Consider the following 72,089-nt stretch of genomic DNA (forward strand, 5'->3'; position numbering starts at 1 on the left):
CATTAAATGGAGTTACAGCACACTGTAACTGAATTGGCTTAGGGGCTTTATATTTTAGATCTTCAACCATCTTCCCACTGCTATCTGAATAGCATACACTTTCCACGTGTTTTACACCTATTTTTGGACACCTGGAAGGACAAACAAATAGTACAAAAAAGTGTCAGGTACAGGCAATGTACCACATTAAAGTTATATTAGTTATTAGTCACTACTTCCAACAACTCATCAATAGTCAGAAACAAAGGCTGTTCTGCATTTATGAACTAATTTTGCATTACTCTTTCAGTGATAAAAGTACCATTGCTTTTCTTGTTGCCTACACAAGCAACCTATGTGACACTAAGCTCTTTACATGAAAATATATTCTAGTATATAAAAGCAGTGACACTTAAATAGAGAAGAAGCAAATAGCATAACATTCCTTCCCATTCTAACATTTTTTTCAGGTTGGAACAGGTTCTCCCTATTCACATCTCAGCTGTTGTCAAGGGTGAGAGCACTTTCTGTTCGGCATCAGGTAGCAAGAAGGTATTTACATGATTTTATCAGTCAGCTTTGATAAACAGACTATTTTATGGTACTTTCTTCAGTCCTTGAATATTATTATGAGTCTTTTCTATACAGCTTCCAACTGTTCACTATCTCTTTTGAAAATGTGAACATCAAAATTATGCCTGCATTATTTTTTCTTGAGCAGGAAAGAAATGGTTGGGTAGTTAAATCCTGTGAGAAGAGTCACTTGCAGAGGAAAAATCAATTCCCTGCCTATATTCTTTGTCTGTCTATCCACATATCTTTCTAGAATTTCATGTTTAACTGTATGTTACTTATGGTTTATAAATCCATAACCTGCTTTCTGTTATATGATTCTCCCTGTGCTCCATACCCTTCCCCACTTTGAGGGTGCACTTCAAATTCCCTGCCCCATATAATTTTATGCTTATTATAATTCTTTTTTTTTTTCATTTTTTTCATTTTTGCACTATGAGTGCAAGCTGTGTATGGTTCAATGGACTACTGATGGACTAAGGCAGGGTAGGAGACTTGAGCAGGGGATAGGGTTGAAAGTGATGTTCAGGTTATCACTCTACATGAAGAGTGAATGCAGTAGAGATCAGGAAAAGTGGTAGCTTTGAGGATGTATTTGTTAGAAATGGTGATCACAGGCAGGGAAATCCATTTTTTCACTTGATGTGCGCTGAATTTGATTGTCAGATGACTACACATTAAAAGATGGCAGAAAGAGGAGGCACTGATTTGCACAGAGTGGTTGTATGTGCACCAATATAATGAGGACCCAAGCACAGGTTTTGCTCCTGGAACTCATCTACCCACACTGACAGAACACTCAGCAGTCCCTGCCAGCATTTTAACCTTGTCATTGCTCCAGAAAAAAGCCTGGGAACCAGCAAAGGTTGGGCACCACTCCCAAAGGGCAAATTAGATGAGACCAACCCAACATGAAAGTAAAGAGAATGAAACAGTACAGAAATGGCCAGACCATGATAGTTGCCCTCAAAATGAGAGAGTGGCTAAGGTTTTTACTTTGTACTGATGTAGCCAAGTAATCATGTCTGGAGTAGACTGGTATTTTTTGAGTTCAGAGAACTCATAAGACATCCACCAGACAACAGAATCACTTTGTCAGTGAGAGAACCCAAAGATGCAATTCAGTGGGATCAGAGAAACTGAAGAAGAAAGATGAAAAAGTCTTCAGAGATCTTCAAACTGAGTACTTGGCACTAGAAACAATTTGGCACAAGACAGCTTCCTTAGAAGTTTTTGGTTCTGACTGTTTTGCTCACCTCAGTAGTTTGCAGGGCACCTTTTGTCATATTGTTTAGAAACCTCATTGGTAGTGAGTTTACCATTTTCAAGACATTAATGAAAATGCTGAAAAAAATATTGTATCTAATGCAGAAACACAAACACCTGCATGAGGATTCTCTATTGACAAAACTATTTTTCTGATCTGCCAGCCATCTCTTAAACTCTTATTATGCTTTATTGTTAGTGTACTGTGCTGTATTAAATAATACTGTGAGGTAATATGAAGTCATTCACCAGGAGTCCAAATAGAGCTACACAACAGTTTTCTCAAAGAATCACAATTTTGTCAAAGTATCACACCAAATTCTTTGAGAGAATCTAATTTTCAGACAATTATCTTGATCAATTATGCTCCTCACTCTTCACTCCTTTTTAACTGAATCATATGTGAGTCCTCTCTCACCCTCCCTCCTAGGATTTCTACCACATGATCCAGCCTATGATTGCTCCAGTATTCCTGTTTCCCTTTAATGTATAGTGATACTACACAAACAATTTAGCAGTTTCATGAAGTTGTCACGTTTTCTCTGGCAATTACAAAGTATAGGAGAAACCAAACCTTTAAGAAATCTGATGTTAGAAAGATATTTCAAAAATACTATATTTAGAAGATGTCTATTCAAATCCTTTTTATATACAGTTGGCTGGTGGATGGATTATGATACAAACTTAGAGATCATCACTCCAAATGCAGAACCATCCCCACTCCTCCAATATTTATACTCAGCAATTATGTATTTTCCTTATAATTAATGCCTGGATCATGTCCAAGTGCATTAGAAATTCCAATTCTTTCTTCTTTTCATCTGGGTTCCTAGCATTAGCATGCAGATCTTTGACTCCTCGTTTTCCTTATCAAATATCAATTTAGTCTGTTCACATCTCCTTCAGTTTGATTGTACACTGTATTTGCATCCTAGTGAGGAGATTTGATCCCCTAGCTGTGACACATAGAATCCTGTTTTTACAGCTCTCTCTCTCATTGGAAAATAGCCCAATGCTCTCCTAAAATAAAACTTCTACTGCGCAAAGTTTTCTTCCTTGCTCACTTTCCAAAGTCCCAGAAGTCATCCATTGTACTTTCTATAGACTAAAAACCTTGACATAATCCACTGTCAAAACCACGTGAAAAGTGTAGAATTATTAAAGGTAAGTAAGTAATGGTTTGAAGCAAAAGACAGGACTAGCTGAGCCTCAAATGTAAATATTTAAACAGGGGCTCTAACTCATATTCATTATACAAGTTAGATTGCATGCAGAGCATCTGAACAGAAATATGTGCACTCTAATTGGGATATACAGAGCTACATTGCTTTTTCATGCTCAAGCATTGTGCCAGGTAAGTAGAAGACACTGCCTCCTTTTCTGCCTTTATTTTGGGTAGTAGAAATTTTGACATTGTCCTAAACAGGAAATGGAGCAGGGTTATATCCTGATACATGGTTGTCCTCTGGGGTTCAAAGTGTTATTGCCATTGAGCAAGCTACTTGCAGCTGTGAGAAAATTGTAAGGAAGCATTTCTCCTACAGAAGAAAAGGAGGGAGATGGCTGCTGAACATGCTAGGCTGATGTGACATGCCCCGTGTCTGAAAATGTCCTGAAATCAGGAATGAGGTGCCAGCAAAATTGGCTCTGCTGGCTGTTAAGTGTTTATAATTGATGAAGGTCAGCAAGATTGCATGACTTTCAGTGAAAGAAGAGTAAAACTCAACATATATATGAATAGTGTTCAAAAGTTATAGAACATTTAAAATTCATTAGCTAAAATACATTAGCTAAAATCCAGATAATTTTAACAGGCATAAACTGTGAGCACATACTTTCAAGAGAATTTGTGCTTTCAAGCTGTCTTAATGTTGCAAAATTTAAAAAAGCTGTAATTGTTGGGGGAGAGGGTGCTGATACACTGCAGATTGTATACTGTCAAGTGTCCCTGAAGGCAAAGATGTTTCATAAACTTTAGCATCTTTAGGACTTCCACCCACCCACCACTCCCCCCCACCCCAAAAATGCCAGAGACATGCAAGGAAGATATTGGAAAGGTGACGGATGTGATGTAACCTGAATTGCTAGAAAATTGTGTAAAGAATATACAAATCTTTACAAGATGCAGCTGTCTCATCTCTACATTGTTATATTTTTCTATGAATTGTGAGGATATAAGATGATAATAAACACTTACTAATTTAAAATCTAATCTGAACACAATATCTTGCTCCCAAAAGCTAGGTGGATGTCTCATCCAATTTCCTTTGCTTTCTGTCCCAAAATTCTTGAAATGAGAGCAGTATATTATGTGTTGGACATCTGATCACAACAGATTACCTACTTCTAACAGAAGCAGAAAACAAGGGTTTTTTCTGTTTTGGGGCTTTTCAACACCTGTATTGTGCTTAGGGGCAAGAATGAATCAGATTTGTAAAAGGGCGCTCATCTTTTCTTTTAACAATACCCATGCAACCCACCTCCATTTCCCCTCCCCCGCATCTTAGGAATACCCATGATGATCTGAATAGTCATTTTCCAGCACAAAAATTTCTGCAAGGGACCAGAATCACTCACAGCCACACAGTTCTATTCCCAGCACTGGACAGCAGGGTGAGTGCAAGCATTTGGCATGTAAACAAGACCTCTCTGTTTATACACATATTGTAAGTATTAGGTGCTAGTGAGTTGTTTCCAGCAGAAGTAAAACATCCGGATACTATTATATGTGGGGGGAAAAGGGTTGATGGTTTATTTGGAATTAATGTTCACTCTTTCTTCTCATCTATACAAGATAATGCAAATCTTCTGTAGCCTGGTACAGGTTGCTAAGACTGTTTCAAAGTCATAAGAAAGATAATACAACCTCACAAATGCAAGAAAAGGCAGCCAAGAAGGTCCATTGACCAGACACACCTGAGTTAGGCTTCATATTGTGTAGCACAGAAATACATTCCTATGCATGGGCAGAATACAAATGTTGCCTCTGACATGTGTGGACAAATCTGGACACCCACCAGAACTTTGGAAGTGTCACCTCTGTCTTAAAAATGGCAGTTGAGTGAGATCATAAAATAATTCTTTAGATGCTTTGAACATAAAATTAACTAAAACATCCAGCACTTGCCCTCTCAGTCTTGTCTGATGTGGCTTGTACTGGCCATTGTGAAAGAAAGGTTGTTGAGTGATCAAGAAAGACACTAAGCACCTTCTCTTAAGAAACTGAGAAAATGGTCCTTACTAGTAACTGAATTAAGCATCAAAAGTTTATCAGTTGGATTATCTCTAGAGTCATACAGAAAACAAAACCCAAGAAAGAAATAACAAAGACATTTTTTAAATTCTTAGGAAGTAAAACTTCTATCAAGTAGCTTCTGTGGGCCTAGAATGCAATGTCGAAATATGTTTCTATTGTAACTTATTATCTACATTCATCTACATAATTTTTAATTTGAAAAGGCTACAAAAAGAAACACAGTCAAAAAGACTGCATGCCTTTTCACCATCATTTTATTTGCATGAAGCTATCCTGTTTTTACTACATTTTAAGTGACCCTTTTTTCTAACTTGTCAGGTAGGTCACCACTATTAACATTTCAGAATAATCACCTCTGCAACTTCAGTGGCTTTTTATTGCTAAAACACAGGTAAAATGCTGTCATCTTCAGTACAGAAAAGTCCATCCACCTACCAAAGAAACATCTGCTGAGAATGTCCAGACCAAACTGTACGGTAGCTCCAACAGCAGCCAGCAAGTTCAGAATAAAACCAGGCAAGACAGCTGGAAACCAGCCAGGTGGCAGTCCTAATTTGCACATAAGCAACAGCTCTTACATTTAATAAACCCGCATAGCTCCGTGGCACTGTGCCAAGATACATTAGCTGAAAGCCCACGTAGCCTTTTTTTTACAGTGCTAACTCTCTTTTTCACGTCTGCTGCCTTCCAAAAAGCATATGCAGTGTCCATCAGCCTGACAGACACACTCCTCTTCCATAAGCAGAGCGGCCCAATGTGTTCCAGAGCATTCCCAGTGGGATCACCCGGCTTCTCCACGCTGTAGTGACAGCTGGCACAGTACTGCAGTGCTTCACTGCTCTCTGAGGGAATCACCAGGCAGGAGCTAGTGCTTCTAATCTCAAACTCAACCACAGATTAGGCAACTAAACCTTTTTTCAGAGTGGCCTCGGACTTCTTCTAATTTTATGTTCAAAAAAGGTGTATAATGTAGTTAAAATGGATATTACTGCTCAAGGTCATCACAGACTAAATAAACCAGAGAAAGTGACACAAATAATACAATAAGATCATATGCAAATCTGTGATTTGGATTTCTCCTGGAGTAAGAATACAAGAGTTTTATGTGATTTCTATTGCCTTCCAGTAGTCTGCTCATTTTCCACCTTCATTTGCTGTTTTCTCCTATTGCTGCTCCCAAAAATTGCACAGCAATGGAGAAAATAAGCAAACAAGTAATTTTATGACCAACTATTGCATTGAAAATAATTTTCAAAATAATTTTCTTTGTATTAGCAAAAACCTGTGTGAGAGGCTGAGAAGCATAATGGACATCAGATGGTAGCTCATACTTTGTAAAGGCACCCTTCTTGGCCACACCACACTTATTTATACAGACAAACAGAAATTTAAACTAGAAGAACAATGACAATTTGTTCTGTCTGTGGCAGGAAATAGTAATGAAGCAATTTGCCAAGAGACAATTACAGGGCTGATGGCAAGTGTCTTCTTGTTGTGTGAGAGAAGAGATAAGAAAACAAGACATACATTTTATGCATTTTTCTAAGCATTCTTTACATTCCTCTACCTGTTGCTGACAGTGGCTTTAGTAGCTGACCAGCATTCCTTTAAGGAGCAAACAGATGGCTGGCATTTAAAAATCTCCCCCTTCTGTGTTTGGATCAGGACCAGGTTCAGTGCTGACACTATGAGTTATACGTTGAGGGAAAGAATACAATGGTCAACAGGATAAGAGAAAGAGAAACAATGCTTTCTAATAATACCACTTCTCTGTCTTTTCTGACTGTTCTTAAGTACTCACAGTGTTTGACACCAGAAGTTGCTATATGATGATAGTAACTTTAGGTTTTGTTATCACTAAAGTGGCATGGCTCTGGGAAATGTCCCTGATATTGGACTTGCTTTCTTGGGAGATCAAAAAAAAATAACCCAATCATTATATCTACTTTTACTCACAGTGCAAAACACTGCCATTTATTCATCATACCTTTGCACCTGGTTACTGACACCAAGAAATAGCACTTGTATGTTGTAAAAACACGTGTATGATTTATCAGTGACATTGTAATCAGAGAAAATAGCGTGGGGACACACATGTTCAACTTGGCTAAAATTACACTTCAAGACATGACCACTGTCCCCACCTTTTTTAATCTAGCTGAGCTGAAGTCCACACTCACAGGGGAGTACTGTTGTAGGGATCTCCTGGATCAAAATGCTCCACTCACACCTCAGTTGGTCCTTTTGAGAATGCTGCAATGATTCAGGAGAAATACATTTATTGCAAAGGAAGCAACTACTTCTGCATCCCTTTGGACAGCAATGATGCGCTGGTACCAAAGATGTGGGGTCCATTCCTTTCTCTAGCAGTTTTCAGGCATATTGAGCAGCCACAGAGATCAGACCAGACACTTTCTCTTGTCTCTCTGCAGAGGTGCTAGACTGAAGGACCCCTAATATTGTGCATGTTTTCTATACTGGCTGCTTATTACTCTACTGAAAGCAAAAAAGACATTTATTTGTTCTGCTTTCCTGCTTTTTTCCTTCTGTTTTTGTTTCTTATGTCCACTCATTCTTCTATGCTGGGGTGAACTGGTGAACTGAACTCTTTATGGACTGTTTTGAGATTTCAAACTTCAGACAATTAACCTAAAGCCAAGTTGTGAGGCTGCAATACATTTCAAATGAAACAAGAATTTTACATTAAGTGCCGACCAATTCGATCTACCTACAGCTTTGCTTCTAGCATAAGATATTTATTCCATTGGAACAAGCCAGCTTGTGTCCAGAGGGTGCTATATTTGTTGATATTGTGATTATGCATAAAGTAAAAAAACATCTGTGATAGATTTGTACTTATTAGGTACATAACTGTAGCATTTCTTTAGGTTGTGTGAAGATGTGATGGATGAAAAATACACTATTCTAACACTTGGACTCACCAAGGGATGTTTTCAGGTATTTGATTGATGACCTTCATGAATCAAAGACATACATACAGTTACATAAATTAAATGGCTCAATTATAATCTTTAACATGTCTCCTTTTAAAAATACACATAGTTGTGTGTCTACCTATGTGACAGTTGTAGTTAGGAAATCATCAAATCATCATCTCTTCTGGCTTTTCTGGCATGACATCTTTTGCATACCAAAGTTCAGATGAATAAGTAAACAAAAGATCTTAAAATTCTTCATGCTCTATTGAATAAGATGCACTAACATAAAAAATATGCTAACACTAATATTAGTATGATTATTTGTTTGCTAGTGCAATGATTTTTTATTGCTGTATTGGTTCACATCAATTTGAAACAGAAAAGATTGTTGTTAAAAGATTTTAGCATCATTAACGTTTTACAATACAGCCTTGGGCTCACTCCTCTTGTCCTTATTCAGACTGTAATCAAAATAGCTTAAATAAAATATTATGAAATCAGACCCCAAACACTGGCAAATTTTATGAGAAAAAGTGAATAAAAAGTCTTGAGCCCATAAAATATGGACTAGCTATGCAAGTAGTACTAATGATTTTAAAGAAACCCTTTCAGTCTCCCAAGTAAATATATAATGAGGCAGTTTTTTATTTACTCAGGAGATAAGAACAGGTTGAAGAAACTGTTAAGGCTCTTTGGTAACTTGGAAAAACTTTTTTGTCTCCTGCCTGTTACTTTGGAAATAGCTTTTTATGTAGAGATAAGCACTACATAACAGCAAGTGCAGCTGCAGTGGTATGTGGATCAAAAGGGAACCTGAAAGGTTTTTTGATCTGCCAAAATCTCACCTAAACTTGATATACCCTGATTTAATAATCTGCTGTACCTGTGATCTATAGTTCTTTTTCCTTGTTCACAGGCTACTACTTCCCAAGACATGTACATAAAACAGCTAACATGGCATCTGAGAACGTTGACGTCTTGATGGAGAAAAGATACCAATATTTTTGGCCCCAGCATGATGTCTTCAAACAGTATGACCATCTCCCATTCTCTGGATGGCTTTCAGTGCATATTCAGGCACTCCATTACTTGACAACATTCCAAATCCAATTAGTTCTTCAATAACATGTTCTACACTTACCCATCAATATTGTATCTGGTGACTTCCCAGGGACAACAAAAACTGTTAGCAAGGTACTTAGTGTTTATTAGGGAATATTTAACAGTACTCAAGTGTTCCCAGAAGTGAAAAAGGAAAGCATAGAATCTCTGGAGATTGAAACACAGAAATGTACATCAGGATGCAAAACACAGAAGAGAATTAAAATGCTTAAGCCTGATGTTTATTAGTAGATGTTCTAAATGTTTAAAACACAGTCAGGAATTAAAAATAACAATAGTAAAAGAGGGAAAAAATATAAAATTAGGATATTTTTTTTTCTTGTTGTTACTAAATGTTTCTAAAGATAATTTATGTTTCTAACTCACAAATTATACTTGGAAAACTGCAGTTATTTGATTCAGTAGACTGTAACTGCAAATGCAGCTGTTGAAAACCGAATTGTTTATTCTATTGCTGTGCTTTCCTGGCTGTGACCAGATGCAACCAGCTGTTAACCAGTTGCTTCTCTCTGCTCATCTCCTGGCAACATGGTGATCAACAAGCACTACAAAATACTTACAGCTAACTAGAAATAGGAAACAGTTTAGGTATTTACCTCCAATCCAATGATCCAGTGATGCAATATTTATTTAAGATCATGAATCTATTCATAGGTCGATTTTAGTATGAATAAATTTGTACTTAAACTTATATTATGCTTAATAATAAGCTTAAACATGTGCTCAACTATGCATGTGTAAAATCAAAACACAGGCAAAAGACACAGACAGCATGTTTTGGTGTATGCACTGGTCTTGCAGCAAATACTTTAGGATATGACCAAAACCACTCAAGGCACTGATTGCATTCCCATAGGTAGTTGAATATTTGTTCCTCTGCTGTTTCCCATATGGCACACAATGAGTTTCACTGGCCCATATTTAATATGCAGGCCATTTAAACACTGAGGTATTATGGGCTCCTCCTAAGTTTTTCAATACCATAAGAGAAACTCAGAACTTTATAAAAATGGTACTGAATTTATCTCACACCCTTTCTGTGAACAAGAATTATCATTCCCTTTTTCTATGGAAGAATGCTAAGACAATAAAAACACCATTAATTCTGGATGTCCAATTTGTTACCTATGCATCCTCTTTTTTATAATAATTTACCTAGTACAAGTACACAACCCAGTTCGATCTGTAGTGCTTAGAATTTTTTTAAGTCTAGGCCCAAAAACACTGGGGCTACTTGAAAATAAAAACCATGAAATTCCTCCCTAACTTTGAAAAATCTGTTTAAAAGTGACTGGCCAAGCAGGAGAAAGACTGGTATAAAATTAATTTTTTACAGGGCATTTTCTTATCTACTTCATCTCAAGATTGTTCTTTTTCTTCCAGCAATATTCTGCCTCTTTTGACTGTCTAATCATTTTATAAAGTGTAAAATGTTATTCAGAATTATTTTGGAGAAGGACATCCTTTGCTCTGGGTAAACCTGGAACTCTAGAGTAAAACATGGATGTGTTGCCATCAAGATAGACCATGACATAAGCAGGCAACAGCTGAACTCAGAATGCAGTTATTTTGAATTGTGAAGTTTCCTTGTAAATTTGATGTTTCTTTAAAATAAATCCATTTTTGGGCATAACAGGAGATCGAATTCTCAATTATCATTCAACACTGACATTAACATAGTTTATCACTTGGAGGAGCTGAAATAACTAAATAAAAGATGTGCATGACAACAGAATAATAGATTCTGGACCAACTGGGGAACTGCAAAGGTAATTCCACATGGCCCACTTCAGTGCACACTTCATGGTGAGGTTACTTGCTTTTGCAAATGCAACTTAGATAAAAACCCAAACCACCTGTATTTAGTCATTTATTACTGATTTGTGAAGGACTACAGAACAGAAGGCCTTTTCTACAGAAATTACAAATATGGATTTCAAAGAAAGAAACTTGTGTTGTCTTTCAAGCCAAAACTAGTTTGACTAGCAATGAAGAAGGTTCACTGTTTGCAACACTTCATGATTTCAAACCAACCAAAAAGCATAGCAAATCCCTCCTTCCTGAACAAGCTCATTCGGAAGCTCGCCAAGCCCCATGAATGTTCATCTATGCGAGGCTAGGAAAGCACACCTGGCATCTGCTGGATTCATATCAAGATCCAGATCCATACCTTAATGGTCTACTACAAATGCACAGGAAGCAGATAGTTCTCATTTTGTATCTCTTGACAGCTCAATTTGCCCAACCATAAAATCTTATTGAGAAAAAATCGTATGCTCCAAGTGCAAGAGGCTTCTGGTCTCCTCTGTAATGATATACCAAACCATAATGGTATAGAAATCTCTACTTGCTAGAATCACATCTTTTTCTGCTTGTCCCAGAACTTTTCACACAATATCAATTGAACAAATTCTGTGTCAGCAACAAGTGGATAAAGAACAGCCGTAACCTTTCCTCTATTAACATTTGACTTCCTCATTATTATGAGCACTTAAATAAAATCCGTTGCTAGGTAAGGAGAAGACTGAACCTCAGGAAGACAAGAGGTATAATGATAAAAAGCATTTAATTTCAGTGAAAGACATTTCAAAAATTTTTAGCTAAAATAGAGTGGCTTTATTGGTAATTTGCACATTCAATTAACCATTAAACCTGCAGCATGAGTAATGCTTGCTAACATCTCAGATTAGACAAGATAATATTTTTTCAGATTATTATGAGGTATCTCAGTAATTTCATTTCTTGTCATAAAACCAGTCATCTTAGGAGGTTTATTGTGGTTTTGTTTGGTTAGTTGGCTGGTTTGGATGTTTCTTTGAGTTGGTTTTTCTTTTTTTTTTTTTTTTTTAGAGATCATGGGCATCTAAAAGTCTAGAAGCAGCAATTGTGATGTGGCAATGCTTGTGCCATGTCTGTATAATTAGTAGCTGCTTTCATATAGACTCTACTTTCAAAACTCATCTGCAATGAGCAAGGGATCCGCATGACTCTCCAGACTGGTTCTTACAAAACAATCTTCTCATTCTTACAGAATACTTATAAAGTCATAGATGCTTTCTTTTTTAATACAAGGCAATCTATATTCTAGGATTTCATTTCCTGGGTGTAATTAATACCTAGGATTCAGAATGGGGTTAGCAAATATACTCTTACCCAGTAAATTCTCACAAAAAGGACAACAGTTATTTCCATACGAAATTCCATTCTGTTAGAATTTGAACATGAACATGATCAAGCTCCTTTAGTACAGTATTCTTATTAGTGTGTTTTGAGATGTCTTCTGTAGTATAAAAATAAACCACGAGTATGAAAAAATAAAAATAGCCTTAAAGCTTACCAAAACAAGACATTTAATTGTACATGAATTTTCTCAGTGTAGAATTTCATTTTCCAAACCCACTCAAAAGCCATTTCAAACTGAAAAAGTTGTGTCTCAGAACTTTGCTTATCACAGTATTACAAACTTTCAGAGGTTTATGGAATTTCATAGTATTTTGTAATCTGATTAAAATTCATGCTTCTGACAACTTCTCCCTACTTGAAAAATCTTAACATTGATTTCTCAATCTCCCAATTATGACAAAAAGCTCAGAAAGTGACCCCAAAGTATGAAATCAGTGGGCAAACAAAAAGTAACCTGAAGTATATTTTAATGATTTTAGGATATCTCAGGACTATGTTGGGACTTGATTCATATTTAAATGGCTGGCACTGCCAACAGTGATATTCCTTTGCATAGCAGTAGGTTAGCTGCTTTCATCTCCATCCCACCTTCCCATGCCAAAGTAAAATGTTACTTTTCTAAGTAACGGCATTTTTAAGCCTCATTGCTGAAGTAATTCTTTGTTTTCTAAAGCAAGTGCTTTTTCTAAAGATTCAGAAGCTACATTATTAATTTCCTAACTGCTTAGTATGCTATAAAGAAAGACTTCTATATGTTTGCAAATACTAATACAAGAAAAGGGCCTGAAACATGATAATGATAGCCAATAAAATATGAAAGCAAAGCTTTGCTTTCCTGTTGCTTTGCATACATAGTAATAAAACTACTTCCCTAGCAGGATATAAAGTTAACATCTCTTTCCAAATTACTTCAGCACTTGTGCTCATAAATGGTATGGTATTAAGCCTAAAGCAACATAAACATTATTTTATGGCATAGTGTGCCCTTAGTATGGAAATACTGTGCACTATTCAAGAAAGAGGCTCTGTAAAACCCTTTTGAAGGCAATGGTCCCACTTGATTGATGAGTTAGGAGATCACAGTGAGCGTTGTCACATTCAAAAAGTCAGAGCTGATAAGCCTGCAGGACACAGATTTAATCCTCAGGAGGAAGAACAAAAAGCTAACGGGGCAATACTGAAATGCAAAAGGCAAGAAGCAGCTGGCTTTAAATTAATACCTTTTTAAATGGTGTAGATGGAAACAGTCCAACTTTTAAGGTGATTTAGAGGAATTCTGTTTTTAGCATATCACTAATTACTGAATTTTGTGAATTACTTCTCTACTTTTTAAAAATCCATTAGGCATATCTATTTAAGAAAAAAGCAACCATATAGATGAGTTCTTCAGCACAGTGTATCATACTGCAGTTATATTTCAGGGTGGAATGCCAGCATTATGAAGCTATAAAGCTCTACAAGGTACTTGTGAAAAAGAGGTAGCACTCTAATAGAGGAGGAATTTCAATTTGAATGTATTGAGAGTGCAACTCAACTAGAGTGCTGTTGTTAATGATTGCAGAGTCACCCCAGAGTAAAGGAACTGTATTCCCTCCTGAAGTGCCTTTCTTACCCTTCCTCTCAAGGGATGAAGGAGGCAGGGTACCAGTTGTATAGGATGCATAAGAATGGCCACAATAAATTGGTTTCCAAATTTAGCTTCGAACTATTCCAGTGGTAGTTAATGTTGCATAACTCACATGGTCATTCTAGAAATGAAACAACCACAGACACTCTTCAGAGGAATCTCACTGATATCCTTTCACATTTGCACTCCTCTGCTTGGGATTGCTTACCTAAGCATGCTGTTCTGCCAAAATACATCAATGGTTTGCATGCACATTCTTTCAATATTTGAGGTGATGGCTCTTCACCAGAGAACATGCTGGATAAGACCAATTAGCAAACCTCCAAATAATTACTACTTCTTTGAATGGCAGTAATTTTTAGAAATTCCATCTGATACTAACATCACATTCCACTATTGCATTTTACAGACACATTGAAGTTTAGGACAGTGCTGGAGAGTCACCTGAATAGACTGAAAGTGAGACACAGAAGGAATGAGTAACTTGATCAAGGCTACACAACAAAGCTTTGGCAAAATTTACAGGAAAGGCCAAATATTCTAATATAAGGTTGAAACATTAGAGCATGAACTTAAACTGACTCTCATAAAAATGCAAAAAAAAAACCCCACAACCCCAACAAACAAAAAACTCAAAAAACTTTCGGACACAATAATTAAAGAAAAAACCTCTTTTTAGAATAAAGATAAGTGTTTTCTTTTCCAGTGACAGAACCCAGAATCCTTTTAACTAATTTGTTGAGGAAATATGCCACAGTGGAATTTAGTATGACTGATTAAACTATGTTAATACATTTTCCAGCTTTGGGTCCCCAGGCCCATTGCCCCATCTATGACCTTTCTAACTCAGGAACTATTTTACTTGTTCTACAAACAAGCATCCATCCATGCCAAAGGATATCATGGTTGAACAGAAATTATTTGAAGTGCAAGCACAAAACAAAGAGCACATGACGTTCTGTATTTGTGTGCATTTGCTGAATATACTATATATACGTGATGGTATTTCTGCCACTACATAAAGGCTGATGGTGTAAAGTGAGTTTTAAAAGATTGAGCCCTCTCATTTTGAATAAGAATAACCTGTACATGAATCCCACACACATCACAATCCCAATACTTTTTTCTAATAAGGTGTTCCCAAGCAAAGTTGCTGTGTAGGGGAAAACAGCAGTTGGGAAAATAATTTATCTTTATAACTCACTGATATGAAAGACTTGGTGTCTTACTTCTCACTGCTTTTTCTCCTCATATATATCTCACTACCACAAAACCACACACACAAGACCCAGGTAATGCCCACACATTCTGCTTGGTAGTGAATTCATTACTTTTTTTGGAACTAATGGTCTGCCCAAGATCTATTTGTTGGAGGGTGACAGGCTGAATATCTGATCCTGAAAGTATCAGCAATCCTCCAAGCCACACCTTGCTTCTTCAGGCTGACAGTTGTAAGCTCCAATTTAGTATACAGCACAGAAATGGACTGGAAAATTAGTCTGTGCATCTGCACCATGAATCTTTTTACCAGATTCAAGCCTCAGCTACCAACCCAGAAAAACACTGAGCAATAAGATAGCTAAACTTGTAAATGAGAGCAGGACAAAGCAACCTTTGGATATGCATGTGATGATACAATTCTTCTTGAAAAAAGAATTTAATTCCAATGGAAGCCTGCCCAATCTCCCTCAGCTTCATTATTACTAATATAGTGTATTATTACTAATAATATACACCAAGATGTATTTTTCTTTTCAGTGTCCTATTAGCTCATCCCTTTGTCATCCTTTGCTCACTTCATCCTGCCTTTCATTCACAAAAATTGTGTGAAGCTGTAGCACCACAGCAAGAAGGCTGCAAGCTGCCTTTGGTACCCAACAAAACTAAGAAAATAGAACTGTCTTACCACCATCTCTTGAACCCCTGTGGGAGCAGGGGTTTCAATTACTAAAACAGTGTCAATTACTAAAACTTAGAGGAAATTATTCCCATTCTTACTTGTTTTAGGGTCCATTTAAGGCTAGAGCAGAGTGAGCTGACTCAGTGTAAATAAGGCTCATTAAGTTTCATGCTGATGATGTCTGGACAGTGTTAGTGCAAGGAAGGTTTTACTTGCCCTCTCGCTTCTATTTCTACTGCAGCACCTTTTGTTTTCTTCCTGAGACTAAGGCAATTTTTACCTATTTATGGGCAAACAGTGCAACCTTAACCTAGACTGGGAAACAAGGAGTATGAAATAGCTGCTGTCCCATCCTTTCTCATTATAATTGCTAAAGGCAAATTAGTTTGAAGGAGGGAAAATCTGCTTTTTTTCCCCATCACAATATTTTACATGACATCACACAAACTGTTCTGAAAAAAAAGTGTAGAACTTCTATTGTGAAGTGTCTGTGGTAACAAGAGAGGATTTTCATTCAAAATCTAAATGCTGGTAGTATCAACATCTGGAGGACTGCAGCCTTAGGCACCATTACAAGAAGCAAGAGATTTGGACAGGATATATTCAATCTTGCTTTAATGGTATGATGCTCTGCCAAGACAATTTTCTAAGCTTTGACATATTTTATGTTGAAAAATATCATCAGGTGCAAAGGAAATTCCTCTTCACTAAGGAGAGTTTTGTAGCAGTGTATCTGATGACATAATTACTATGTGACTACATATTTCATCAGTAACTTTCCTGACCTGAATAAACAAGCAACAAACATTCTTTTGATGACAACCTAATACACCAGTATTAGGTGTATTTAGTGGAATAAAATACACCAGTGGAATTAAACAGCAACAAAAGTAAAGGACTCAGATTCTCACTAATGGCTTTGCAAGAAAATTATTTTCCACTGGCATGCTGAACTTTAAATCCATTGCTCCTAATTAAAGCAAGTCAGCCACTGAAAAGCCTCTTACTCCAAGCCTCTCTGCCTTCAGCCTTCCTAAGATTCTCAAGACCTCACAACATTCCAAAGTTTCCAGTTTTGCCACGCCTCACTTCCCACTTTGATTTAAAAAAAAACAGTTGTGGCCTCTTGCTGTGACTGCCATGATGTTGTGTGGCACCTTTCTCCAAAATTGTCATTATGCACATTCTTATGGACTGTTCAAAACTTGCTGACACTGTTTAGGATTCTCTGTCCATCTTTGTCCTCTTGGTTCAGCTGCAGCTTTGAAATTACTCCAGAAAACAGCTAGATGTGAGGATGTACACCCTTTTTACCCTGCATGAGGATCTAATGGCAGAAATAAAAAGGTCATGTCTGGGAAAAGTGAAATTATAATATAGCTTTAAATGTTTGCCTTATGAGCCTTTAATCACCAAGCAGACATTTCTATGAAGGGAGAAAAGGAGGATGTGAAATTCAGGTAGAATTACAGGGAGCATACAGCTCACCCAATGCCGAAATCTCCAAAGGCAACAGATAATCACAAGAGTGACCCAGGTACTGCTGGATTCAGCTCTGCATGGCCTAACTACTAGACATCCTCAAATTAGGATGTATGCTGCTGAGCACTTCTACTTAGGGGCAAATATCTACTTCCAAAGAGACCTGAAACCATTTTCCTTAGAGCTTTGGAGCTCTCTGTCCCAGATAGTTTATAGTACAGGAGATACTTCAAGTAAATAATATTGTGATGATTGTGAAGAAGGTTCTTAGCTGGTTGAAGTCAGTAGAAATTTATCAAAATCAACCAGCTAAAAGTTAACTACAAACATGTGAATTAAGATTTTAGAATCATGTTGAAGTAGCAATATTTATAATAAATCCATCAGAAACATTAATAAATCCCCTTTTTTTTTTTCTTGGACTAAAGAAATTTAGTCCAAGAATTATAATTGGACATTTCACTGATAAGCAAGTCCCCCCACCCCCCAGTCTCAGCAGCAGCTGTTCTTGGCATGTCATTCCAAAACCTGCTTTTCAACAACTCAGACACTCTCTTGGGTCATCTTTGACTCCATAAACCACATGCACCACAGATGTAAAAAAATCATACCTTTTCTATCTAATTCAGTTGTACTTTTTCTCTGTAGCATTAACATACCACAAGTATTTCCCAGAAGTATTTGTCATTATAGCACAGGGCTCAATTCATTCACTAAAGGAAAGGTTTGCAGAGCTCCTGGAAGTGGCCAGCTTCAGATAACGAGACCATTGGATTAAATATAGGTTTAGACTTCTTTTTTTAATCTTTCCCTTTATCTCTATCCAAATCCTCACTCCCTTTTGGCTGCTGTCACTACAGCACTTCAGATTCTGGCACAGAGCTAGTAAAGGAGGTATTTCAAGAGATGGTAAATCAAGTTATTCAATGCTTTCCCTGGCTTCCTTTCTCAGAGGTTAAATATGTTTTCAAACCAGTAAAAGAAGCAAACGTTCTTTCAAGTCTCACATCTCACAAGGCAAGACAAGCAGAAGGGGGTTTTCCAATAGTAACTGCTAATGACATGCAAGCCTCAGAAGAGCTTTTTTCCTTCCCTGAGCCACAGGATATGCACAAAGGCTTACTCATTATCTTTTCATGTCATCTCCAAAATGACAGATACAGGGCTATCAGCATAATGGGACATGGAATGTACACATACATCATGTTTCATTATTCACCTTTACTTTTAACTCAGATTCCTAAACCAGCTCCAGGAAAAAATGCCAGCACTTATGTGCATATGAGAACTCTCTTTATGTTAATTTCATGAGAACAAGCTTGCACAAATAACACAGTCTAAATATGTAGTTACACTCTGTATGTAATAATATCCCAGTTCCAAAGAGGATAAAACATATATTTTTGTAAATATATTGAAAAGCCTTGTACTCATATTACAACCATCAAGCAAATATCTGCAATGACACAACTCACAGACCAAGTAGAAATGCCATTGCATCTCAGAAGGAGCTGCAGAAACTGAGTAGTCATTTTTATAGCCTTGTTAAGCAGTGACACGTCTCTCTCTATAATTATCCTGACCTCAGTTCAAAACCAAAAGCAATGCAATCAAGATAATATAGCAAAATATGTATGCAACCATCCCAATAGCTGACCAAGCCAGACTAAGCTGTTTGTCAAAATACTGATCACCACTCCAGCATTTCACTGTGCATGCCAAGCGTACCCTTCACTTTTCACAGCAGTTGCTGACCAACACTCAGCCCTTACTGTCAAACATGACAATACTCCATGAGAAGCAGCTTCAACTGCTGTTTAGATGATTCATGAACTACTTTTGAAGGTTAATGCAAAATATGTGTGGGAAGGAAAGGGAAAAAAGTAGTATCATCATTACAAGTATCAGGTTACTAGTACAAATTAGTCTTAAGGAAAGCTAATGAAAGTGGTGCTTTAGCCAGACAAAAGCAACCACAACCAATACAGACCAGCAGGAGATACCTCTACAGTAGGACATAAAATTAAATTATATAATGAGCATTATTCATATGGCATTATTCATCTCACCCTCAAGCAGACATCTAAAGAAAGTCAAATGGATTATGGCAAGTGTTCTCCACTGACTAGAAAAGCAGCCTATAATGACTACCATAGATGTACATCTTTGCACTGCAGCCATCCCTTAAGGTGAAATGAATTCCTCTGTCTCATTCCAACATTCATCTTTACTTTCTACATCACAGGGCAATTCCACCTTCACTGCAGAGTACTGTTCCCCCGTCATATTAGTAGAAACATACAACAAAACAAAAATCTAGTCATTTTTCACTGGCTTAGTTACCAACATGCAATTTTCCTGAAGTTCTCAAAACACTTCACAGCAGTACCAACCACCACTACCCCCTTTTACAAGTGAGGAAAAATGAAAGTTAACATGAAAATTGACATGAGCTTGAGTGTGATCGGCTACAGCTCTAAAGGTTAAACTAAAACTAGAATCAAAACCCCAAGACACACTCTTTCATCTTAGCATTATGATCATCTACCATGAGTCCAACTCTACTGCATGCTGTTTAACACTCATAGGCTTGAAAGGTGATTATAAATGTTAATAAGAGAAATAAAATAGACAGTGAATGATATTAAATATGTCTTTTAACAGCCTAACACAAATACTCTGTTTACACATGGTGCATCCACACAGCATGTTCATATACACATATGCCATAATGCAGTTGCCTGGCTGGTTAAGTGTCAAAATGATACACTACAGAAGTTTCAAAATTATGCTGAGCCCAGGTGATTAGCCTTGTGAAGGGGGAAAACTTACCATCCTGAGCAGTGGGTCAAGCAAATACAGTTTATATACCTTTGGTACTTGAGCTATCAACAATGAAATGTGCTTCACAGATTTATCACCCTAATTCAGCCTAGGTGAACTGGGGATGGTCTTCATGCTCTGCTGCCCCAGGTAGACCTATCCTAAATCCTCTGTAGAAGCAGATAACTAATATAATACTGACATCATCCTTTAAAAAAATTATAGACAAGGATTCAACTTTTTTTTTCAGTTTTAAAATTTACTGAAGGGTAAGTCGGAGTATAAAACCACACCTGTGCATGTATGCACACACACACACACACACAAGTGTGTACATCAACACATACACAGACATGCTTCTGCATAAATACAGCACTCTTCTCCCACTGATGTTTACCTATATTCACTTTGCTGTACTTCTTGTAAGAACATTAAACTACCAAAGTGTGGTCTTTTTTAATTGCTTAGAAACAAAACATTTCAGTAGTATTTTTTCCAGAGGAGTCAAAAACTGAGTCCTCAACACCATGACACTGCAAGGATGATGCCTTCCAATCTTGTATCTGTCCTGCTGGCCTGCCAAGAACAAGTCTTCACCAGCAGTCTGAAACCCTGGCACACAAATGTGATTTTCTGCACTGATTAATGCTGATCTAGCTGCCTGCACCCTGAATACAAGTCAAAGGAGCAGGAATGCCAGCACAATGCTAGTATGTTTGAGACAATGATCTGCCAAAATGTAACATATTTAGCACTCTGGAAGTGATGCAATGAAAACTGTTCTTAGAAGACTTGGGTAATTTTACAATAGAAACAAAACATCACAAGTTTTCACAATTATTTTCATCCTTTAATATAAAGGATGAAAATTCTTTATATTTCATCTCTTTTGAAATAATGTACCTTTCTGTATTCCTCTGCTAATGTGGCCCATCTATTCTAAACTTCGATACTAGGCAGAATTACATTTGCAGATATCAAAAACATTTCAGTTCTTTTAAATAGAAATTGTTTTCAGCAGTGAAATTATGTCACTGGAAAACAAATCTCTTCATTACCAGAAAGCCTCAATACCGTAATAGTTCATAAATATTAGATTACACATGAAAAAACATTTAACATGTGATGTCTGATCACATGAACATAGCTTTGCACTACCAAGGCAGGATTACAGTTTTGGTTGTTTCAGTTAACAGTAAAACAAGGAAGTCTCTCCTATACAATGATCAAAAGAGAAATTAACATCCAAAGGATATAACAGTGAAAACAGCACTAAGCATATGTTTTTCAGTTTTCTCAGCTGTAAGTCAAACACCAATGCTTCTAAATTCTTTTAATTAATGGGTGCTAGGACATTCTGACTTTGCTTCTTCTGCATTGACATTTCAAATTACCTAAATCAAAAGTATGTTATAAAATTATTAAATTAGTTAAAAGTGAAGGCAAAACAAGTGAGCAGTTTTAAAGGATGTTTAAAATGATGCTTTATAATATCATTCAACCAAAATTCCATGTAACCTTTTCTTCTATAACATTGCTGTGCTGTCTTCTGTCTTGTATTCTTTTTTCCAGCTTCACCTTAGTTTGCCACATACAGTTTGTAACCTGTCAAACCATTTTACAAAATTATGTACAATGATCAGAACAAGACACTTCTTTCAGCCTCCTATTGATCATGGCTCCCTTCAAAACAATTTTCTGACTTGCAAACTGTGCTTCATACAAAACCCCCTTGCATTTGCCCAGAAAACATATAAATTTATCAAACATATGAATAGATCACAGAAGTTGATGAAACTAATGCAAATCTGGCTCTGTTGAGTCTGGTTTCTAATCTCTAACAATCATTTGTTTCACCTCTATCAAGGCTGGGGTATCCATGATTTGTCAAGGAAACAGCAGGAAAGTTTCACAGAAGCCCATGGAAATTAGCTAAAGTGAATAAAGGACATAGCCAGCTCTCTCTTGGGAGATTATGAAAGACATGCAGAAAAGGAGGAAATGGTAAGACATCCAAAGATCGTGGCATAGCCCTTCATACAGGCTTGCAGCCACAGATACATCAAGAATTTCTGACATAAATAAACAAAACTTAGACCTGCTGACTTACTAAAATGGGGATGGCAATAATAATAAAACCATCAAAACTCCATAAAGGCCTTTAATGTGTCTGAAGATATTTTCATTACTGCAATAAGTGTAAAGCATTTCCTTTGCTGTTAACAGTTTTTACAGCAAAGCTTTGAAGAATGTCCCACAGGTTATCAGTAAAGGCTCTATATGTTGCATATAAAATAGGAACCAACTAAACAATCCAGAAAACTACTTTTAAGTTGTGGCCCAGGACTAAAGCTGGAATCACAAAGGACAGATCTGTCACTGGTCTCATCTGGCAGAGTCCCAGTGGAAGGAAGCCATCTCAATTGACACCAGCTGAGAGTATAGTTTGATGCATCCCCTCATTCACTCTTAAGTCCATATTTTCCTTTTTTTCCCCTTTTATGTTCTAGTCACCAACACCATTCTGGCCAGTCACTAATAGTCCTTAAAGGTTAATCTTCCTGTTAGCTTGCATTTGAAAATGAATCTCAGATGTAGGAAATTAAAGCCTTCCTCTCAAACATAAAGCAGATTCCAACTGAAAACTAAAGAATTCACATTTCAAACCACTCTCCAAGGATGTCTTTCTCTATTGGTAACATTTGGAGATGTTTGAAAGGAGCTAATGAGGTTTATGTGACTGGTTATAATTTTACCTTCCCAACTGCACATTTCACATTTGTCTCAGTGAATTATCTGGTAAAATATTTCATTATAATGAATAGTTTAAAAAGCTTTGCAATCAGAGAAACATTTTGAGCTAAAGTTTCAAAACCAGTCAGGAAAGTGAGCTTGCATAAAAATGCCCAATTGCCTAAAACTGCTCAAAAAAAGAAAATATTCAAGCACATATAAATACAAAATTTTGCAATGCTTCAAACAATTAAATTATTGAATATGTGATACAAAGCAGAGAGATACAGGTAGCAAAGAAACTTGGTAAGAATGAGGAACAAACTATACAAGTAGCCATTTTACAAGCTGTGTGAACAACCTCAAAGATCTTCCAGTGTTCACTGAACAACTTTTCCTGCTGTGGCATTAAAAAGATTTTAGCTTAATTAAGCTTTTCAGAGAATTAAACTCATTGAGAACAAGTCTTCCTGATGAAGACTGGCTTTTCCACAGACCACTGTGAGGAGCAAATCTTACTTGATGAAGCTCTGAGACCTCACCAGCCCTCTTCCCACCTGCCTATTACCTGCAGCAGGTAGAAGCAGAACTGCTGAGAGAAGAGAAGAGAAGAGAAGAGAAGAGAAGAGAAGAGAAGAGAAGAGAAGAGAAGAGAAGAGAAAAGAGAAGAGAAGAGAAGAGAAGAGAAGAGAAGAGAAGAGAAGAGAAGAGAAGAGAAGAGAAGAGAAGAGAAGAGAAGAGAAGAGAAGAGAAGAGAAGAGAAGAGAAGAGAAGAGAAGAGAAGAGAAGAGAAGCAGGAAACTGCCCTTCAGTATAGTTCTCCATGCCTATAAACTACAAAATATGAGTCTCCCAGGCTTTACTTAATTAATTTTCCAATGGCTTTCCAGTTCTTCCCTGGCTTTAACAGGCAGTGGAGTGAATATTGACTGAAGAGGCTCAAACCCTTGACTTCCAAAGAAAAACTGAAGACCTGTGATAAGATTATTTAAAAAGACATCTAATCCTGCAGGAGGTCTGATATATTTACCGTGGCTGAAGGACACAGTAAAAATCTACATCACTGATACCCTCAGAATTATTGGTAGATGACAATCAACTGTTTATTTGCAGCATGGTAGTACAGATCAGTGTCTTGGTGTGCTGATATTCACCATAATTAAAAAAAAAAAAAAAAAAAAAAGTGGCAAAGCAGCAACTGTAATGCACTACTTTTGTTAACTTTTTTCAGAAGTTAAATTATTCTACCAAAACCCAAGTTTATCATTGCACTGGGCTAGAGTATACCTAGTCTGACATTACCAAATTTGTGGATGACACCAAGTTGGGTGGGAGTGATGATCTGCTGGAGGGCAGAAAGGTTCTGGGAGAAAGGGACCTGGACAGGCTGGATCAATGGGTCAAGACACACGGCATGAGGTTCAAATGTGCCAAGTGCTGGGTCCTGCCCTTGGGTCACAACAACCCCTGCAGTGCTACAGGCTGGGGAAGAGTGGCTGGAAAGTGGCCAAGAGGAAAAGGACCTGGGGGTGTTGGCAGCTGAACGTGAGCCAGAGTGTGCCCAGGTGGCCAGGAAGGCCAGTGGCATCCTGGCCTGTGCCAGAATAGTGTGGCCAGCAGGACACACTATTAGCCTGGAGAAAAGGAGACTCAGAGAAGATCTCATGGCTCTCTACAACTGCCTGAAGGGAGGTTGCCAGGCAGACATCAGCCCCTTCTCCCAGCCAACTGGCAATGAGAAGGTATAGTCTTAAGCTGTGCCAGGGGAGGTTGGACATTAGGAAGAAATTCTTCCTGGAAAGGATGACTAAATATTGTAATGGACTGCCCAGGAGGTGGTAGAGCCACCATCCCTAGAGGTGTTTAAGGAAAGACTGGATGTGGCACTCAATGCCATGGTCTGGCTGACATGGTGGTGTTGGGTCAGAGGTTGGACTTGACGATCTCAGAGGTCTCCTCCAACCTACCTCATTCTGTGATTCTAGATAAACAGCCTAGTTATGAAACATGTCACTTAGTGGTCTTACCTGCAACTTTCTGAAGTTATTTTTGTTTTGCTTTGCTTTAGAACACAACAGTAAGATAACCAATGCTTAGATGTTTATCTAGCCTTATATAGGGTTTGAAAATCTGTTGCAAGCAGGATGTTTTCCTGAGAAACTGCTATAAGCTTCTGTCAAATATTAAAAAAAAATGTTTCTAGGCCTTCTGGTTTTAATGAAAATCTTCCAATGCTCCCTGAGCAGCTAGAAAGGAAAGGAAGCTGAGGGAGAAGACTAGTACACAAACACTGGTCTGATCAATGGCTTTTGAAGAACCCAAATATACATAAAAGGTACAGAAGGAAAAAACCTCTTTTCACCACCTTTTGAAAGATGGTTTCTCATATATCTAGGAACACTTAAAGGTGGAGCACTAAGCCACTTTACCATTAGATAAATCCAGTATCTCCACTGTTTTCAGCAGCCACGGTACTATTCTATTATCAGACTACTTCTTATGAATCATATGGCTTCAAAATTAGTTTTAATTAAATAGAATTAGTCTTCTGATTACTAGGTACTCCATAAAGTGCTTCTGGATACACAGGTGAGATTGGCTACAGACCTCTGTAGTGACTGTAAGTGAAATAACTCACATTTTTCAATGTTTTGGTCATGTCAAACATTATATAAGCACAAGGTATTGTGGCTAGTAATTGAGATTAGTAATTGGTAATTTTTATGTCCAAGAGCATCTGTATTCTTTGCAGACCTTTGTGACATCCACAGGACTTTGTGACTCTGCACTATATTCTCATCTTAATGGATAATGCTGATGCACTCTGCAAGAACTTATGGGAAAGCAATTGCTACCTCAGACTGATACAATCAGCTTACGAGGGAAATCTGCTTCAGTTTCCATAAGTGACACTGGGCAAGTCCCTAAGCCTGTCTCACCTGGATGTGGATAAATCAGCAAGAGAAATTGTTTCGATTACACACCGGCAGCAGCTACACAGCAGGGAGCAGCACAAGTCCCCAGCAAGTTACTGAACGTATGCAGGAATAAATCTGCTGCTCTAAATCTGGCAGCTTTTGTAACTGTTAACTTTAATACTTACCTCCAAACACTTAATCCACCTGAAAATTTTACTACTGCTATTTAACAGGAAGTGTATTAGGTCTTTTCTAAGAAAAAAATAAGTAAATAGAAAGGTCTATGAGTGTTCATACCTACCATTCCTACCTACCATTCCTCCATACCATACCATACCTACCATTCTCTCTAGTCCTACAGAGAGTTTCACATGTAGCTTCTGCTGGCTAATACAGAACAGGGATAAATTGTCCCAATGCTGTCACACTTTTGCCAAGTGCACTCAGAACGCTGGGGTATTGACCACTTTCCCCATTCCCTGATTAACAAGATCGTTTATAAAATCTTTTACAGTGTGACATGGAGAAAGAGAATACATACATTACTTCTGAAAAGAAAGCAGAAATGCGCTGAAGTTTGGGTGTCTCTGAGGAAGACAACTGCACACATATCAAGTAATAGTATCATTTCTTTTGATCTTCTCAATAGTTGCAGGCTGAGAGGGTGAATGAGAGGTGTGTGTGGCCAGAGAAATTTGCCTCACACAGCATTTCTTAATGAATCAATGACAAAAACTGGGAACACATACAATAGCCCAGAGCACAACTTTCCTGTGTATTATGCCCAGGTATGTACATCCCAGCTCTCAGCACAGGGCTTTCCCAGGGCTCTTGCTAGGCCATGGTGAAGAACATTGGATCCACTTAGATTGTTACCACTGTATAAATAAAAGCATCCTTTAGACTTTTATATACTTTTTTACACTTTTCTACTTTTCCAGATAACGGGTTCTTACAATGCCTCAACATACTTGCTACACAACTGTTTTTTATTGGGACCCACTTCTACCACCAGCACATCTTAATCCCCAAGTTCTTCCAGTGAAACAACATAATAATAAATTTACTACTAGCAATTTCAGATTTTCATTTGCCTTGAGGCTTCTTGATATATGCCATTTCAGGGACAGAATACATCAGAGAAAGAAATGCAAGTGTTGATAAAAGAGCCCAAGGTGTCAGTCAAAATACCACAAGGATTTGTGCAGTCCTTCAAAAGTTTTTCACGTCTTTCTCAACTGTAGAAGTCAAAGCAGTAGATCTGCGGTTTTAACAAGTCTTTTTACCTAAACAGAGTTACTCCTCATACACAGTAACATTTCTCAGTATACTGTTTTCCATTTCCTGTTTGTGGGGGGTTTTGTTTTTTGTTGGTTTGATGTTTTTTGGCAATGAAAGTTACTTTAAAAGATTGCTTTTAATAAAGTTCTCATTCAGGGTGCTACAAAAGATATCACACACCACAACAGAGCTTTCCTAGAAGCTGATGGTTTTAATCCCATGTACATACATATGGAAAAAGAAAAAAAGAGAAAACTTTAAAAGGCTGTTGAGGAAATCTAGATGAAAATTGTAATGAATTAACACTAGATAAGGTAGCAGCCCACATCCTTTCTGGATAAACATAACAATATTTGCATATATAAAAACCTAATAGTCAAGATAGAAAACAAAAATAATTAAAGGAGAAAATAATATATAATTCCTTAAATCCACAAAGGCCATCGACTGATGAGAATTTTTAAATTTTTCACATATTCTGTGAAATTCTGCATACTAATTGTTCATGCCTCCTCACAAGCTTCAACCTATTTAAGGTTACTAAAATGTGAGTGGGCAAAAAAATCCCAACCACTCACACTTTTTTTTGGCCAGCCAAATAATCCAAACAGAAATTGACAAATCTTTGTGTTTTCACAAGACTTTACATCTTCAAAGTACCGAGCGCACATTTGCTAATCAATGAATCCCCCTGTCTCGAATCTGAAGTGCCTTGGAGGAATGGGCGGCCAAAGCACCACAGTTCAGGCAAACCTGGCCCCAAACACTTCACCGGCTTGATGCCACAGGGGCTGGCAGCGGCCTCGGCAGCAGCAGCAGCAGGTCGGGCGCTGCTCTGCTTTGTGGTGCCCGCTCCTGCACAGCTCGCTCCAGCCAAGCTGTGACTCAGAGCAGGGGATCTAAAGGTCACCTTCAGCACCCCCGCCTGAACCCTGTGCACTCGGAAGCTGCGGTACACAGGGTTCACCTTCCAGGTGCCGTTTGTGCTCTCAGCCAGACCAACCGAAGGCTCCTGAGATCAGCCTTGGTGAGCGAAGGCGGGCAGGGGCGAGCAGAGCCGGCCAGCAGCTCAGTGCCTCGGCTGGGCCATGGCAGAGCAGGTGCCACTCTCGGGGAGCCAGCCCGGCCCGGAGCTGCCCGCGGTGCCAGCGGCGCAGCGCCACCGAGCCTCGGACTCCGCGGCACCCCGACGGCTCGCAAGGCCGCTTCAGGGCACCGAATGGCTGCTGCAGCCTCCAGGTTTTGGCCAGTGAAGCGTGACATGGATTCGAGGAGTGATCACCACATGGGATAAGCAGGACTTCCTGCCCAAAACTGCCGGAGGGGACCAAGCGAAGGGACACAGGGCACATCCCAGAAATATACGCAGGGTTTATTTCGCTCTTTCGCGAGCAGCCTCCCCCTCCTCAGTCACTTCCATCGACGCCCAGCTCTCTCTCCCACCACCATGCCCACCGTGTTTGAATAGCCCGGGCTCGCCCCCACCGAGGCGGGACGGAGAGGCGGCCCCGCCGCCACCGCACACAAAGCGGCCGCCCGCCGCCACCGGCCTGCAGCGAGCGACGCCCCAGTCCCCGCCTCAACCTGCAGCCTATGAGCAAGGAGGCACCGCCCCGAGCGGCAGCGGGATTGGGATCGTACCCGCGCCCGCCGCCGCGCACCGCCGAGGAGAGCGCCGCGCTCCCGTGCCGTCCCGGCGCGTCCCGTCCCGTGCCGCGGCCCCGCGCCGGGAAGGAGGCGAGAGAGCGGTGGGTGCTGCCGCCGGGCAATGCGCGGGGGCGCCGGGAGCGCCGCCGCTGCGCCGCGCGGCCGCAAGGTGTCGCCGTTGGCAGCGGAACGGGGGCGCGGCGGGCGCGGTGCCGGTGCCGGCGCGGAGCGGGGAGAGCGGGGCCGCCCGCACGGGGCCCTGCCGGCAGCGCGGCCGCGAGAGCCCCGCTGGCCTGCGGGAAGGCGATCGCTACCGGTCGTGGACAGAGCCCCGCGTCCGAGCGGCTCCCTCTCCCGGCCGCTTCCCTTAGCCCTTGTTTGTTTATTTTCAATTGCCCCGGGGGGTTGCGCCCGAGGTCGCAGCGGCGGGAGGTGGGGAAGGAACCGCTCCGGAGGCGACGTTCCTCGGGGCCGGCGTGGCGCGGGGAGGGGCGGCACAGGGGGCAGGGACGGCCCCGCGGCATCCGAACGCCCTCCCGGAGCATAAAGAGCGAACGGGGCTTTTGGCGCCAAACGCGCGGCCCCGCCCTGCTCGCGTGGAGCGGGGCGGGGCCGGCTCTCCCGCCATTCTCCCGCTGTTTCCCAGTGCTCCCTCCCAAGCGTGTCAGGGTTTTTTTTTATTGTTGGTTTTTTTTGTTGTTTTTCTTTAACTTGTCTTTTTTTTATTTTTAATGCCTTTTTGGGGGTTAATAATATCCAGCTGCTTCAAAGGCAGGCAGTGACAGTCATCTGTCTGTGAGCAGAGGGTGGATGCGGAGGCCGGGGAGGCTGCGGGGGCCGGCGGGCGGGCGCGGAAAGTGCTACAGACACCATCAGCTGCCTTTTTTTTCCCTCTCCCCTTTCCCCCTCCACTCCTCCCCCTCGCACACCCACCACCATCACCACGGAGGTAAGAAGAGGAAGCTGCAGGTTCTGGGCTGCATGACAAAACCCCAGTCAAATAAATCCAATTCCCCATCGCGTTTTGAGTTGCCGAACTGGGAAGGATGGGGCGGGAAGGCGAGCGCAGGGGCAGAGCGGAGCCTGAATGGGGTTCTCACTGAGCAGAAGAAAATCCTGGAGGATATTTGTGTTTTGGTTTGGAGCTGTCGCATTGAGATCGCCAGTGTTTTGTAGGTGCCTCTTTACTGCTTTGCATTTTAAACAGTTTAATGTATTTCCCGAGTAGAAAAATGCACAGTCCTGGAGGCGCTTAGGGGGCGGGGCGGGAGCGCAGCTGAGCCGAGCCGGGCGCGTTTCTCGGCGTTTCATCATAAGGCTTTTCATGGATTTTTTTTTTCCCCCTTTTTGGTCTCCGTCTCAGCGTCAGCTGTTGTGAACCCAGCAGAACGATTTCCTTTGCGTTACCTTAACCGAGCTGAAGGGAGACGCTGACTCGATTTTTTGGACTTTAAGCATTTTTCTTTTTTTAATTTTTTTTTTTTAAATGTCTGATGCAACGGAGCTCTCGGCAAAGGAATGGGGCTGTGGTTGACTGGCCGTGGGTAGTGAGTGGGGGGTCCGGCCGCGGTAAGGGCAGCAGCGCGCACTCGCCGGAGGTGAGAGCTGGTGTGTTTGCAGGAGGTTTGCGTGCATGAAGTGGCCGAATGTGCGGAGTTGCTGTCCTCCTTGCTGCAACCCCGTTGTTGCAGGAAAAAGGGGGGAAAACTTCCCGTGCTTTCTTGGCAAATCAGGAGACTTTGTTGGTGGCGCCGGGGTGGTTTTAATGCATTTTTGTGCGCGAGGTTATTACATAAGGTTGATAATTTCTGTTGCTGCTGGATTTCCCCTCCTCCCCCTCCCCCCTTGTGTTGTGTGCGGATTTCGCTGGCTCGCTTTGAGTGAATGAACTGGCGATTTGCGAAGTTGCAAAGAGCCCCTCCGCCCCCTTTTTTTTTTTTTTTTTTTGCATCTTTCTCCTCTCCCCTTTGCACTGTTCCGCAGTGACAAAAGGAGTAAACTTCCTCTACTTTTGCTGGCATATTAAGAAGCCTTTCTGGAGAGATTACGGTATCAAAGCCATGCATCTGTCTGCAGTTACTGTGCTGTTTTGAGCGTTTGAAGCGGTGTGGGGAAAGCAGGCGAGGGCTATGTACACAGGCTGTGCATCCCCGCTGGACTGTGCAGCCTGGGTTTGTGTCCCCACGGAGCGGCGGGGCAGGCTCTGCACGGGGGAGCACTACCTGAGCGCTTTGATTTCAGTGTCTTGAGTCGGGAGGAGAAAGGTGTGTGAGATTTTTTTTTTTTCTCAACTTTCTAAAGGATCCTTCTTGTTCGCTATTTATGATGGGATTATTAATTTTTTTCCCTTCCGTTAAGAGGAAGGGAGTCACGTTTGTGTCTGTTTGTTCGTATTTTTAATTGTGATTTTGTTGTTTTGTTTTGTTATTTTTTTCTTTTTTCTTTTTTTTTTTTTTTTTTTTTTTTTTTTTTTTTTTTTTTAGTTTCAGGTCGTGGGAGAACCTCTCTTCTTCCCTTGGTGGAAATATCGATAAAACCTGTGTTTGAAACTATTGCTTGACACAGGGATCAGCAAAAACACACCCGTAATGCCAGGAATGGTCAGTAAAAACCCAGACCTCGAGTTTGACTCTTTGCAGCCTTGCTTCTACCCGGACGAAGATGACTTTTATTTATGCGGGCCGGACTCCGCTCCCCCGGGCGAGGACATCTGGAAAAAGTTTGAGCTGCTGCCCACCCCTCCTCTGTCTCCCAGCCGGGCCGGGCTCCAAGAGCACCCTCCGGGAGGGGGCCCGGTGCCGTGGGGAGGAGCGGCTCTCTGGGGCTGCCGCCCCACCGACCCCGTGGACTGGGCATCGGAGCTGCTGCTGCTGCCGCCCGAGGCCGACCTGTGGGGCGGCATGGACGGAGGGGACTTCTTCGAGACGGGCCCCGGCGTGACGAACAATCTCAACTCCATCATCATCCAGGACTGCATGTGGAGCGGCTTCTCGGCGCGCGAGAAGCTGGAGCGGGCGGTGAGCGAGAAGCTGCAGAGCAAGGCGCCCGCCGCGCCGCCGCCGGCCCCGGGGGCCGCGGACAGCCCCGCCAGCGCCCGCGCGGAGCTGGGCGGCGCCGTGCCCGAGTGCGTGGACCCGGCCGTGGTCTTCCCCTTCCCCGTCAACAAGCGGGAGGCGCCGGCGGCGGGCGGAGGGGCTGCGCGGGGCGGCCGCCCGCCGCGTCCCGCCGGGGACAGCCGGGCGAGCAGCAGCAGCAGCTCCTCCGGGGACGACACGCTCAGCGACTCGGGTAAGCGCTCCGGCCACAAGGTGCGGAGGTGGGGACGGGGGTGGCGGCTGCGTCCCCCCGCCGGCTGCTCCGGGGGCGGGCGGGGCGCTGAGGCCCGGAGGCGGGCGGGGCGCGGGGCGGCCGGCAGGCGGCAGCAGGCGCGGGCGCAGCGCGGGGCCCCGCGGGGGCGGCGGGCACGGCCCGGGGGCAGCCCCTGCCCGCCCCTCGCCCTGTGCCGGCTGCGGCGGGGCCGGAGCCTTCACCGGGCAGCAGCTCCAGCCCGGAGGGGCTGCGTGGGACTGGGGAGCCTCCGGCGCCCTGACAGTCTCCTGCCCTCGAGGCGGGGGGGAGGTGGCAGTGCGGCTGCCACCGCCGCCCTGGGCACAGGTTTATGGGGGATGACCGTGTGCGCGTTCCCTTAGGCACCATGCGGGCAGGCTGGAGCTAGACCAGTGAACCCCTTAGAGCAGCGCTTGTGTACTGATAGAGCCCAAAATGCTTCAAACATCCTGTGTGTGTGTACGCAGAGAAGTCCCCTTGGGCTGAACCGCGGTTTGGCGTGTGTAGATGAGCTGGTCCCTGTGACCACCGCTGCAAACTTGGTGATCCGTCCCGGGTTTCAGAGCCTGCTGTCCCTTTAATGTCTGGTTTGACAGCTTTGGGTGAGGAAGCACTTCCAACAGCTGTCTTCTTGGCAGTGCACCAAGCGCCGGCTTAAAGGGTCCCCGGCTGGAGCAGCTTCACCTTCTGCCTCAGAACAAACCCAGCGATTGTTTCGTTTTCCGGCTGCTTTTCTACCAAGCAGGGGCTGTGTTGTGGCTCTGTGCTTGCCTTTTGTGCCACAACTCGACGATTCCATTCAAACTACATACATTCTGTCTAAAAATTCTTTTCTGCCTCTGTGATTGTGTGGGTGGTAGCCCCATTTTGATTGAAAATTAGATGTGTTTAAAAAAACCCATCTCATCAAACTTACTAAGCTTTCAGAAATCCCTGTTTGCTGATTTCATGTGTATTACATACTTTTACAGATCTATATCAGACTGCAGATGGTGGGTGCACCCCGGTTTTGCCATCAGTTTCATTACTGCTTTTACTGGATGTATATTTTGTCAATAAATACTGATACTTGTAATCAAGGTATTTTCAGGGAGAATAATGTCTGTTTTATTTTCTGTCCTTCATTACCAGAAGATGATGAAGATGAGGAGGAAGAGGATGAAGAAGAAGAAATAGATGTTGTTACAGTGGAGAAAAGACGCTCCTCTACCAACAAGTCTGTTACCACCCTTACTATTACAGTGCGTCCTAAGAATACCACTTTTTCATCAGTCAGGACACAGCAGAATGGACTGGTATTAAAGCGTTGTGCCCCAATTCACCAGCAGCATAATTATGCCGCTCCTTCTCCATTCGTGGAGACTGAAGAGTCTCCACCACAGAAGAAGTTGAAAGTCGAGGTGCCCCGTCCAGTAAAACCCACGATCCAACCAAAGCTTAAGAGTTCAAGTCCTCGAAACTCTGATTCAGAGGACAGTGAGCGTCGACGCAACCATAATATCCTGGAGCGTCAACGACGTAATGATCTACGGTCAAGTTTCCTCACTTTAAGGGACCATGTTCCAGAACTGGTTCAAAATGAGAAAGCTGCAAAAGTTGTGATCTTGAAAAAAGCCACTGAGTATGTTCATTCTCTTCAGGCAGAGGAGCAGAAGTTACTGCTAGAAAAGGAAAAATTGCAAGCCAGACAAGAACAATTACTAAAGAAAATAGATTACAAGCGGACTTGCTAAACTTTTTTTTTTGTTTTGGTGTTTTTTTCTGGCTGATCAGGACAGTCATTGCCACTTTGCACATTTTTGATTCTTTATAAAAAAATTGTGTTTTTTGACGTTAAGAATGTTGGTTTTAATTTCAATCCAGTCCCTGAAGTAATCGACAGACTATATTATCCGGGTACGGAGCAAATGGATTTTCTTGCAAGGAGTTTATTGCAAGACTACCAAACAACAATGGACTGCCTTTGTTTTTTCTCCTTAAGAACTGTAGATGGTGGGGATTTTTTTTTTTTAAGTGTTGTGAGCATTTGGAGCTGCTGATGACATCTAGTTGAGTTTTAAAATGTTCATTCCTAAGTTTTATGGTGCTTATGTTCTAACAGATGTTACTTTAGGGGTTGGCATTTTGTGCCCCTGTGGGAATTTCTGTAAATACCATCTACACACTTGCCTTTTGTACATGTCTTGGGTTATGAGAGGTGGCTTTTGCTGCCAGTATTAGACTGGAAGTTCATACCTAAGTACTGTAATACCTCAATGTTTGAGGAGCATGTTTTTGTATACAAATATATTGTTAATCTCTGTTATGTACTGTACTAATTCTTACATTGCCTGTATACTTTAGTATGATGCTGATACATAACTAAATTTGATACTTATATTTTCGTATGAAAATGAGTTGTGAAAGTTTTGAGTAGATATTACTTTATCACTTTTTTGAACTAAGAAACTTTTGTAAAGAAATTTACTATATATGCCTTTTCCTAGCCTGTTTCTTCCAGTTAATGTATTTGTTAATGTTTGGTGCATAGAACTGGGTAACTGCAAAGTTCTGTGTTTAATTTCTTCCAATGATGTACATTTAGTGCTGCGTCTTATAGCACTTTGAAATACCTCATGTTTATGAAAATAAATAGCAATTACATGATGTGCCATTTACTATTTTTCTTTTAAATAAAATCTTTAACTTCAGTATTGATGAAATATAAAAAGCATGGTCCCATACCCTTGGCATTTCAAGTCTTGGCAGTTCAACTGTCAGACTGTAGGTGACACTACAAAGGTCAGCTGGACAGGACATTTCCATTTCTGGTTCAATAATAACTGTAGTAAGAACTATGTTCCTGTTATTTCATACTTGTGTTGTAAGGATTATCCCAGGGAAACAGATGTACTACACTAATGGAATGACTCCTGTGTCTTGTCAAAGACTCCTCAAATATCTACTGGGCCCAGAGAATTGTGAGGGATCAGAAACATGGCTAGCAAACTTCTGCTAAAGCATTGGCTTCTGTGGCACACAGATGAAATAAATGATGGAGGCAGACTTGCCAAGGCATAGAAAATTAAATACTTGTAGTAAACAAAGATCTTAACATGGCTGCAGTTCTTTGTGTTAGGAAAGCCTCAAAGCTGTCCATCGTTGCACTGGAGAATTAATGTTCTTGTTTGTAGCTGAAGGTCCTGTTTGTTACTTCATTAGTTAGTAAAATTGAAAATACCAGGGAAGATGCAGAGCCATGAAGTGTGCATCAGATGAAGATGGAACTTGGTTGTCTCTAGAGCTGCCATTTGGTATGACAGGAATGAGACACTCAACTCTATGAAATCTGTTTGGTCATTGTATTAAAGACCGTGAGACCAGTTGTTTTATTTTCTAGTCTCTACAGGTATTTTTGACATTGTCTTTCCGCACACTGAATCTGAAAAAAAAAGAAGATTGGAATTAATGACCAAATGGCCAGTAAGTACTTTCCAAATCCACTTGCAAGAAGCTCACCTGTCACATCTGCCCCTGCTTTGGCCAGGAAGGAAGTAGCTTGTCTGGTGATGGAGGTACAGAAATCCTGTATTTCTATGAGGTAACAGGAAGAGCAGTGTGGGGGGAAAACACCCCCCACTTAAAGGATGTGCCATATGTCTATCCCTACGGGTTGTTGATGCACTCATAACCTGTGTGCTTTTGGGCCCCAGGCAGCTTCTGTACCATGACCACCAAGAACTGTACATAGATCAGTGCCGTAAATTCAGATCTTCAGCGGCGGTAAATTGGTGTAACACTGTGCATTCAGCTAGGCCCACACAAGCATTTGAAGAACTGGGCTGAGTAGAGTTAATATCTAAATTCAGACCCAACCATAGCTGTTCCATATATAGAATCTTTGTTTTGATTCCCTTGACATGCTTCTTCCACTTTCTAGCTACAGTGATAAAACAGTAGACTGAGACATTTGGTGTGAACAATTACAGTGTACATTTAGTTTTACTAGCTAAAACAATTTTTAGCCCCCTTTTTTTAGCAATTTCTGTTGAACTCCTGTTGCACTGTTTTCAACCAAGGTATGCATCAAATGAGTATTCTTGAGGAAGGAAAGTCCTTTCCCATTCTCCTTCTCCTTTCCTTTCTTCTGCTTCACAGTCATGGAGAACTTTGGTCCAAATCCTCCACTCAGATTGAACTCTGGGTCAGATCAGGTTGCTCAGGGTCATGCAACCAAGGCTTGAATATCTTAAAGGATTGAGATTCCACAGCCTCTTTGGGCAACATGTGTTTTTTGCCTACGACTGATACAAATTTTTGTACTATCTGAATTTTCCTGGTTGCAGTCCTTGTCCATTGCCTCCTATCCACTGCCTCCTTTTGAACCTCCTGGAAGAGTCCAGTTGCACCTTGTCTGTAACTTCCCAGTAGGGAGTTGAAGACATTAATTACTTCTTTCTCTTCTTGAGATAACCCAGTTCTGTCTTGTCTTGTGGTAACCAAGCATTTAGAGTATAATAAAGGAGTCAAATACTCAGATTTGTTTGGCTATTCAACACAAATCCCATCTGAAAGCCTCTATTTCTCACTATATAATGTGGGAGTTTTGGTCTGATTCTTCAGAATTCAGTGATAAACGTCCAACTGATGTCTGTGGAGACAGAATCTGGTGCCATAATGTTCCCATACACTGTACCATTTGCCTGCTTCTCTGTGCTGTACTAGCAGTACTTTGGCATTGTCTTTTTTTGCTTTTTCTTTTTTAAAATAAGGACTTGATAGTTTGTTTTCATATCGTCACTGTAGGCAGTAAGTTGTCAAGGTTTGTTGTCAAATATTTCTGGTAAAAAAAAAAATCTCAGTTGTAGGATGTTAATAAAGTTAGAGCTGTTAACTAGAAGATTTCTTTTGTAGTTACATGATAAAAAGAATTGAGAGTTGAAGGAAAGACAGCTTTTGCAAAGAAGTAAGCAATTAATTGTGTAATATTTTCTGGAGAATCAGTACAGTAAGTAGCCAGAAGGCTGCATAGAGAAGGACATAGAATCATAGCTGCAGCCATTACAAAAGATCCTTTTGCAAGTGTGTCTAGAGTGGACAGTCCATAAGGACTCAGTCAAATAATTAATTGAGACATTATTGCCTTTTTTTTTTTTTTTTTTTTTTTAATACATACCTACATTTGCATAACAAATGCAAACATATCTGTCCGGAGAATCATATGTGGCAAGTACCTAACAGCTGCTTATTACAAAGCAGATATTGCTGATTCTTGAAAGGAGAACTGAATTAAGTTGATCTCAGCCTTATTGGATCTGCTATAAAATTCCCAAGTTCCTTTTCATACAAGAGAGAATTTGCTGATAGTTTTCTCCAAAATCACATATCCCAGAGGATGCTCTCCTTCCCTCCTTCTGTTTATTTTCTTAAAAATACCACTAAGAACACAAGGGACTTGTAACACTGAAATGAAATGATTCCTCCATAAATTAGTAGAAGTGAAACACCAGTGGGAGACCTTAAAAAGGTGAAATGTGTTAATGGTGTCATTACCACTCGGTCACCTGTTGCCATGAGTGCTAAGGAAAGTGCATTTCTCAAACCCTGAGCTGCTGTTATAGCAACTTATCACCAGGTCTTGGCAGGACTCCTTGAGAGATCCTGAAATATATAATTTACAGTTTGCTCCTGGGAAGTATACTGATAAACCAAGCTAGAATAAAATTACTTCAAATGGGTGACATTCTTAAGCTTGAATTTCCTGGCTTATGGCTGGTTTAAATCAGAAGATGTAATTTTATTTAAAATATTAATTTTGAGATAATTAATGAATTTTTAGTGTACAATTGCCAAATGGTATATGATCTGTACCTGGGTTACTTTCTTCTCCTTGTGTCCATTTCCCATTTCCCATTTCCCTTTCCCCCTTTCCCTTCCCTGTCTCTTTTTCTCAGGAACACAAAACCATCAAACTTAAAGGGACTTGAGGTGTCACAGCAAAGCTTTTAAATTAAGCAGGGATTTCAGTAGAAACAGGAGATACACAACACTTCCAGAAATCTCAGAGGAAAGCAGTGGTGCAAAACGTGGAACAGAAGCTGATTGTGGAGCCAACATGGTGGGTTTTGCCTCAGCACTTCTGGCTGCTCCTGGAGCACTGACAAGCCTGAATTCAGAGCCCTTGGTCTGTTCCAAGACAAGCTTTCACTTTTGCTGGACTACCTGTCCAATTTGTTGCCCTACAGTAGTTTTTTGCTTCCTATCTGCTTTTACTGACCCTGCAATGAAGCTTGGCCACCGTAAACCAGATGTTTTGCTGCTGGGTTGTATGGCATGATAATTCCTGCTGCCTGCAGATCCAGCTTTGTGCCCTTACTGGCCAGATCCTTCTCTTGATGAGATTTTGATATTTTTGCACAACAGTCGAGTCGGAGAAGGTAAAATGAATTTTTGATCTCTGAACCATGGAGGTTCCTTGCATGTGCGCTGGATGAGTAGATTAACATATATGCTGTGTGCACACAAGGGATTCCATAAGTGTTGATCCATGAGCCCTACTAAATAAAGCCTAGTGTATATTTTAACTGAGTAAGTTACAAGGCTGTCCACTTGGCCCTTTGAAGAAAAAGCAAAGACATTTTGTTTCCTGTATTTATGATCACAGTATGACACACCTAAATAATGCAGAAATTAAAAATAAGCATCTACAGTGTAATCATAAATAATGGCAAGTATTTTTTAACTCCATGGTGAAATGGAGGGGTGTGCAGACTTATCAGACTTAAAATTTATCAAACTTCTAACTGAATTATGACCTATTTGTTACTGATCTCTGAATTGTTGCATTTTGTATGCATGATCATTGTTAGGCTCCATATATGCTATTATGGCTGCTCTGTTTGTGAGCTATGTCATTTGCCATCATATAGTGTTTCCATCTGATATTATTTAGATAAGTGGAGGCATTTTCATTTTATGGTAAAATAAGATTACTTAATTTTTCTTATTCTGTGCTCCCAATTTCTTAAAGTTACTTGTCTGCTTTAAGTGTTTACTTCTTTCTCTCTGCTTTCTGTCTTCTGTACTGCACGCATTTAGGGAGAGGAACTCTCTTCTATGTTATCTGTCTGAAGCCGAGTTAGATTGTCCTGTGAGTGGCTGTATCAATCATAAAATTATAGCTAGAGTCCTGTTGTCTAACAGCTACATATAGCTTAGTTTTATATTAGGGGTAGGATGAGTCATGCTGTCTACATCTGTCTAGTTTCACCTTCTAATCTACAAGCTTTACAAGCATTACAGAGTTTTAAGCAACTAGCTGCTTAGCTTCCTAATTCTCCTTATGTAGTCAGCAGAGAGATGCAGGCTCCTCCCAGAGCACAGTCCAGAGCATCTGCATTGGGCTTTACCTGGAACAGGCCCAAGCACTGCTCTGTACCTTGAGGAAAGAGTGATTACAGCATGCAAGGGGTGATTACGGGAACTGTGCTAAGGGCTGCTTTATTGCTGCTGGATAACCAGGTTATTTGATCTCTAGCTGATCTTACTTACCATATGAAATTTAAAGCAATGATTTAAAGCAAATTTAAAGCCTGCAGAAAACTGCAGGCTAATAGGTACTTTATTTAGAATAAAGCAGTGCATGAATGTAGGATAGTTAATTTAATCGGCATAGTTGGTTTATTTGCAATTAAATAAAATATTTCAATGGCACTTATCTCCATTTCACTTCCTAACACCATCAAAAATAAATACATAGTGTTTTAGTGTTCAATGATTTCACTTCCTCACAGAACAAATCAGTGTAATTAGAATATTATTTGGATGGATATTTTTAGTATCTGTATACAAATAGATTTTTCTTCTGCAATACATGGCAATTACATTTAGGCAAAATCTTGCTTCTTCAGTATGATATAGACTTAATAAAAAGTACATTGTAATTAATATTGTAATAAATTTAATTCTAACATCTAATTAATATTGCAGTTCATGGTGTAGGAGATGAAGGAACTATCTAATATCATACACAGATCCAATGTTGTCTAGTACCTAGGAATCCTCAGAAAACATTTTTAAAACCACTTAGAAAATTTCTTCTTTCAAATTCCTAAGATCAATGTTAAAATATCCCTGAAATATTGTTATGATTTTGCTTTTTAATATAGAAATTATTTGTGTCTTATAATATTGTCATTAGATTTTGCACTCTATTCTTTTTGAAGAAATTTGGCACTTTATTTCTTTTGAAACAAATGTTCAGAAAGGAACAATGTCACAGAAAGGAAATCACACTATTTCAGTGCTCAGTCACCCTCAGAATTTGGTCCTATAGAGCTAGAAGATAGTATTTAGATACTGAACCATGTGCTGAAATGAGAGTGGTGACATGTAGCAACTTCTCTCTGGAAACGATTTTTTAAATTTTTAAATAGATAATTAGATAGCATGCTTGATATTTCTCCTCTACAAGAAATCTGGAGCAAGTTTGGTTGATACACGTAGAATTGCATATACTCTTAATTAAGAGTTGGATAATTCTTTGTAGGAGAAAATCTAAAAGGAAAGCAAACATACTTCATTTTATCTCAAAACCTGGTCATCAAAAATGTACTGTAAACTGTGGTTCTGAGGGCTTCTTATTTCTCATTTTCTCCTACAATTGTTAGTTTTGGTCGTGGTTCCAAGGCAACACTTGGGAGTCACATCCTCAATAATTATGATTACAAATATTTCTCATTTCATTTGCTTCAGGCCTGACAAGCCTGGGTAAACCACAGTCCCAATGTATATTTCTCAGGTGTACAAGATAATATTGGTTGTGAAGTTCTATGTTGTGAAGTCATATCTTTATGAACACTTCCTTCAAAGATGTGCTGCTAATTAAGCTATGTTATGGTTTCAATAATTTCAATAATTTTTATAATCTTCAGCCTTTAAACATTCTTATGCTGATCTGATTCATTACTTGACTTTTCTTTTGCTTTTTTTAGCTAAGTAGCCCTACAGGAGGCAAGGGGAATTCATCTGACCAAATATAAACTCCTTTCAGCCAATAAAGAAAACAGGTCTTTTTAGTGCAGCATTAATTTTATTGTTAAGTGGCTATTTAAAATGACACAAATTAATCTCATCCTGGAAGTGCTCATTTTGGTGTGGACTATGGAGAAATCTTGGAGGACTAGATACAGGAACCAACATTGCAGATGTCTAATGTGGGGTTTGGTTTAAAATGCCTAAATCTGGACGTCTGTAGATATCTAACTGAAAGCTTGATATCTAGGTGCTGTTATAGGCAGTGAAGCCTCAATAAGGATTCAGTGCGGGTGTCTGTTTTAGGGTGAACTGGATTAATTCTTGAGGTTCAGTTCTCTGTACTGATCAGCTCTCCAATACCTATAAAAGGCACTCCAGGTATAGAGTGAACTATAAACACCTAATTTCAGTGCCTTAAACTACAAGCTGAGTCCAAATACTCCTGTCTTTCTTTCATTTCATTTACACATTTTAAAAGTTTTGCTTGAACTAATTGAGTAATCTTAAACCCAGTTCTGTCTAGTTCATCTTTTCTGCAACACTGAATATCCTTTTTGCTTTGGTTGTCTATTATAGTATCTCCATATCTTTAGCATCTTTGGATTTCTTTCATCCTCTCACAAGCCCTGTTTATCACCAATATATAGCAATATTCATCAGTGCCAGAAAATTTCTGGCATTACTGATAAAATTCCCTAAAACAGCTCTCACGTTACCATATTGCATGGTGGGCAGGACCTTATTTTCTCCTTCTCACACCTACACAAAGCTCATTTACAGGGCATGTTGATACATTTCAGATGGCGATATACTGACAACATTTTAAATTAAATTAAATGATAGCACATATCACTTTTTTTTTTCTTTAATTAAAAAAACCAAACAAACATGACAGGAGAAAAACCAGAAAGTAGATGAACATTTAGAAAAATCACCAGTAACTTTTATATGAACATTTTTTATTGGATCTCTGATAGTCTGAACTATTTCTGTGTTTCCCTTTTCTTCTTTCTACAACCTTACTCCAGTAGTTTTTATATTTCTTTGCTCCTTTAAAAAATAATTTCTTTTCACAGCTTCTGTGGTCTTCAATAACCATTTCATATTGCCCTATGCCTATTCCTCCTTTCATTCAAACACTTAAATGAATCACACCTTTTTTCATGCTTTACAGTCTCACCTCTCCTACTAGTCCCAATTATGTCTCAATGTAATTTTTTTATTTAACTGTAAAATACAGATTCCCATTCTGTGAACACTTGCTGAATGGCTATAAGTCTGTTGACTTCAGCAGGAGTTTATAAATTAAGAAGTCGAGACCTTCCAAGACCTTTAAATGAAAATTGTAGGTATGCCAAGTTAAATTGTGCTGTATTTTAAATTCTTTCCTAAATGCCATTGACTCCCAAGGTGCTACCCTGCTTTTCCCATTCACTACCAACCTAGAAGCAGTTAAGTTACCATGAACTGCTTTGATATAGAAAATCATAGATTCCTTTTCTGCTTCTGGTGTTGACAATATGCAATAAGCTAGAAGCCTCAGTTTTGTGAGCATGAGTGAAAATAAATATGTATTAGAAGTAGTGAAGAGGCCATTTGGCCATTTGGCCATCTATCCTACTGGAAATGTTAAAAATCCACATTTTAAAACCCCATTTAATGTTTTTTTTCACTGTTCATCAAAAAATGGTATTAAAAGAAAACAAATATTGGATGGTTAGTTTATTTCTTATCAGAACTCCTTAATTTTGAAATTTCAGGAATCAGTCTAGTAGCTAGTGTCAGAGTAAATAAATACTTTCTATACTGATCTGTGCCAGTGTACAGCTGTGTAAGAATGCCTTTGGTCTAGAGCGTGTGCATTATCATTTCCACTCCAGACAGGAGATCCAGGCTCACTTCACAAGAAAAGTCGTTTCTTTTTCTTTCATTGGCTGGGGAATAATGGCCCAAGGGATTTTATTTGTGCATTTGTTCTGGTTGCCCAGAAAACTGAGTGCTCTAAAGCAGGGTAGCACCTTGGGACTCAATGGCATTTAGGACAGATTATGTCAGCTGAGGAGCTGGAGTTGAAATAAATTGAGAAACTTGATTGCAGCTGTGCCATTGTATATCTGTAAAAGTATTAGAAGTCCATCAATGTTTTATTGTGACTGCATGTAGATATGATTTTAAGGCCTTAAACTGCCTTAGTCAAGATCTTAGTTTAAAAAATTCTTGTTAAACATCTTTTCCCAAAGTATTTTTGTATTTGATATACCAAAAGTGTCACCTATATTTCAGCAAATATGCACTGTGATTAAAGGGTATAATCTCTCAAGAGAGTTTTATAATAATTTTAATTACCCTGGACTTAATAAAAAGACTTAAGGGATTTAATAAAAAGGCATTAAGAGATTGCCAAAGGGTTAAATATATATATTTTTATAAGAAAAATTGTAAAGCTTCTGTGACTTTGAGGTGGGAAGGTGGGAAGACTTAGTGGGAAAAGAGGAGGAGGTGAGCAAAAGTCAAGATGAGGATTAGTGTCAATTAAACTTTCCTTTGAACCTCCTAACTTGCATATGCAGAACCTGACACAGCTGAAAGTATTTGCAATTTCCTGGGCCACACAGACCACAGAGGTTGCTGTACAGCTCACTGACCCACTGAAAGGAGGGGAAAGAAAGGTATAAATTCAGCCAATTTCTTCTAGCTCAGTGCTAAGACATTTTAGCTCTAGTCCAGGGGAGAAGATTTGAGTGAATAAGGGAATTTTGAGAGACAGTACATTCATTTCTCAGGCCCCAAATATTTTGTTTGGTTTTGATCAACCTTAGATCAAAACTAAACAAATTCTCTGCTCTAATCCTCTTCTCTGCTCTTAAGTTTCAGGTTAGCAGAGAATTCAGTGTTTTTCTAATCTTCTAGGGTATAATAAACGTAATAAGAGATGAGAAGATGAAAGTGAACCAACAACCTCCAGACAGGAAATTCTATAGCTCTTACAAAACAAGGCAAAATCCAACATGCAGACACCTAGAACATTGCCTCACTTCACTTATACTGAATTAAACCTCAAGCCTTATCCAGAGAGATAAGGTGGTGATCTAAATGTAGATACCTGAACATAAACCAGCACAAGTTCTCTTGAAGGTTTTGTTGGCTGGAAATAAAATGAGTTGCTTAGATTTTCCAGTTGGGGTTAGCACACATTTCTAATGTGTTTTCCATTTCCTAACACTACAGTCTTTCAGTGCTGGGATAAATCTTTTCTCCTGGTTGCAGGCATTCCTGTAAGCCTCAGGGATAGACATTCTGCACAAGGAAGCACAGAGGAGTGCCTTGGGGCTTATAAAGTCTGTTTTCCTCTGTATGGAATTCTGGATAGGAACAGATTTCTTGAACAATTTCATACAGCCATGTACACAGTCCACATCTAGTGACCCTTCTCCCTCTGTTCCCAGAGACTACATGTCTCATGTGCAGAGAAACCTTGGTGTCAGCACTCAGAAATGAAGATTAAAACACAAGAATGCAAGAGAAGCAAATCCATGCCCACCTTTATCGATGAAAGTACCACTAAAGCTTCAGATAAATGTGGCAATATAACATTATTCAAAAAACCTAACAATTCCACCATCTGTTCTATACCTGTCTATATCTCTGCTTTCTTACTTCCCACCTCTTTATTTGTGAGTGAAAGCTACAGAAATGTGGCCAGAGGCACTCAGCTTCTCCTATATTCTGTAAAATGCATGGGGATGTTCTTTAAGTCTACACTAAACAAATTATAAGTTTGAGAAAGACATTATCTCTAGCATGAAGGCATGAGAAGAGCTGAAAAAGTATGTATGTTTAGCTCATGCTCTGTTCATTGATTAAAGCATAATTGTTTCCTTATTTTTTTGAGATGTGCTAAAAATGCAAAGCAATAGCCATTTTAAAATTATTTTTGGCAAGCAGTGACTTGAGATGGCAAGAAAAATGGAACAGCAGAAAAACTTGTATATTTTAGATAAATGGTATGCTTAACTAGTTCTTGTAGCAGAAATTATATAAAATGGAATTTTGAGAGTTTTGAGCAGGTCCATGCAACCACACTAGCTTTGTTCTGAATTCCACAAGGTTGTAATTCAAACAAACACTACCAAGCAAAATGTATGTATTAGTCTGTTAATGAAGGAAACGTAGAGGGTTTTAATGCTTCTGTGGAAAGAAATTGATTCATTGAAGACTAATTTGAAACGTTTCTGCTCTTGGCAGAAACAAACATGCAAACAAATAAATTCCTAGGCATCTAACCTGCAAAACAAAGCAGTTTATTTGTTTGCTTGCTTGCTTGTTTTTTATGCTGGGAGCTTCTCATAAATAGTAAAGCCAGATTTTGATTTTTCTTTTCCTTTGGCTAAGAGTTAAGAGCCTTTACAGTGGAAATATAACATATGAATTGTAAACCTTCTAAGGAAGGAACTGTGTTTCCCTTTATTGTGGACAGCAGTCAGCTCTACTTAGTTTGCATGTCTCTGAAAAGATCCTCCACGTCTGTATAAATTGCAAAAACACATTAAAAATTCAGTCATATCCACACATGGGCAGGTTAAAGCAATGGGGGCCTTCTGCACTGTTAGCATTTCATATGGGCTATCTCCAGTTCCCTTGTCTGTCTTGGCTGCTGACTGAAGACAGGGCTGTGCCCTGTGCCAGTGCCCATCTAACTGTGGGCTGGTGTGGTTCCAACCTCCCTGGCAGTCAGGAGTCACATTGGTTTAAATTGCTGTGCAACCACAGCTTAAATTATCCTACCTGGGTTAGGTAACTCAGGTTGAGAACACACCTTCCTTTGTGGTGTGTTCCAGCATGACTTTCATGTTGGTTTTATGTTTTCCAGTAAACCAGAGATTGGTATGGAAAGTGAATGTATTCAGAGGAACACTACTAAGTTCCACCAGAGATTTAGCCTTTGGCTACAACAGGCACAACCCTAAGTCCTGAGAAAATTCCATATACTCCCTGTGACTCATTTCTGCATACCTTGCCCAGGCAAAGCTTCCACTTAATAGGATATTTCTAAAAAGGGCCAGACTAGCAGTTACACAGGATATAGCCGTCAGATTGTCAGATCAAGTAAAGTCATTTGGCTTTGGGGGTGAGTCAGGGGGTACTACACAGTGTTTTCATAGTATAGGCAGTGGAAAATGTCCCTTGTAACAGTATTAGGGTTTAAAAAAGAGGTGTGCAAAAATGCATGGGACTTATTTTTAAGGTTTTTCACCATTCTTGTCCTGTTTTGTATAAAGCACTTAAGCCCATGCTGTTTGTTAAATACCTAGGCAGTACTATGAACTTAAATTTCATTTCATTACATTTAAGCACATGCTTAAATGATTTGCTGGACCTAGTCCAGAATGCTTGCTGAATGAAACTGAAATACAGCTATGTCTGTTCTTCCTCCTTAAACAAACAAGCACTAAATGAAATACAATAAAATAACATTCCCAGAGAAATCCTTTGCCACAGAAAGAACTGCTGCATTGTTGTGTCAGTAATTTGCCTAATTTTAGTATCTGCACTGTTCATACAAGTGTAATGCAGCAATTATTAGGTAAACATTATCATTTTATCCTCATGTTATACTGGGCATAGTTTTGTAGAGGAAGAAAGTAAAATGTAAAAGAAAAGGGAAAAAGTAAGAAAACAAAAGCAGGAAATGTCATTCCAAATTGCTTGAGGAAGCTAATGAATGATATTGCAATTTTAACAACAGCAGTGGAATCTTGAAAAAAATCTGGATTCACTTCCTTCAGTGCACGATGTGCAATCCAGGACATGCTAAGCAAGACTCAGCTCACAGAGGTACAGATGCTCCATCAGGGCTAGTGAGTTAATGTCTATTTCTAGCATAAACTGTGAAATGAGAATAATGTTTGTTATCAGACACTACAAGGGAAACATGCTTTTTTCAAACATGCTGAAAAAAAAGCCCATTTCCTATTCTAAGTAGAACTTAGTATATTTGGGGTTTTTTTGTGCTTTGTTACTAGAACAGTACACGTAAAGTATTGATACATGAACCAAGGTAAGAGAGTAGAAAGACTGTAGAAGGAATAACAATTGGACAATAAAAAAAAAAAACAAAACAAAAAACAAAAAACAAATGCCTGTGAACCGTCCAGTGAAACAGCAAGAATATTTTCTACTTTACTGGACTGTGAATAAGGACCTAAATTGCAGTGAGCTCTTTCTTTGGGGAAGACGGTTTTACTTTCTTACTCCACCTAAATGAACAATGCAGTGCAGGGTTTACCAAAATTTTTTATGTGTACATAGCCCCACCCAAGCAGAGCAACATTTTTAGGGTCTTTCACATTAGGCTTTAGTAAATCTGTGATGTTCTTCTGTCTGCATGAGCATCGTAAGTATTTTCCATGGATAAGCTTCCTTGCTATTTTGGACTGCCAAATGCTCCGTATATTCTGCTCCCTGCTGCATTGAGGTGGACAGGTAAGGGAGAAGGACCAAGTGATTTGTGGAGAGCTATTGAAAAATAAAATATCATGGCATCAAAGTAGAAGCTTTTTTTTCCCAATCCTGTCCCCAAACTTCCTCTCCTCCTATGTTGTTTTCCTACCCAATTTTCTTTCAAGGAAACAAAATAGCTTTAGAAACGTTCCTCAGACGATGACCCATCCTGAATTTTCTGCACTGCATTTGTGAACTTTCCAGTAGTCTCTTGAGTTGCTTAGCAGAGATGTGAAACCCAAATGTAATTCCATGGACTCAGTCCTGGACACAACAGTCTTCTTGTCTAGGTGCAGAGAGTATGATTGGGCCTTGACAGAATGGTTTGGTTTATACATTTTCAGAAATGTAAGATTTTTTGGTTTGCTTTGAAATTCTTAATCCTATTTCTTTTTTCTTTATCTTGGTATTCTTGTTATTGTACTATAAATAATTAGACCCTCAGAAATTAAGAATGTAATTAGGAAAATTAAACAGGGAAAGACCAGCTGAGCCTGTCCCAGTTCCCACCGAAGGGCTATTGATTTATGCTTTGGATCTGTCAGATTATGTATGAGCTAGCAAGGGAAAGAGGCCCAGGGCACTGGTGGTGACAGCAGCCTGTGATTGTCCCCTCAGTGACATGGACAGCATGTATCCTGGCAGGGCTTTGATGGGACAGTGGTCTGGGACAGCTGGGGGTTAGCATGGCATGGAGAGCACTCCCAGGAAGGAGGCTGGATGTGGCCACCCTGTGCTGGAAGGTAAGGGGACGTAGCTGCATCAGTGCAACCAGCTGTGCACAACCACACATGAAACACCATGCCAGGCTAGTTTTGGACTTACACCCAGAGATGGCCCACTGAAATTACTGTAATAAATATTACAAATAATTTCTCATGCCCTAATGGACAAAGGGTCTTTCAATTTCAGTTTTTAAGATACTTTTACAGCAACCAGACCCACCCAAATTTAGAAGTCTTCTAACAGAGCTTTTGTTTTTATAACAAGTAACTTAATTAATTGCAGCCCATACTCATACACGGTGCCAAGAAGAGTTTTTCCAAAGTCAAAGGATGTTTCCTGTGGTCCTGGCATTTGGACATTTACTAGTTCCAACTGACATAAAGAGCTAGGTATGAAATCCAGCATCCAGTTTTGCCTTTCAGCTCTGTATCTCATCCCTACACTGCTCTGGAACTGTCTTCCTCATTACTTTTGGTTCTTCTATGCAAAGGGAATGCAGGCAGAGAAGGCTGTATCAGCTTACCCACTTCCTTTCTTTTTTCTTAGAATTAGGTCCGGGATACAAAATGCACATATAGGCAATGAATTACTTGCTGAATTGAAAGATTCTGTGTGGTGACATGATATGTGTATGGTATGTCTTATTTAGAACCTCTTTCTGCACATAGTGAACTTTCTTCAGTTCAGAACATTCCAAAGAGCTTTACTGTATTTTATGAATCATGATCATAATAAATATTAATTGCACATATATTATATCAAACTCAAAGGCTCTAGCTCTCATTTGTATCTCCATAGGACCACATATAACATATTACCAATACAGATGACATACCTGGCACTTAGAGATATTTTTCTTAATTACTTCCCCCCATGCCTTTGGGTATGCTCATGTCATTTTGCATACATACATATATACACACACTCCTGCAGAAAAAGAGTAGACAATTCCATTTGGTCCTTTATCATCAGACAAGGGTATTTGTACTTCATGACACACAATTCCTTTAGAGACACTTGGTAAGTCAATATAATTATACAAGGACACAGATTTCTGCTGGGGAACCAATTCCCAAGAGGTTTTGAGGAAAACATGAATGTTTCTTGGTTGTGTAATAACAACCAATTGCTCCTAAAAATTGTGAGATATTCAACAGAGACCTTGTACAAGAAGAGGCATTGGTCCCAAAGGGATAATTTTGCATGGAGAAAGGGCTGTGTTGTAAGAATCTGTGTTTTCTGAAGATTCTGTGGCTGACAGGGGGCAGAAGACATGACTGTATTCATTCCAAGGAAGCACTGCTTTTCCCTATAAAGTTTCCCCAAATCTGGACTTGCTGTCTGAATGGCAAGTGGAGTTTGTCACCAGGGTGAAATGGCATAGGAAAATATTTCAGCTTGGTGGGAAAATGCTTCAGTAAATTAGTGTTGGACTTAATAGGAGAGGATGGGGATTTTTATTTGCGTATAGAGATTGCTGCTATACTTTTTCAAGTTTATAACTATGTCCACTCCTCTTATAAAGATTTCCTTATTTGTGCACAGCTGAAAAGGTCTTACAAGTGGGAGAAATTCTTCCAGCTGAACATATGAGGGAGGCTGCCTTTGCTTTCCCCAGGTGAGCAACTGCAGGACGGCTCAGTTACCTGTCAAGAGAGTTTTGGGGTGTGTTGTATCCATGCCTTCTTTTTTGGTAGCCTATGGGGAGAATGGTTACATTTGAGAGCAGAATCAAGCTCTAGGGTATAAAACTGAGAGGTGTAAAACTGAGAGGACTGTCCTCAGAGAGGGATGGAACCCACTCCATCTCCCAGAGAGGAGATGAGGCATAAACTGACACACAGACCCAGGGAAGTGTTGGAAACACCATCTCTGGAAGAGTTCAAAAAAAACGTGTGGCACTTGGGGACGTGGTTTAGTGGTGAACACGTTGATGTTAACTGTTGGATTTGACGCTCTCAGAGATCTTCTCCAACCATAAAGATCCTACGGTTCTGTGGTGATGGAGCTCTAAAATTGTGGCAGGAGATACTCAACAAATGCCTATTTACATCCAGCTCCCATTTTTTCAGGCAAACCTTTACAGTTAAGCCTGCCCCTCTGCCTGGGGAGGCAGGACCAAAATGGAGCCCGGACACCTGGGTGGCGAGAGCGGGCGGTGCCTGGACGGGCGCTGTGGGATTTGCACACTTTTCTGGGCCTTTCCGTGGATTTTAAGGTGCACCCTTTTAGCGGGGGGAGGTGAGGGGGCGGGCAGGGAGCGCGGCAGAGCCCCTGCTGCAGGCCGGCCGCCGCCTGCGCTCGCAGCCCATTGTGGCGCCGTTGCCGCGGCGACGGGAGCAGCTGCCGGCGGCCTTGGCTGCGGCCCCGGGCAGCGCCCGTGGCTCGGTCGCGGCTGCGGGCCGTGTTTGCCAACACCGGGCACACGGCCCCGGCCCGAGCCTGCCCAGGGCCGGCCGGCGTATCCAGGGACGCTGTCCCCGGGAAGCCACCAGTGGACACGCCGAGTGACTCTTCCCTTCGTCGCTCCTAGCAGCCGGGGCTGCCCCGGCCGGGTCCCAGTGGCGCTGGAGCGGCCCTCTGCCCCGGCAGTGCTCATTGCGTTCTCCCGGGCAGGTTGTTTCTCTCGCAAATTTACGGCAGGAGATTTGCTGCTGAGGCTGACCTTTCTTCTCCGTTCGGGGTAATGAATGTTGCTATTTAAACGCTCTGCCTCTACAGACCCTGTGCTTCAGGTTTTCAAAGAGTAGCAGAGTACCCAGGGGAAGCCCTTTGTTGCCTGGCTGTGAAACCTGAATATGGGCTCTCCTCTCGGAAGCTTGAAAGGCAGAAAATAACAGCTGGTAATAGATTTATAGAGTGTAACTTTGCCTAAATCATGTCACAGAGATAGAAATATGGAAAACATGGCAATCAGTATAATGCCGTGGAGCAAAATGCAGGCCAGCATCCATCCAGAAAGAGCAAGGAGTGGGCAAAATGCCAGAAAGTTTCCTGATAGACAGCATGTAATAACTTCAATTAAACTACCCTAAACACAGGAATATTACTGAAAATGCCTTGGAATCTTTAAATATACACGACCACTTTAGGATCAATATATTCCTTATTCCTTTAAATACATATATGTTCCATCACAATTCTAGTTTTAAATGGATATATTAACACCTAATTATGAGTACCACATCATGGAGCTAGTCCCTAGAAAGCCTACTTTTCAAAAATAGTATGTTGTAAATGGGTCAAAAAATATGAAATAAGGAATTATACAGTTAAATACATGTCCTATTGAATTTCAGCCTTCAGTAATATGTCTCATGAAAAATTCATATTCATATTATTAATCCCATTTCTCTATTCCAAACTGATAGAGAAGTATAGTAATTTTTTGTAACTAATCAGTTATACCAAGAAACATTCCAAGAAAGAATCAAAAGGTTGGACTAACATTTTTAAAAAGTTTTAAGGTTTCAAGTAAAAAGTTATTCAACATTTTTGAAATGTGACAAGAATAATAAGAAATAGTTAGAAAACTGAAAACCTGGATTAATTTCCACTCTTTATTCTGTGTCTCCATTCCTCTCTCTCTTATTACAGGGAAATGTGTATTTGTTTAGTTGTGGCCGTGAATTCAGATGAATGTAGAATTCAATGATCACTTGTTTATCACCTTAGTCTGGTGGTACACCCAGTACTATTCAGGCCCATTAGACACACTATATTTCTAATACAATTAGTCAATTAAAATTTGCTTGACTATAACAATGTATATGTACAGAAATGTATATGTACAGAAATACCTCAACAAGCTCCAAGTGTGGGAAGATTTTGATGTCACTATGAGGGCTCAATTATCCCACTAAAAATCCAAATCCCATCTTTATTATGCAATGCAGTAAAATAAAGCGATATGTGTACATTTTGCAGATGGGGTCATAAATACCTATGAGACAAATTACATCAATTTTAGCAGAAGGTTGATTTTCTATGATTGCTCCAAAGTCACACAGTCATTGTAGAATAATTTAATTATTTAGGTTAGAAAGAACATTTGAGATCAATGGGACCAACCATTAACCCAGCTCTGCCAAGTCCACCACCAGACCATGTCACCAAGTGCCGCATTGACACCATATTTTAAATACCTCTAGGGATAGTGACTCAACCACTTCCCTGGGCTGCCTGTTCCAATGCTTTACAAGCCTTTCTTTTCTTAAAGAAATTTTCCCTAAGCTTCCCCTGTCACATCTTGAGACTATTTCCTCTTGTACTATTGCTTGTTACCTGGAAGAAGAAATTGACCCTGCCCTCCTTTCAGGTGGTTGTAGAGAGTGAAAGGGTATTCCCTGAGCCTCATTTTCTCCAGGCTAAAGACCCTCAACTCCCTCAGCTGCTCCTCATAAGAATTATGCTCCAAACCTTTCACCAGCTCCATTGCCCTTCTCTGGACTTGCTCCAGCTCCTCGATGTCTTTCTTTTCATGGAGTGTCTAAAACTGAACACAGTTTGAGGCTCAGCCTCACCAGTGGTGAGTACAGGGGGATGATCCCTTTCCTAATCCTGCTGGCCGCCCTATTTCTAATAGAAATAGTTAATTAAAATTTGTTTACCTACAAACTCTCACTGTAGAGAAATATCCCAGCAGGCTCTTGGTGAGCCAGTGCACTGAGCAACACAGGGCAGTGCTGGATAAGGATAGATCTAAACAGCAGAATGCTTTTGAGGTGGATCTCTAGCCTTTCTAGAGTTCCAGTGTACGCTTAGGCACTCAGAAGACAAAAACTGAAGCAAAAATAAAGCAAAACCAGTTTCATGCCCAAAAGAGTTCATGATCGTCTAAAATTTCAATTATTTTAAAAACAGAACTGTTGGTGGATACAGGGGAGATGTTATCTGCTCGGTATTTTAAGAAATCTCTGCAATACTTCTAAGAAATGACACAGAAGAAAATAGACACTTTTAGGGAAATGAGGCCTTAGTCTGAAATTTTCTTGTTCTGCTTGCTTTTTGTTCTTTTGTTTAATACACTTTGTCCCAGAAGAAGATGGACAAGTGGTGATGGACATATATGTTAAAGGAGCAGCCTGGAATCTCTCAATATAATGTGCATGCCAGGGATATTGTCATGCCCCCATTGACAGAGGCTATGATTCAGGGCATTTACAACCTAAATAACAGAGGACCTGTGTCATTTAACAACTTAAAAGGATTGGTGTTGAACTGCTAATGTACAAGAAAATGAAGAAGCTGATAAAATTTCAGTCAGGTGACAAAACTCAGAAAACATCTGTCAAATTGAAAAAAATAGAAATACATTGCTTGCTTTTGTTTTTTCCACTTTTTTTTTGTCCAAACCTCTGAATGCTCAAATTAAAAGTTTTAAGCAACATAAAGAAAAGGGAAAAGTTATTTTATTTATATATTGTATTTTATGTGTCCTGTAGTTCTGTTGTTTTTAATTGAACATTGACATTTTCAATAAAAATCTTTGTTTCAGTAAAAACAATTCATATTTTCCTACTCATCATCTTGTGTGAATGTCACCAGCAGGCCTGAAACCTTTGTGTGTGTTCATTAGCCAAATGTGAAGCCAGGTTGGCTGCTGCTAACACACAGTGCCTCTAATTCTATCATATTGCCTATTGCTTTCTCTGTTTCTGATGCATGCACTTGACATCTCAGCTAGCACAGTGCAACAGGAGCTGTTCTAGCTGCCTTTGCCACAGCCCTTCTGATTGTGCTTTGCCACTGTCCCCTTATATTCCTTGTCCTCTTCTCTCCCACAGCAAAGCTTCTTGAAGAGCTGGAGGGGAAAGTAGCCCGAAGCAAAGAGGGGCATGGCGATGGACAGGGGTACTATGCATAGCCTTGCAACTTTTCTGTTGGCCATTTTATATAAAGATTTTTACAAAGAATTAGATATGTCTGCAGTTGTATTTACCATGGAATAAAAAGAGCTTTTTTTAATTCTACTGTACGCCTTCCTTCATTTTTCAAGGAAACTTTTAACTGTAGGATGAACTAGAGAAACTGCTACTGGAAAATTCAATTTCTTCAGCAGCTGAAATCTACAGTTTCATTGTATTAGCAATGATTTGTGATGAAACAGGAAATGTTTCTGCATGTAGCACCTCTTAAAATAATCAAGAAATGGGGTTTTGAAGAAACGTTAATCTCGTTAGATTAAAATATGGAAACTCACTGTTTCCTCTTCTTAATTACTTCCTTCTCATCAAAACCAAAATAGTGAAGAAAAAAAGCATTCATTTTAACATTACTAATAAATGCCTCAAATTTTAATTTTCAAATTTTCTATGCTAAATGAAATTAGATTTTTAAAATAAGAAAATAAATCAAGCACAAGTGTATAACAGTTTTGATAACAAAATGAAAGATTTCATATAACCAAGACTGAATTTGGGAGGGAAGGGGATTCTCTTTTGTTTGTTCTGAGAGGAAATTGTACACACAGCACTCCGTTCACAAGTTGAATACTGTACAGAATCCATTTCACCCTTTTTCTACTTAGGATTTTGTGCTGGAACTGATCTCTCCAGTAGAGATTTGGATTCCCTGTGAGTTCCATGAACTGTGTGAGTGACTTTGTGCAAGTGTCAATACTGGAGTGGGGTTTGAGGCCAAATTTGCTATCCCTCTGCATTGCTTGTTTACATAAACTCTTTCAGTTCAGTTGTGGAACAATCCAGCTAACACTCCTGGCAGGCTGGTGGACTTCCACCACTCTGAGCCCCTTTTTCCTGCCCACACTTCTTGCTGTTTCTGGGACTGTCTGTGATTTGGTGCAGACATGGTCACAGTGTTTTAGATATCTCTGTAAGAAAATGTTCATAAAATTTCTCCTATGCACTTTTGACTTTCTTGGGGGGGGGGGCTGTGCAGACAAGATGCAGATTGTGGGATTATAGGCCGTGTTTTCATAGACATGGTGGTTTTAGTCTCAGATAATCCTAAATAAAAAATTAAAAGGACCAGTGTGGGCTCTGTCATACTAAGAAGAATACAAAGTGTAAATTGCTTGGTGGCCATCAGTTGGCATGGTTGGAGTGGATCCTGGAAGAGTGAAGAAAATAGGAATCCTCTCCTAGTCTGTTACCAGCGTTCACTCCCCTTCTGCCATTTTCCTCGCCAGAAACCTGAGTTTCATAAGCAGCATTCTCTGTTAAAGCTTAGAGCAACAACTCTCTCTGGCTGCTAGCACTAAAGTGGAAATTGTGCCATGGTATCTTCATAGCTACTCTTTACTGTACAAGATAGTCCAAAATTGTTCATGCAATATAATCAGGCTTCCTCCACTTGTTATCCTGCTGTATCCTTGAGGCTGGAGCTCCCCATGATACAGACTGTTGAATGCACAAAAACATCTCAGCTAAGGCTCTCAGGGTATTACCATTCTGAACGAATTTCAGCACCCAACCAAAGTCCATCTGCAGAATTAGGAAAGCTGCTTCAAAACTGGACTGATTTAACCATGAATTAATTGGATCTTTAACATGGTAAAGAAGGAAACTTGTCTAGCTTCAGATACTAACTTGCATTTGGATATAAAAATGCTTCCACAGTGAAGTGAAAGAAACTTAGAACTATTAAACAGAGTGATGCTGAGAAAAAAAGAATAATGGATTAAAAAAAAATTGAATAAAATATTATTCCTAACAGAGACCAATATAATCTGTAAAACTGGATACATTGTATTCTTTGTGTTAATAGAAAGAAACCAGCATGGGGAAAAAGCTTTCATGGTAATTTGTGAAAACACGTGGGTTAACTAACCTTGAAGCAGAAGCTTTTAAAATCTTCTCTAAAGCTACTCCTTGAGCAAATACTCCTTTCTGAAAATAAAACAAAACAAACAAAAAAGACCAAAAACAAAAGACCAGAGATGGGTTCATAATGTACTCATTTTGAAAGGAGCCTAGACCTGCATAGCTACTTTTTAACAACATCAGAGTAAACAATTAACACATTAAATATTTTCAATATGCATTTGGAGCTAGAACAGTTGATCTGTGCTGCCTAAAGGAGTTCAGCTGTAAAGTGAACTTTTTCAGCAGTCATTAGAAAATAAATTGCTGCATGTTTTTTGTTCTATGCTAGAGAATAAACTGGAGAATGAAAATATTTTTTCCCTTTTCTTCTCTGATAGATATTTTGCATGTTGGGTAGAAGAATGCCACAATGCCAAAATTCCTTCTTTGTAGATGTTGGATAGCCATGTAGTAATTTACCCTTGGAAAGCATAATAGTAGAGTGAGGCTGCTGCTGGAGCAGAGCAGGCACAAGATGTGACCCCTGTTTCTCATTCTGTTTTGTGTCCTTGCTCTAAAAGGACTTATCTGCAATGGGCTTTTCTCCCACACCTGCAGCAGCTCCGGGAGGCAAGCTGATGCTGCAGGATGGCAGCCAAAGAGGCTTTAGTTCCATGCATCTTCTCTGCTGCCAGAGCAGCAGGGCATACAGACATTAGTATACTCCAGGCTTGTCAGGCAGTTGTGGAACAGAGCTTGGTAGGCCTTGATGTGCCTTTTATGGTCACATTGCACAACCACTACCAAGATCTGGTAATGATCTAAGATAAAACTGAGTGTCCTTGCATGGATCTTGCTAAAAGGCACATGTAATTTCTATTCTATTCTATTCTATTCTATTCTATTCTATTCTATTCTATTCTATTCTATTCTATTCTATTCTATTCTATTCATCATTTTTTACACCATGGCAATCAGTGGTGTCTATTGCTTATTTTACTGTAACATTTTTCCTTCACAAAACAAAAAGAAGCATATTCATTCCCTGTCCTCCCTCAAAAATCTCACCTTGTGAAAAAAATGAAAGGAATAGAAAAAACTGTCAAAGATAGTCTCCCCAAGACTGCAAGAGCCCTGGATATGACTGAGCTCCCAAATTCATCTTGTGAGAGACTTCAGATTTAGTCTTGACACATGGATGAAGGTGTATTTGATAACAGCAACAACAGCAATTAAAGTATGTATTATAATGTGGTCTAGTATTATTTTTAATTGGAACATAGACTGCTTCTGTGAAGCCAATTTTTCTCCCCTTCCCTTTGCACTGCACTACTAAAACCACCAAATGTGGAGTATTATGTTGATTTGGGGTGGATTTTTTTTTTGTTTGTGCGGGGATTTTCTTTTTTCTGCTTCTAGAATAAACCTTTCTACAGAAACTTCTGAAGGGCTAATTCTCCCTTGAAGCCAAGCATTTGAAACCCTCTTGTAAGCCTAACAGGTGAGCCAATGCTTGTAAGCCCTGGGTCTTTTAAGAGAAGCTTCTTCTTCAGTGTTTGAGTTGCTGGTGAATAGCTCACTGCAGCTCTGTTTATATAGACATATGGTGAGAAGAACACTAATACAGTTGTCTGTGCACAACTGTAACAAACAATCTGCTTATTGTGTATTTTTTTAGGCAACACTTCATGCTGTCTAACAGGTGGCCCCAAGTTACAATAGGCACACTGTTGGGGTAGAACAAACCCCATTTACACAAGAGCCTTGACTGGAGATAGTGACTAAGACAGCCTGCAAAATCAACCTTAGAACATGATTGTTTAAAACACTGTCAATGCCACGAGCCTCCAATGAATGTGAGCCCTGCCTTTTACATCCTCCTGTTGCCCTCAATCTATCTCAAGGCCAGCAGAATTAATTCCTCCCAATGAATGAATGTCAAGCAACATTTCAAAATCTCTCACATATTAGAAGTCCCAAGTTTATGTATATAATGCAGTATCACGATGCATTATGTATCATAATGATTTATGTAAAAATGGAAGTTATTTTTGTTTTAATTTGTATTGCAGGTTTTCAGTTTGTGAGGAACATGGTTTCACCTGTAATCTGAGTCTGTACACTAACCTATTTCAGAGCATATTGAAGCACAAGGTTTGTCCATATTCACTGCAAAGGAGATAAGGTCAATAATTCAGCTCTTTCTCTAAAGATATACTTGTACTATATTGCTCATTTAATTCTCTTTTGTGATCTTTTCCTCAGAAATTTCCTCCCCATTTACTGTTTTTAATTGCTAAAATTTTCTTCTTTGGATGTGCAGTCCTGGAACATTATAATTTCACTAGTTCTGCAGGAATTTGATGTTTATGGTTGTGGTTTGTCTTCTTTTTAAAATATATGATGTTTATTTTTATTTTTTATTCTGTATAATTCTCTTGTGAACAGAGAGATTGTCAGGACAGGATTTCTTTGAAGTTTCTTTAGCTCTGGTTTTGATACAATATTTGATTCAGCTGTCATTGCTTGTATAGAAGTGGGTCAAGCCCCATGTGAAAATCACGGATGAAAGTGGGATGGTAAATGGACAGTCCTATCAACCCTGTAAAGCTGGCACAAATATCTGCATAGTAAAGTGAGCAGTAATTTATGTAACATGCAAAATAGTACAAATATTCCCAGATTTTGCTATATCTCAATTTACCTCAGTTATATGTATATTCCAAGAAAATCTTCGAGGGAGTTCTGGCAGCCCATGATGAGACATAGGCACCCCTAAAAGGGAATTCACCTCATACCAAAGCGTGCCATCTCTCTCTTGACAAAAAGGAGTTCCAAGTAACTTGTAGTGGCTACAGTAAGATAAGAACAATGCCACTCATTTCAAATGAATGTCTGAAAATAATAAACATTTTTTTGGCCAATGGGACTAGTAAAGGGATTATTCCCCTGTGCTTGCCAGCTGTGACACTTCACCTGAAATCCTGGGTTGAGTTTTGAGCCCCTCAGTACAAGAAGGACATTGAGGGGCTGGAGTGTGTCCAGAGAAGGGCAGTGGAGCTGGGTGAAGGGGCTGAACTACAAGTCTCATGAGGAGCAGCTGAGGGAGCTGGGGATCTTCAGCCTGGAGAAAAGGAGGCTCGGGGGAGGCCTTATCATTCTTTACAACTGCCTGAAAGGAGTCTGTAGCCTGGTGGGGCTCAGGCTCTTCTCCCAGATAGCAAGGAATAGGACAAGAAGAAATAGCTTCACCATGTGTCAGGGGAGATTTAGATTGCATATTAGGAAAAACTTAATAATGGAAAGGGTTGTCAAGCACTGAGAAGGGCTACCCGGGGAAGTGCTTGTCACCATCCCTGGACTTAGTTCTAAGAGATGTGTAGATACAGCCCTTGGGGACATGGTTTACTGGTGGCCTTGACAGTGGTAGGTTAATTGTTGGACTTGATGACGTTAAAACTTCTTCCCTCCCCAAGTGATTCCATAAGCATATTTGTGAGATGATGTCATCCCTCAAAAGGTGTTTTCCTTCAATTTTGTGAGGTGCTGAGTGCTTTCTGAATTGCTTGAGTTCAGCAAGACTTGACCATGCTGACTTTCATGACTTTTTCTTTGAAGGAATGAAGCATCTTAATAACTTGGATCAAAAATTATTTAATCAAGATTTGGATGTGTTTCACCCTTCTGGGGAGATACTGGCTTTATGGTAATCAGTTTCAAAGGTTACTTGCTGAAAGTATTCCTATTTTTTTTCCTTCAACTTCTTCATCCCACTCCCATCCCTTTTGCAAAATGTGGGAGAATTTTGATGCCCATGTTTTTTTCATCAGACAATATCTGGATGGGATTGTATAGAGCCTGAACCAAACCTCACAAAGTCAATGGAAAAATTCCAGTGGTTTCAGTGGTATTTGAGTGAAGCTGCCATTTCATAAGGATACCTTGCTTAATTTAAAAGAAGAGTTACTTTACGCATCCTGTCTGGACCACTTGAAATAATTTGCTGAGGAAAACTGAAATAACCTAACTCTATTGAACAGCATTGTAGACATGCACATTTGCAGAGTTAGGGCACAGGGAAAGCTAAAACTTCATTAATGATCAGGTTTTGAACTCTTACAGAGTATAGATAATTTAGGAATAGAATTCCTCAGTCAAACCCAAGGGACAAGACTTCATTTGCCTTCTTATACTGACTCAATTTTTTGAGATGTTCACGGTAAAGAGTGTCTGAGATGGTGGATTGAAATGAAAAACAAAACCATAAAAAGGAGTATTCTCACATTAAGTGTTTGTGTTTGTATGCTTGGATGACTGAAAAAGTACATTTCCTAGAACCTGGACAGACTTTCTATACAGCACTATGGTTGCATGGAATAAGATCTAAAGTTCATCAAGTCTAGGATCATGTCTTTACCAATAGCCAATATCAGATAAAGATATAAAGACACTCTGCCCCAGTATTATGTCTTTTTCCAGCCTCTGGAGGTTAAGATTGTCTTCCAAGTCTGAAATTAAATGGCTCCTTCCATAGATAGATGATAGATAGATAGATAGATAGATAGATAATAGATAGATAGATATGGCCTATACTGAATTACCTAAAACAGTTGTATTCAGACTCTTCTGGTTACCACTGATCTCTAATGCATAAAATATTGTTCTTTGATTTCCTTACATCATGAAAGAGAACAAAATAAATGCATATAAAGATCAATCCTTATTTAATTCATGTTGGTTATATCTATTCTAGTGAACTTAGAGATGCCAGAGCCATTAAAGAAGCTCAGTAATTTATTCTGACAAACATTCCCTGGCACAACTTTGATCAAGGCCAATCAACAGTCAACTCCCAGGCAAAGTTCATGAATCTGAATAGGCCAGGGACCTCTCCCAAAATGCTGTTTGGATGTGACTATCTTGTTTTGGACATTAGAAAAAGTTTAATGGCATAATCCTGACCAGAGCACACCAGTTGGCCTCTGGGCCGAGGAATGAGCCTTGCCAAGGTTTAACTTATCAGTAGGGATGTTCCCAGTCATTTTCTGCGTCAGCATGTGCTGTAATCTGAGTTTGTGTGATCTGAAAAAATGTTTCCTTGGCTTCAGAGTATAACTATTACAAGAATCACAACTGAGGGTTTTGAGTTTTTTTATTTCTTCTGGTGCCATTATAATTTTTTTTCCTTCCCAGGAACAGTAAAAATACAATCATGGCAAAAAGATGAGGAGTTTATTTAGGACAGTTTTTATAAATTTTCATATTTTCAGTTAACAAAAAAAGGGTACTTCCCTTTGTAGTGGTCTATTTGATGTCATCTAATGATCTGGGTCCAACAGTATCTTTTACACAGAATTATTTTTCTACTGATTTAAACCTCAATCCAGCATTTAAAATCTAATTTCTCTAATACCAGCAACTTCCAATGACTAAATGAGAAAAATGAATGTGCTTTTCAGTATGGCCTCATGCATTTCAGCACAGGGGGCAAGACTGCAAAGCTGACAGGTGAATTTTCCAGCCTTTGCACAGGTGAGAATGTTTAGCTCAGGTGCATCTTAGCTGATACACAAAGGAGATGAGAGAGGTGAGCAGGGAGAAAGCAGAGCCTTTGAATGGGTCTGTGTGGGACATCAAACATTGTGTATGCTTACAAATGGGAATTTTAATGAGTGCCATGTGGCTTTGGTACCTTGCAAAATGATACCTTTCCTTCTGTAATTGCAAGTTACAAAGCCCATGGTTTCATCAGCTAATCAAAGAAGAGGAGAATGCAGCCATGCAGCAGAACTGGAGGCATCTTGTGAAAGATACCAAAGTGATGTCAACCAACATATTGAACAGTTTCCCAAGAGAACAAGCAGGATTTCAGATTCTGTATTGTTGGATGAACAAATATTTGAAGTCAATGTGACATTTTAGCACTCACTGAATGTCTTTGAGATTGCTCTGAATTTGCACCTTACTTGAATTTACAGTTTAAATGCTTGGTAAACTCAAGTAAGTGCCAAGGTGCCCTGTTATCCACTGGAGAGAAACAGGTGCTTTTTGAGCCTTCCAAAGGAGAATGTCTGCCTGCTTTTTTATTAAATTCTAGAGCATCACACTCAGATAACAATGGTGAGCACTGGTCCTTAGTGAATACAGTTCTGTGCTCTGTAAAATCACTTCAACCTCTTAGCACTGAAAAGAAAATAAATGGAAACAGAAATAAAACTCTGCTTCCTTTCAGTCTTGCTGTAATTTTTGACAGCTGCATAAGGCAGCTGTTATTGGGAGGAAGAATTAATGCTAAACTCAAAAAGTTCAGATGGTGTAAGCTCAATGTCTTTGCCGTATGTTTGAGAAAGAATGATGCACCTGAGGCACTTCTGAGTGCAGGCATCTGCTTTACAGTATGTTACATTCATAATAACTCACTCTAGCACAGGTCACAAGCTCCTCAATTTCTGCTAGTGCCCTAGGGCTGTCATTTTTAAAGTTCTTCAACTAAAATTCTTTTAAATGTGACACCAGAAGGCCTTTTATAAACATCTGTGTGGGTCTGTATGTGTATGTCTGTGTATATATATATATATATATATATATATACTTACTTAATCTTCTATTTACTAGTTCCAAGACAGAACCAAAATTACTTTTATTCCAAAAGAATAATTATAAGCCATTCTATGAATTAAGGAAAGTCAGTGTCAGCGGTTACTGTCCTGTCTGCCCTGGAGGGGATTCTCTCTTTAAGAATGAACTGAGGTGCAATAAAGCCAGCACTTTCTTTCTGCAGGATGGATAGTTTCCTTTTATAGGTTTACACCAGCACCTCATGTCCTTAAAATAAATGTTGTATTTTAAAATATGTGCTTTAATTTAGCTTCTGGAAAATGTTTTATTGCCTGTACATGGGAAATCAAAGTAATTTTTCAAGTTCTGTACAATATATTGCTCTGTAGCAGGAAGGCTAAATCTTGGTATCTCTCTTCTTTTAGTGTAATTGAAAAATACCTACATTTTTTTTGCTCACTTCTCAGCCTTTCCTGTAATTAACATAGCTGGAATATTGCCCCAGTGTTTTCAAGACTATGTCATCTTCCATAGCCAGACAGAAATTTTGAAAGACAAATGAGCAGGTTTAACCTGTACCTTGTGGAGGGATGGATGTAGCAGAAGGATGAGTGCTGTGCTGTGCAGTGGCTCCATCCCAGCATTTGCTAGACTGCCTGTGTCTTCAGAACGGTAACAGGAAATTTACACCAACAACATTAACCACATTAGTCATGAGTAACATACTCATGGAACAAGGTTAAATGTGTTCTTGAGTGGGGGTTTGAAGGCATCTGCACAGCCACTGTGTGTGCCATGCAGGAGTGCGCTCTGTACTGGCCAATCCTGGTAGCTACTGCACTTCCCTGTCCTTTCCAAGGGTCAGCCCAGTTCAGAGTTACTGTGTCTACACCAAAGTGGCTTTTGCAAGAGCAGACTCTACCTGTATTCCATCAATTGTCCTCTTTTTGGGGGAGAATGCCATTATTCTTTTCCTTTTTTTGAGTACAACATTATCAGTCTATGTTTCACTCTGCCTCTGTTTTCCTAAGTCTTTTTCTCTCTCTACATATTCTGGTACATCTTGGGGTATGGTGATTTTTTGTTTGTTTGTTTGTTTGTTTGTTTGTTTTTGTTTAGTTGGTTTGGTTTTTGTGGTATGGGATTTTTTGAATGTGTATGTGTTTTCTTTGATTGTTTTTACTATTTTTGTCCCTTAATATTTTTATACTTTTATTTTCCTTCCTCATTTCTCTGCCCCCTATTTTTTCCCTCTTCCTGCTTTATGTGCCTTGCTCCCTTTCCATCTATTTTTCCTATACCTTTGCTCTAAAAAGGCCACCTAAGGTTGCCCTGCTGTGGTACAGCCTCCCTGGCTTACCTTGGAGTGGAACAATATTTTCCCTGTGCTCTGAGGTCTGTGGTTCAAACATTCTCTCTTTTGCCTACCAAATGGGGTGAGAACCAGCTCTATCCATAGCAGACTATTTGTCCCTTGAGTATTATCCTTCTGTGTGATCTTCTGAGAAGTCTAACACTGGATGTTGTCTAAGAGAATGATAGCATTTATTAAAATTGGTCTAAAAGGCAGAAATCATGAACCACGGAAACATGCTATAAAAATGAAACACACAGAAAAAGGCTCTTTTAAGATGCTGTTTGTAGTCCTGGAAATGTGGTTACTGAAAAAGTTGATATAAGTCATAGAAACATCCATTCTTAGAAATCATAGCTCGCCTTCTACCTCAGGAGCTGACAGAGCTAGAAAGTGACCAAGAACAACTTCCCAGATCCTTGTTCTTCAACTATTTCTTTCCATAAGAATCATTCTCCCTCCTATTTTACTCGGCCCACCATTCCTAGCTCATACTCTTCAATTATGTATATCTTCTTTTAGCATCTAGAAGTTTTATATCCACTTCATTGATCTCTTGATTTCTTTAACATCTGATTTCAGGCAGAAGCTGTCCCTGCTGTTAATTAGGAGGGGCAGCCCTGGCTGTGTGCACAGACTGGGGAAGGAGAGCCTGGAGAGCAGTGCCATGGAAAGGGACCTGGGGGTCCTGGTTGACAGAAAGTTGAACATGAGCCAGCAGTTCCCTGGCAGCCAGGAGGGCCATCCCTGTCCTGGGGCATCAGGGACAGCTGGGCAAGGGAGGGGATTGTCCTGCTCTGCTCTGCGCTGGGGCAGCCTCACCTCCTGTGCTGGGGGCAGTTTGGATGCCACGATATAAGAAAGACTTTAAAGTATTAGAGAGCATCCAAAAGGGGGCCACAAAGGTGGTGAAGAGCCTGGAGGGGAAGCTGTGTGAGGAGTGACTGAGGTCACTTGGTCTGTCCAGCCTGGAGGAGGCTGAGGGCAGAGCTCACTGCAGTTACAGCTTCCTTGGGAGGGGAAGAGGAGGGGCAGGCACTGATCTGTGCTCTGTGGTGACAAGGGACAGGACTCAAGGAAATTACCTAAATCGGGGAAAGTTTAAGTTGGACATCAGGAAAACATTTTTCACCCAAAGGGAGGTTGGGCACTGGAAAAGGCTCCCCAGGGAAGTGGTCACAGAGTTCAAGAATTGTGTGGGCAATGCCCTCAGATACGTGGTGTAATTCTTGGGGCGTCCTGTGCAGGGCTAGAAGCTGGACTTGATAATGATGGGCTACCTCCAACTCCCCATATCCTATGACACTAAGTAGGTGTTATGAGCCAACATTTCTTTTTTGCACCCAAAGCTGCAGTGACTCTACACTTCCCAGCACCAGCTGCATTTTGATTGCTTTGTGTGTTATCTGATTGTAGGACACCTTGTGATCCTTTATAATCACAGGTACTTTATCAATAACATAGAAGTCATGTTAAACCTCTACAGAAGTACACAGGGGCAAAACCTAGGAAGTATTCCAGAAACAAGAATTTAGCAGCAAGGCATCCATTTTTCACCCATGTGAGAAAGGTAAAACTGCAACCTATGTGTAAGAGGCTGAATTAATACATAGTTATTTTTTGGCAATTTTAATGTAAGTTATTGCTGAACAGTCTCCTCTTTCCCCCCTCTTTTCTTTTTCAAAACATGGACTAGATTTTAGATTTCCCCCTCCTCGCTCTTCTTTTTTTTTTTTTTTTTTTTTGTTAAATACCTTGATAGACTACTGGTAATCTACCACTAATCCTTTCTCCTCAGTACATGCATAAAGAAATAAAAGATGCCAGTTTGTGGCTTAGCTGCATTCAGGAAAACTTCCGTATTGCTGCCAAGAACTGCCATCTGCCACCTACAAGCGCAGGTGCCAGGGAGTCTCCTCTGCACACAAAGCATAATAATATAACACAAAGGACCAATGTGCACTAATAATTGCTAAACACACAGAAAGAGGGGCCAGAACATTTTTATGAAAGTTTACTTAGTCTGTGGAGATTTGCATACAGATGGCTGGGTCAGGGTGCTGTGTATGCCGCCTGGGCCACTGTGGGGTAGGGCTGCCTTCAAGCAGCCTTTATAAGCACACACGGCTTTTACTATAGCATAGTGTTGTGGAGAGACCTCATTCTGCACACACTGAATAGTCATTCAAGTAGCTTGCTTTGAAATGAGAAAAGACCTTGGATGGGGGGAAAAAAAGCAAATTCTTTTCTTTGTGAGACAGAGGAGGAGTGTTGGGAAAGAGGCCAGAGGACTTAAAGAATGTGGGTTAGCAACCAGGAATTAGAGGAAAGTTTCTGTGGAGACACACAATTAGATATGTGGCATTCACCCCTCTCCTTCTAGTGGGCAACAAGAGCAAGCACATTTCAAAGGGTTCATCATCTGCATGAAACAAGGATAGGGGGAAGAAAAAGCACCCTAATTTTTAAAGTATAAAGCAAAGTGTAACTGTCTTAAAATAAAACAAACCCAAAGGTTAAGCAGCAAGAAATTTCCCTTCGACTAAGAGCATGAAGACACAAACCCTGAATTTAGTGTGTGTCCTTTGTGTATGTGTGAATCTGAACCTGTACATATGTGTGCATACACACACACATGGAGGTGCCTTCTGATATATTTACATATTTTAAATTTGAAATCATTGCCATAAGAATTAGTTTGTCAAAAAATTTATGGAACACCTTTTTTTCTTTCTCCAAAATATATGGGACTTACTGACCACAAAATCCAGAAAGATGATACCTTGTGTAGAAAACTTATGGCAGGTGTCAGTATTTAGTTACCAGCATAGTAGGTACCTTTACAAACATTGTATGTGAATAGAGGGTGATTTTCAAAGGAGCTCATCTCTTATGGATTTTCAAGTATAACTAATTATCAGTTTTGCCTTTGAAACAGTTGACTATCCTAGGTGTGTGATTCAGTTTCTTCCTTGCTTTTTTGCAGGCTGATGATTTCATCACACAGAATCGGTTTCTGATTTTGAAAAAAAAAGGCAATTAGTTGTCTGCCCTGTCCACTTGTCTCAGTGGAAAAAAAAATCTAATAATTTTCTTCCTGTTCCTTACCAGAGATCCATGGAAAAAAAAACCAAAACCATAAATTATTGCACATGTTATATTTCTCCATATACTTAATTTTTTAATAGGTCATTTCAAAAACTAGTAATATAGCTTCAAAAGATGCTGCAATTCGATCAGTGTGTCTGGAGGTGAAAATCACATAATCTTACATTTTCAAAACTCTGTATAGAATCATGATATAGAATTTAAGTACTTTGCAATCAATGGATTCAAAAACCTTGCTAAAGCTCGGTGAGGTAAAAATATAAAAACATGCTTTAGAGGAAAAGAGCAACAGATAGGCTTGCCCAAGGTCACAGAGGAAGTCTAAGAGAGGTAAGAATTGAATCCTAGTCCCCTGAGTACCAAGGCAATTCTGTATCCATTATCATTCATCCTACTTTGAGAGTGCTAATTGATTTTGACTGCTTAGCATGAGCTCTTTAAAGGGGCCTGGTTTTCAGGGCCGTTTGTCTCCTGCAGAATGTGGGGCTGAGGTCTGGGCCACGATGAAAAGGGCAGCAGCAGAGAGGCTTTTCCAGAGTTTTGATTAGTGCAGGGGTGGGTGCTTCCTCCCTGCCTCCCCTCGTGCTCATCTTGTGGCTGCAGAGTGTTTCCTTCAGCCTCTGCTCTGCGCCAGCTTCTCCGGGCAGGGCCGAGAGTTTGGGGTGCTCATTGCCTCTGCTGAGCTTTCAGTAGCCTGAGATTTGCAGTTCTGCCCTTAGAACTGGTTCTGCCACAAGCATTGCTTCCTGTAGGCTTGCAGAAGTTAGCAGCAGTGGAAACTGCAGTCATACAGGAACTGCAGGGAGAGAGATTTCTCTGTCCCAAGCACTTCATCTCAGATTTTGTGTGTCGTGGCAAGGATTCTCAGAGTCCATGCTTGGTTACTGTGTTAGCATCTCCATCCTTTGACATAAATTGATCACCTGTTATTTACATAAAATTGCAGCCTTAAAAGGCAAAATAAACCTCAAATATTTGCATGCACTAAACCCACCAATACTTTAATTTTCTTATTTGGCCAGTGTAAGAGATTTTCATTTGACCTGCACTCTTGACATTGTGCTTTCTTAAGGCATTGTGGCTGCACAGCAAGCCATATTGTCCTTTCCCAGAGCAAACCTCCACCTCTCCCCTCAGCACAGGAATTCCCCTTTCATGACAGTTCATGTACAATTAGGGTGTAGAGGTAGATCCAGCAGGCAGAGAGCAACCAAGTGGGAGGTCTCCAATAACTCAGCAGCTGTCTGCAGCTGCTCACCAGGTATGTTCCAGCAGCTGATTTAGGATCTAACACAGTGGATGCCAAGCTGGAGCCTTAGTTACACATTTAACTTGATCTTTTCTTTGAACATGCTTTTCCTTTTGTGTAGGGCTACCATATAAAGCCTGGCTAGAACAAGGATGGGTACAAGAGCAGAGATCTTTTTGGAAGTCATATACTTGAGTGACAGCATGACTATGGTGGAGCAAAACAGTATCTCTTTTCTTAAATGTAGGATTTATAAAGCATTTCATAAGCCTTCTGGGCAAATTAGGAAAAAAATAATAAGTTAGCAATGGATAGAATCCAGGTTCCTAAATACCAAACACTGCAAAATTTCCATATAAATTATCCCTTCAGGAGCTGAGTTTTGCTTTGAATGCCTTCTTGGTCTATGAGGTCTGAAATTATGCCAGTCTGAGGGAGTTCCAGATATTTTCCATAAAGGTTGCTTTCCAAAATCTTTGAAAGCAATCACAGAATGTCCAAGAATGTCCTAACCACCTTCCTTCTGAGCAGGAGGACAGTGGTTAGGAGGATTGTCCACGAGGAGTGTCCTCCTGGTTGCTCCCCCATAGTGGTAGGTCTGAGTTGGTTTGGCCCCCTGAAATTACTTTAGCAAGTGTCAGAGGGCTAATTATTTTAAAGCAAATGTTTATTGCAAGTAATTAAAAACCATAAAAATTTTAAGATTCAGTTCCCCAAGAAGTTTTATATTATTGGTAAAATCCAGAATCATTTGCTAAACTTGAGACTTAGAGCTGAGGAATTAAATTACTGAAATTGAAATGAAATTAAATTGAAACTCCAATTCAATGCCTTTAAGTGAAACCTTGACCTCACTCAAATCAGTAAGGTGGCCACTGACAGCTACAGAATTAGAATTTCTACATCTGTGCTCAGTTCTTTTTCTCTAAAGCTGAAATAACATAACTTTCTTAGTTCAGGACAGATGCATTTGCATTTATGAGATACTTTTGTACAGCTCTGTGCTTGCTTTCTTATCTTCTTTGGAAACATGCCTGCTTTCTTGTTACTTGTTACATCCACATTTTCTCTTTTGGTTTGATGCAGAAAGGCTACACTGATTCTTAGTGTGTATATACACTTCCCAGTGTAGAGCATGTTTTGATGTCATCTGTTGATGCTGAATTTGTTAAAATCCTACCAATTGTAAAACCAAATTTTCTTTGAGATGACTTGTGCTGCGTTCACAAGATATTCTAGAATTCATGGACAGATATTTGAAGTATGGTTGCCTGTTTCTTAAGATGCAGTTAGTAGGAATGTTTAACAAAGAGAGAAGAAAGCTCTACTTCTCTCATTTTTCTTGCAATCTAAGAAAACTGCGTTACAGATAAATAATTTTCTTGAACAAATTATAGGACATACCTAAAAAGCATTTAATATCAGAGTCCACATTTTCACTTCTCTATTCCTATATTGTCTATTTGTATAACTTGCCTCCAGACTTCCATTTTGATCTATAACTATTCTCTCAAAGAGAAATTACTTGAAAAATGCCACTTTGAAATAGATTCTTATAATAAGTTGGCCCCTCCAACTGTAAATTTGGAAGATATATCTAATAAGGAATCTTTAAAAAGTACCCCACACATGACCAAAAAATAGGCACTACTTGTGTGAGAGCGTGTGTAGGTCTGAAACAATGGGTTGGGAGAATGGATCAGTCTTTTGAACTAAGTGTCCAGTCTGCCTCCAAACAACAAGCATTTCCAGGTGGAAGGCTGGTACGTGGGGTTCTAGCAGTGCAGTTTCAAGGATAGTTTGAATGCATTATTACTCTCTTATTAATCATGCTCCTTTTCTGTTATGAAAAATTTATGCTCTGCTACTTTAAAATTACCAATAGGACTTGAAAAACACCTTTCTCTCTTGCAGTAGGTGAGTGTAGATGCAGCTGTCTACAAGGTGTGCACAAAATATGTGAATTAACATCTGGGAGATATGAAGATACAGTCATTGACTTTGGCAGATGTTCTTTTCAACTGTCTTAAAAATACAAAATTGAGTTTAGGAACCTAGCAATAAAAGCATGTTAATTTTTTTTAGCATTCAAATTTGTTTAAATGTCAAAGGGCCGATTTTTAATTAGAAAGACAAGGATTCAGAATCAACTCCCTTGGACCTAGATGTTTAACTGATAGACTGATAGGTTTTTCTGAAGGAGAATGGGTCATTTGGAGAGGTAAAGAGGATGAGGTCATCATTCACAGAAATATTAAGAAATTATGTGAGATTTTAGGATAACAAGTTACCAAAAAAAAAAAAAAAAAAAGCAGTGGAGGAAGGACTGCAGAGTTTCCAGTATTTTCCGAAGTGGTATCTGTGTTTTTACATCTAAATGTGCTCCCTCTCCCCGGACAATTGTCCTAATTTGAAACAACTTCCAAGTAACAAACGGGGCAATGCAATACTCCGAGGTACCTGAGTATTATTTTAAATGCCTTCATTGTACTAATTGTCTGTTGCTTTGGGAGTGAGAAGGAATGCAGAAATGTATACTGGGGCAATTCCTTCATGTAGTACAATTAAAACAGCTGTGAAGAGACAGAGTAACATGGAAGGTTTTGGTGGCCAGGTCATGTTGTTTATTGCCACACTTTTAAATCCATTTACTTAAAAACAGACTGAGGTGCCTCAGTCTAGTAAGTTTAGGTTTTAAATTTACCTTCTCATTACCTCACAAGAGGAGTAGACCACAACGTGGGTCTGCCTCTAATGCTTTGGAAGCAAAAAAGAACCACAGAAGTATGAGCTACTGATACAGAAGAACACTGCATTCATTTGTAAAAATGCACCTTCTCATTCCTATTGTTATGGCCCCATATTTGCAATCAAAACAATGACTTCACTTTCTCATACATTCAAAATACAGAGAGAAAATACTTAAGGAAACCTAGTTTATTGATAAAATAGGCTATGTAACTTTTTTTTTAAGGCTAAGACAAAATTCTCTGAAGCCTTTAAGCAGCTTTTCCATTGACTGTAGTGGGCACTTGATCAGCCATTTATGTTGTAAGAGGAATTAGTACCCTCCTTAAGAAAAAAATGTTTTCCCATAGTGGATGCACCTTCTCTTCTCAAATTACAAAGAGCATGTCATGAATTATTTTTTCTGCTTCATATAGACAAGATCTACCTGCAAAGGTAACTAAAAGAATAACCATGGAGATGCCAATTTTACGGTAATTAAAAAAAGAAAAAAAGCAACTTTGCTAATCAGCAAACCCTTTGATCTGGTTAACCCTAAAGGTCAAACTACCCTGACCCCATCAATGTTCTTGCTCTAATGTTGCCCCGCTTGGATCATTTCTCCCATTGTTTTATTCATCCCATATTAACTTCAAAACGAAGCTGCACTGTTCCTGTGTACCTAGCAAATCTTCCTGATCTTGCATTGAGGTGAAGGCCCATTGTTTCACACCAAATCAGTTACCATTGTGCCCATTCAGCAAAATCGTTCATTTCCCCAGCCTAATGACTATATCCTATTCGAGGCTGTAAGCATTTTGTCATTCTGACCCCAAAGGCTATTTAAACCCTTTGATCTTACCTGTTATTGCCCCACTCTTCAGCTGCTGAGCTGACAAAATAGGCACTGTTTTAGCTACCAGCATAAGTGACTGTATTGCCATTTGCAAGACATATGTGTGAATGGAAGAGTATGAATGCGTTGAAGGAATTGCCTCAAATCCTTAATTTTACAGTAATGTGTGCAAC

General features: G+C 39.8%; 1 protein-coding gene across 7 annotated transcripts; it reads left to right on the forward strand.

Annotated features, from left to right (window-relative positions):
* The first annotated feature begins 28,658 nt into the window (after positions 1-28,658).
* On the forward strand, positions 28,659-34,702 carry MYCN (MYCN proto-oncogene, bHLH transcription factor). 7 transcript variants are annotated; one of them, XM_077175091.1, is made up of 3 exons: positions 28,659-28,830; positions 31,213-32,017; positions 33,191-34,702. In XM_077175091.1, the coding sequence occupies exons 2-3, from the start codon at positions 31,318-31,320 to the stop codon at positions 33,787-33,789; spliced, it is 1,299 nt and encodes a 432-aa protein (XP_077031206.1). In that variant the 5' UTR covers positions 28,659-28,830; positions 31,213-31,317; the 3' UTR covers positions 33,790-34,702. The 7 variants fall into 7 exon arrangements, with proteins under 7 accessions (XP_077031206.1, XP_077031202.1, XP_054485720.1 ...); XM_077175087.1 differs by having other exon boundaries at positions 28,662-28,830; positions 33,188-34,702; XM_054629745.2 differs by lacking the exon at positions 28,659-28,830 and adding an exon at positions 29,236-29,678 and having other exon boundaries at positions 33,188-34,702.
* Positions 34,703-72,089: the final 37,387 nt, after the last annotated feature.

Source organism: Agelaius phoeniceus, chromosome 3 (genome assembly GCF_051311805.1).
Source record: "Agelaius phoeniceus isolate bAgePho1 chromosome 3, bAgePho1.hap1, whole genome shotgun sequence".
NCBI classification, from domain to species: domain Eukaryota; kingdom Metazoa; phylum Chordata; class Aves; order Passeriformes; family Icteridae; genus Agelaius; species Agelaius phoeniceus.

Bases quoted from the DNA above. Each gene is read 5' to 3' on its own strand.
- MYCN (XM_077175087.1), top strand. From the start codon at position 31,318: ATGCCAGGAATGGTCAGTAAAAACCCAGACCTCGAGTTTGACTCTTTG. The intron at 32,018-33,187 runs GTAAGCGCTCCG...CTTCATTACCAG, and splicing joins CGACACGCTCAGCGACTCGG to AAGATGATGAAGATGAGGAG.